Source organism: Bidens hawaiensis, unplaced genomic scaffold (assembly GCF_021521415.1).
Source record: "Bidens hawaiensis isolate Kalapana, Puna unplaced genomic scaffold, B.hawaiensis_p1.1 tig00048895_1, whole genome shotgun sequence".
Lineage (NCBI taxonomy): Eukaryota > Viridiplantae > Streptophyta > Magnoliopsida > Asterales > Asteraceae > Bidens > Bidens hawaiensis.
The window spans coordinates 914-73,002 of NW_027498735.1; the positions used below are offsets into that span (position 1 = coordinate 914).

General features: G+C 37.5%; 1 pseudogene across 1 annotated transcript; it reads right to left on the reverse strand.

The window, feature by feature from the left end:
- Window positions 1-13,691: 13,691 nt before the first annotated feature.
- On the reverse strand, window positions 13,692-46,170 carry LOC143597703 (uncharacterized; annotated as a pseudogene). Its single transcript, XR_013146978.1, has 4 exons — window positions 45,968-46,170; window positions 44,465-44,472; window positions 18,282-18,513; window positions 13,692-14,606 (listed from the first exon to the last, which is right to left on the reverse strand). The product of XR_013146978.1 is annotated as an uncharacterized LOC143597703 (transcript).
- Between the last annotated feature and the right edge of the window lie 25,919 nt (window positions 46,171-72,089).

Genomic DNA, 72,089 nt, shown 5'->3' on the forward strand with positions numbered 1-72,089 from the left:
GAGACTTGGATCATGCTTTTATTGTGAGCCAGCGGGAAAGGATCCAGACTTTACAGCACAGTATCGGGAATCAACAGGAGTTAATTAATCAAAACTATTTACGAAACGCTGATCAGAATGTTGATATTGAGCGGCTTCAGTCAAGGGTTTCTTGGTTATAATCTAATATTCCCTCCTTCTCAAAATTCGCAAATAACTTTAGGAGGGAATTGGATTCTACACTTGACCGTGTGTGGATCGACTTTGAGTGTCTGGGCTCAAGAGTCGGGTTGTTGGAAAGTGGGTCCAATTCTACAAGGGACGTAGACAGATTAAAGGATGAAATCATAAGGTGGCGTAACATGATTGAGCAGCTAGAAGGAGAGATTGAAGATCAACATGACTTCAACAACAATCAAAACCAAGTGAACAAGTCCTTAGTCAACCGCTACCTTGCAGATATGGAGGTAATGCCCTTGACTAACGAAGACGTGAACAATCTAAGGACTCATTTGATGGAGACTTTCAGTGTCTTCCTACGTGTAAATGGGCCAAGGACTGAGTAGAGCAATAAACAAAGATCAGCTCTTGCAAATCTAGTCGTTGATACCGAGAGGGTCAGAGCTAAAGGAAAGCTACATGGTTTCCATACAGCGGTGAAACCAGGAAAGATGCAGGTGAAGGAGGTTCTGGTGTAAAAACCAGTGAAGATGAGCCTCTAAAGGTTGTTGGAACCATAGTGAGCACCAAACTTGTAGTTGCTACTACCACCACAACTGGGCAGGTCAGTTCTACAAGTTCCTCACTTTTTGTACCTACTACGGGTGAGCAAGTCAGTGCTCCTGTTACATCTGCTATGGTTCCTATTATCCAACTGCAACCTGTAGCTCAAGGAGGTGTAGGAGGTGATGATAATGGTGACGATGATGAGACTGATGATAATGACGATGATGGTGATAACGATGAGAATGAGGATGGAGAGAGTGAAGATGATGATGACCACGAGTATGATAGCTTTGATGAGGCTCGTGGGGGTTATGGTGGAAATGGTGATGACAGTGGTGATGGTGATGCCAATGGTGAGAATAAGGCAGAGGAACAGGAACTGCCAAGAGAGGCTGAGAAAACTCGCAAAAGTGATGCTGCAATTGAGGCTGAAATAGTCTCTATTTTTAATGTGATTTCTTTTGCAGATACCAGTGCGCCAGTTCAAGAAGCCGTGGAAGAGAATAAATATAACAGTGATGATGGTATCAACTACTCACCTAATCCGGACACTCCGGAGAGGGTGATTGAAGAACCCGTTGTTCAAGAGGCTGTTGTCACTCCCGCTGCCAAGCCTGCTCAAAAAAAGTCAAGGAAATGTATCAAGTATTATAGCGTGAGAAGAATGACAAGCTTGAGATGGAGATCGAAGTCGTACCATGACTCCGCTACGATCCTCTACGCAAGGTGGCACAAGGACATCAAAAGTTCGGATGTACAACGTGCAAATGGCGACCTGACATATCTCACCTATGGAGATATTCACACCTTGTCAATCCTTGACATGAACTACTTCAGGAAGACGGTGGGTCGAGGGGAGGAGGAAAGCGTGCTAGACGGATGGTTCAAACGGTTTTTGAATCATGAGTGGAAACATGACTACACGAAGTTCACTCAAAATCCGGGTAGGTCATACAAGTCGAAGGAAGTCAACCCTGTCACCAAGAATCCGGCTAAGGGACGAAGATTCAAAATGCCTGACGATTATGGAGAACCTATTTTTAATGGCATGCCCTTTACAACAACTTTCTTTATGACTTTGTTGCTTGGGAGTTCGACAACGTTCACGGAGAGGTCATTATTCACTATGAACGATCTCATGACCTCCGGATCTTTGATGAACATGAACTAGCAGGGTTCGGCAGGGCTGACTTGATGAAGCTTCTCAAGTCACTCTTGTGCACGGTTGAAGACTTCCGCTGAGACTGTACGAATGCTATCATCAGGAAGTTCAACAAGTTCGTCCGTCTACTTGTTGAGAAACAGCCCTTTCAAAACAACGACGATATCTTAGAGTAAGAGTCTGAAACCGACTAAAGACTAGAGCTAATGGAGCAAGACTAGAGGGAGATTGTTAGACCCGTTTTGTATTTAGTCTTTTGTATTTGTTAATGCTTGAACAATTATATACTTTAGCTAGTCGGTTTATATTTCTCTGTATGTTTGGGCCCTAGGCCATGTTTGTTGGAGCCCATTAGGCCGTCAATAATAGAATCATAGTGCATGAGCACACACACTATAAATAGTGTGTGTATCTCATGCACAAGTAACCTTTTTGTCAAACTTCTAATCTATTCCATATTACAAACTCTCTCTACTCTCCCTTCTCTCTTCCCTCATGGAAATAATACTAACCAAACAAGATCCGAGATCTCGGTCCTCACTAGTGATTTCCGCTAGCTAGTGTATAGGTTGATCCAAGTAGACTAGTTGTTGTGCTGTTATATCCGAACAAGGGACCTACAATTTTTATTCCATCGAACCCGATAAACATAGAACTAACTCTGCTAATATGACAATGATGATGATGATGTGCCATGCCTACGTGTCAAAATTCGCTTATGTGTCATATATGAGACATCAATCACCACCACCACCACTATCGGCAGCCGGCTACCACCACCAACACCGCTAGCAGCTGACCATCACCACTTAACACATTCGTCGACCTCCACTAGAACATCACCCACACCACCACCGATAGTTGGCCACCACCAACTCCTAATAAATAGGTTATCTCGTTTTTCCGGCGACACCAGGGGTAGGGAGTGGACCCGATTAATCAGTTATAGATCGAAGAGATTAAGGTGGCTGTGTGTAAATATGAGATACAAATGTGGTCAAGGGTGATTTCACGTTGAGCCTAGCGGTGTCGACGGTTATATAAACTCATCTCCAACCACTGCAACCATCTTCAATTTGCTCGAAGAGGAAGACCATCGCCTGAAAAAGAACCAACTCTTGGTGATTATTCCACACTGTCGCTTCCAGATCAATCCATAAACCACCAGAAAAACGATAGAGATAGATGAGCGGGAACCCAATGGTTGGAGCGGCTGGAAGGTTAAAATCACAACCCATTTTTAAGCCATCAATCACATATTGATCAACCAAAATCCACTCAATATTTTGGTTCTTGACACTCGTTTTTGTAGTGGTGAAACTAATATCAACATGGTGTAAAGGTTGAATCCTTTTAGGATTTTTCAATGAATTATAATGACCCAGATAGTTGATTTGGTGGTGACCATTTCTAGAGATGGGAAAGACCATCAAAGATGATGGTGGTGACCGTTCTTAAAGATAAGAAAGATCGTTGGAGATGACCCGCTACAAGAGGTGGTGAGGGTGGCGTTCAGGCAGATATGTTAAGTGGTGGTGGTCGGCTACTAGGGGTGGTAGGAGTTGCCCGGCTGCCGATAGTGGTGGTGGCGCTGATTAATGCCATGTATTTGCCACATAAGCGGTATTTGACATGTAGGCATGACACATCATCATCATACTAATGGAGTTAGTACTCGGTTAGTAGAGGTTTGATGTAAGAAAATATGGTAAAGGGTGGGACCGTCACCAGCCATTTCATCAGTTGAGACAGGCAACGACCAATGATTATAGTTGAGAGTATCTATGACCAATAAACTTTGATATATTGTAACTCATTTTTTAATGTTTTGCGCACTATTGTATGCACATGATAAAGACAAACGTCTTCTATCACAATTACTAGAATGTATGTTATCATTGTATTTGCTAGCATAGTTATCATTGTATTTCGTATGCTTTCGTTTATCTTTAATGTATGTTTGGGCCCAAGGTCACTTGTAATCAAGCTCATTTGGGCCCATGGAAATAATATAGATGCATGAGACTTGCACTATAAATAGTGTAAGCTTCTCATGCATACATAACTTTTTTGAAAATATTCAAACTTTATATCTCTATATTATCCTTTCACCAACTCTTCTTTCCTTTTATAGCAAACTAGGAAGATTTCCGGCGCGTTATGTCGGGTTGATGTTATTGACAGTCGTACCCTTACAACTTATCAAATAGTGCAGTGCATCTGCGAGTCGAGGTGAATTCGATCGGTGTCAGGCTACGAAACCAGGAATTGACCCCCCCACCTCCCCCGAAAATAAAAAACTTTGTTAACGCAAAAACATAACTAATTAACATAACAAAACATGCGTTGCGGTTACGAACTGATGACACTTCGATTGGATTCTGGTTATGACCCAATAAATAAAGAAAGCCATAAATTCGTCCACTCTTAAATATACAACAATTGAACATATTTAAAAATTTTAAAAAATGTGGCGAACAAAAAAACACGCGCTTTGAAGTTGAGAACTGATACAAATTCGTTGATTGTGGAATCGAGGGATAAAAATGTTATAAAAAACCTGCTAACATTGTGTATGCGAATTAACATGAATTTAGTCGAAATCGACATTGTCGAGACAAAATCGTACATAGAAAACCATGTGTCGTGGGGGTGAACTGACACGGATTCTGTTGGTATCAGCTTACGACTTCGAAATTAAAGTAATAAGTTAATTCTTCCACACTCAAAATACAAAAAATTAACATACTTACATAAAAAAGACCATGGCGAAAACCAAAAATATAGGCGCGTCATAGCCTTGACCAGACGCGGATTCCTCAAGAATGAATAGACTAAAATTAACTCACAGGAAAAAAAAACCTTGGGTTGCGACCGCGAGCTAATGCGAATTTGACTTAAATCATTTAAAGGTATTAACGATAAAAAAACGCATTTTCCGGTAACGAATCGACACGAATTTAAAAATGTAAAACAAACTATAATCAAATAAGAAGTTTGGCGAACAATCATGCGATTGTGTCGCCAAACTTCTTAATTATTATATATAATAATAAACAAAAAATTACAAGATCAGAGATCTAGTAAATTGTAAGTGATTTCTGCTAGCTTACAACCCGGATTGATTCAAGAACTAGTTGTAAGATCGATCTGTTCTAAAGACCTACAATATGAGTGTGTATTCTTGTTAGATTTTGTATGTTACTTATGCTTGAGTTTGAACGGATTAGGATGTAAAATCGTAGTAGGGAATGTTGCATGCAATCATGATTTGATGAAAACGGGTTTGTGATTAATTTGGATGATTCTTTATGGTTATTGAACAAGCATGCGTGTTATGAAACCGGATCTAGCCCAAATAATATCCAAACAGCCCAATCCAATTCAATGGCCCAACAAGGTGAATGGGTCAAAAGAACGCTCTGATGATATAAGCGAACATGAGGCAATGATTAGAATAACGAATATGATGATTATGTGTGTTCTGCTTCTTCTTCCCATCTCTTTCTGTAACGTCTGATATCCCATCCCCTTTCTCTTCTTTGATATCTCAATTGTAATTCTTCGTTTAATCAATACAATCATAGCTAATTACTTCTTACTTTGAGTATAATTAGTTGTGTTATTTTGAGTACACAACATTGGTGCTTTCATTGATCCTTAGCATAGATGACTTTGGAAGAACTCCTACGGGAACATCCACGATTACCTCGTTTCACTGGATCTAATCCCGACCTATGGATCTCTCAAGTTGAACGATATTTTCTCTTTTACGCCATCTATGATGATGAGCGCTTTCCGTATGTTATTGAATCATTTGATGATGAACCATTATGGTGGTTCAATGGTTGGCATCGAAGTTCAGATTTCATCACCTGGAATGATTTCACTACTGCAATGATTACTCAATTTCATGTTAATTCCATCGATCCAATTGCCATTGAGGTATGCTCTATTTACCAAACTCAAGTTGTAATTGATCCACTTCTGAACCAGATGTGATTGATTCCAAGTTTGATGATGCCAATTTCATTATCTGTGACACTCGTCAATTTCATGTTAACTCCGTTAACCCGAACTCTGTTAATTCAAACTCAAGTTCACACGAACTAACGCGTTCCTCGTTGCATTTAATTAGGGTTTAAATTAAATGTTTCGATTATTACACAAATAGTAATTTGGAGTTTTACTGAACCGCACACGAGTCGACTAAAACCGTAAGTCTTAAAATTGATGAATAATGATGAGTTAGGGTTTATTTGTACACTTGTTGATAAACACTAGTGAATTGATTACTAGTTATGTTTTTATTGATTGTCAATTGCATGTTTGTTTGAAATTAAATTTCTGTGTAAACCCTTGATTTTCATGAAAAGTGAAATTGAAGAGCATGGTTGATTTATTATATGTCTAGTAGGGTTTATGCATGGATTGTGGTAGAAAAACTTATTTAGTATTGAATTTAGACGAAAACAGCATGTTGATTGGCCTGAAAATTCGTATATATTTGACTATAAGTTGGTGTTAGTAACATATTTTGGAGTGGTTATTAATCCCCTGATGTAGTATGTCGAGTCTAGTTTCCAGGGAATCTAAGTTTGTAATTTTTGGACACGTGAAAGTCACTTTTAATGAATTTATAAATTAGTTGTGCAGTTCAGATTCGGGAAGCCTTTTTATAGGCTGATTTGTTAATAGCATATCTCACAAACGACAAGACCAATTGAGTTGATTCCACCTCTGAAAGTTAATAAATTTAGTGTGTAATCTAACCCAATTAGCCTTGTATTAATTGGATTAACCATTTAATGGGACTAGTCAAGAAATATTTGTTGCGCCTGATAATGACTGTTGTATACCTAATGTGTTGTTTTAATTCTTGTGATAAAACCATACATGCTAAAAATAAAATAAAAACATTTCCCGAAACCTAACTCACTTGTTCTTCTATGGTAAAATTTTGGTGATTTATCATCATGTTATGAATAGTGAAATAGAGTCTTCTTTACATACTAAATTCTGTCTCAGAAACTTAGATGCTAAATTCTTGTTGGAATGTGAAACGTTGGTTGTTTGATCGATGTTTGAGTTGTGTTTGACATATATGCCCTTGTAGTTGATGATATACTGAAAATATATCCTCGTAACATTAAATTCCATACTTGATCACACCCGTAACTTATCACCAACGTGTTGTTGAGTCGCACTTGTTTCACAAATGTAACACGAACACACCTCATGCATAACTTTTATGTGTCGAGTCTAGAGACTCACTCATGGTTCAAATCACTTAGAAATCTCATTTTTGTTTTAGAGCACTAGTGAGGATTTCCTTTATGCACGCTTTTTCTCGGACTTCAGTAACTTCGCATACATTGAGTTTCACGACCCCTCTTACCCTTTTTACGTTTTATTAGGGGAGATAACATACTCCAAACACTATGGATTTTGTTTATTATGTATATATAACTTGTAAGACTAAGTGGCAACAAACCAACTAAGTCCTTCAGAAACAATCGAACCGGTTAATATTGGATAATTTCGGGTCAGTGTTGAGTAGTACTACTGGGTTTGACAAATCCCACCCGACTCTAAACTTGACTGTAGGTTGAGTGGGTGTAATTCTGGCTAACACATTACCATGGTCGTGGTTGACATGGTGTCAAGGCAAACGTATAATCAGTCAGCTTCGGTGTCGAACACTTATTAATGCATGCTTGATAGGTTAGCTGCCTATTGATATATATTTGAATAACTCAATATGGTAACGCGAAAACGCAATGATCATTGTATTTAAACCTGTGAACTCACCAACCTTGTGTTGACACTTTTAGTATGTTTATCTCATGTAGCAGAGGCGGGCGCGCGGTTTAGGACATGCATGCATAGTTCTCATATGTTTTAGATTGGTTTTAACTTCATAATATCAACTGTTGCTTTAAGTCGTCCTCTGTTGACGCAAAAATTTACATTACGGTTTACGCTTCCGCATTTATTTCAGACTTGGATGTTTTGGTAGTTTTTAAAACTTTAGTAACGTTGTTTGATATAACTAATGACTACGATGTTGTCAGTTCACACGCTCTAACGGTAAATTTCGTTAGTGGATTTTGAGGGTGTGAAATTATCGCTCATTTGTTTACATCTAGTCCAACTAACTCTGTTACTACTGCCCTCCAGGTGTTTGATGAAATGCCAGATAATATTGCAACTGAAATTGCCTGTGAAGACAATCAAACCATCGATATGTCATATTATATTGTTGTGATTGGGTGTGCTACACCATGTCTATATGTTGTTGATTCCTAAATTACGAACTCCTTTGTTGGAATCCGGGTTTTCTTGCGAGTCATGTTCAGGTATCTCCTATGAAATTCGCTCTTCCCACTGTCACTACACTCACATTTCAGTTTGGTGGTTCGGATATTGTAATTTTTGATCCCGGCCCACTTTTTGTTAACACGCCTTGTTTTGCTCGTATTACTAGCGTGTTTAACAATATTTTCCCTGCTTTGCATGAGTCTTGTAATTCATTTTTAGATCATGTGCCGACTTTTATTGCTCCAACCATGGTGAAATTTGCACTCTCTATTCTTAAGTCGTTTATTTTGGATAATAATTTGGATCCTCTCGCATCATATAGAACCCTTATTTTGTCCTCTATTCAACTTGGTATTAATAATAAAATAATGTTTCTGTTCCAAACACACCTACTCAATTTAGAAGCAAACACTTCTTTAACTTGTTCTGCAATATCTCAGTCTACACGTAAGTTTCGTAGCGTCCTTAGAAAGTTTCACAAAAATCGGATCATGCCGGCTTCTCCCATTAGAAAAGCTACTGAAAACCTTATCACCGAGTTATACCGGGGTGCGAGTTTGATTACAATTCCCCATTATGCATCGTCACCAAACAAACGACTGGACAAAATCATCGAGCACAGTATAATGAGTTTTGTACGTACAGTTTCGTGATACAGGACCTTTTGATAAATCGGATTTTCTAGTTGTTGCTGCAAAATTAATTGAAGTGGCAGAAGGTCTTTGTTAATCTAGTGATGAAGTTGTTTGGTATCTCAAGAGACGACATGTTGCGTTGTCAACAATTTCAACTTTTGTCTTGCACACATTGGTAAATGATAATAAGGCTACTAGTGAATAGATTGATACTGGAGTTTTATTTCCATTCGTGTGCGGTAGGTTGAGACCTACAATTTCAGTTCTTCATGCTTTGGGTCCAGTCTTCGTTTTAAAAATATAAAGTTCCAAGAGATACCACGCGACCTTTCGTACTTTGGCACACCACAAGGTCCTAAGGTGATAGAAAATTGGTTCTTGATGTTCATTTATAGAACAGTGAATCTATGCAACAGATTGTTGTGAAGATAATAAGAAAGAAATTCATCGAGGGCTCTATCCATGATGTCATGTTTGTGTTTGCTCATTTGGTTTTCGGGCTTATGCTTGTTATTACTAAGACCGTGCACCATTTTGACCAACCTATGGGGATGTTTGGGCTACACTTCTTGATGTTGTTCATGTATCTCGTAAGTCGTACATGTTTGTACGTGCTGCTAAGGGCGTTGTTAAGGCTATACTTGTTTATTGGGTTCATTTGTTTCAAGTCGGAGATAAACGCCTTCGTTGGAAGGGGGAACAACTCTTACACATATGATGCTTGGTATGTAGAATAATGAAAAACCCCGTCAGGTGTAATGTATTATTGATCAAATATATATAGGAGTATAATTAGATAAATACAAGGAAACATAATTAAATACAAACTCTTAACTATAGTAACACTATAATACTAAAACTCTAATAATATATTCTAGAATATTCTCTAATATGGTATACTGGCATATGTTTACAGGGCCATTGGCAACCCATACTTGGTTGGTCTTCTTCGACTGTGAGTAGCATCATATGGGAAAAACATGGATAATATGGTTCTTTGGGTCATGGTTGACTTTGTATGGGTCAACAATGACTGTGAGTAGTATCATAATTTTTTTGTTCATTAATGTTGATGATCGGGCCAGAACGTTAATCAAGGTTAAAGGAATTGAAGTCGTGTTGCTAGTTGTGGGATACTGCCTCTATAAAAATCAAAGTAACAAAACAAAATTCAAAACAGCAATAGTCAAGGAAAGGGCAATTTGGTCATCCGGAAACATAAAACGAAATTCAGGTATTATGGGTGTGAAATGCAATTATATACTTTAGAGGAAATTTTGGTCATTATTGAAAATAGGCAAAAGGCGGCTTATGCCGGATCTGCTGAATTTTTTTACCAAAGTTGAATTTTTATGGATAAAAATTGATGTGTGGATTGGGTTAATTTTGTTGGTCAGCACTTACCAAAAAGTTTTCAACACGTACTCAAGGTCAAATTAGACAAAGTCGATGGATTATGAAATGTGTAAGTCATGCTCATGATTACTATTGTGTGCTTCCATTTCCAAATCTGCACTAGAAGAGTACTATTGCATGTTTGGCTAAGTCTCTTCAAATGGTTATGTTCTCTCTTTTTACAAGCATTTTGCTACTAGTCCAGCACCGGCTACAGTCCATGCAGGTGATTAGATGGGACGGTATTGCGAGTTTGCTCCATACTTTCACTAACCTACACCTTGAGGACAAGGTGTATTTGAAAGGGGGGAGTAATGTTATGAAACCGGATCTAGCTCAAATCATATCCAAACAGCCCAATCCAATTCAATGGCCCAGCAAGATGAATGGGTCAAAAGAATGCTCTGATGATATAAGCGAACATGTGGCAAAGATTATAATAACGAATATGATGATTATGTGTGTTATGCTTCTTCTTTCCATCTCTTTCTGTGTAACGTATGTCTGATATCCCATCCCCTTCTCTTCTTTGATATCTCAATTGTAATTCTTCGTTTAATCAATACAATCATAGCTAATTACTTCTTACTCTGAGTATAATTATTTGTGGTATTTTGAGTACACAACAATGCGGGTATCTAATACCTATTTATTTATCTTAATTTGTTGTATTGTATATAGTTGAAATTTGATGGATGAAATTAAATCTTTATATTATATGTTAATAATTGATCATGGAAATGGGTGGTGGTTAGCATGCAAACCGGTGGTAACAGAATGCATGTCGTGCTATATTAATTTGCGTGTTGTGTGGAGTGGCAAATAAATTTCTCGAATTGTCCATATGAAAGAAAGCAACTTCTGTTAATGAATAGACACGGTTTAAATGAAAGACATCAAGGCATGACATACTTATGTTAGTTACAATGTTGTATTGGTTATTTGGTTTGGAGTATTATAGTGGAAACTAAAAAAAATGGATTTTGCAAGTGTGTATAATAATATAGATAGAGAGAAGATCTACTGGAGAAATCTCCAACACTTTAGGTAGTACTCTTGGAAGAAACGAACCAACGTCAAAGGTATAGTTCGTGGGTCTCGGTGTTGAAGATCAAGGTTCTCGGGGCGACACTTGAATACATATCTCACAATTGTTTTCTTGATGTAAATTGTTTTAAGTTGTGGGAAATTAAAGGTCACCTATAGTTTTAGATATTCTAGACATTAAAAATACATATTTTAACATCATGGTTGGTTAATTCAGCCTTTTTAAAAATGTTATTATCAAAGGCAAGCGTTAAACCTTACTTTTTGCTGCGATGATTTCAAACTATTAGCTTTACATGAATTATGATGTTACGAATCCTAATCCCAAACATTGAAAAGAATAAAAACATTGCACGCACGTACGTTAACGATTCCTCACATGAGAACGATTATTATTAGATAAGAAACTTGATTCGCAGGCAATTATCTTCATGCCGAACAGTTCAGTAGTTATTTGTTGAATATTATGTTAGTTTAGAACCCTATCTAACACAAAGGGGACAAAACTGAGCATTATATTAATGAGTTTAGTTTATAATTAGTAATTCTTGTTTGAGAAATCTGCTATTTGCCTCCCTGGTTTATATCGTCGCTAGATGGGTTAACCACTGAAAACGAAAGAGCGAATGTTCTGCCACTGTGAAATTTTGGCGGGGCAGTCTGTGCCCTTCCATTAAATATTTTCGTTAATGACCGTTGAGATGGAGGGTGTTTTGGTCTTTTTACAAATAAAAATTTGGCGGGTCACATCTGTGCCATTCTGTTTATTATTATTTTTAAAAGCTTTGAAAAACCAGCTTGACGGGAAAAATGGCAGTCCGACCACTGGGTATTATTTTCTTCCCTACTTCCCCCGTAAATTCCTCCTCCTTACTTCCTCACTCCATCTTTTCCTTACACCTCTTTTCCTTACCCCTCTCAACTTCCTCAACACTCCTTCATCTTCATTTCCATATATACATATATATATATACACACATACCACCGTAGCCATCTTCCTCAACACAACACTTCATCTTCATCTTCAATCTTCATCTTCATCTTCATCCAAGACCCGAACCCACCGTAGCCACCCAAAAACCATCCACCGTAGCCCCCTCAACTGTCGCACCGACTCCCACCGTGTCCCCGTCGCACCCGGCTCTGCTCCCTGTCGCACCGACTCCGTCTTCCCCATCACACCGGCTTCCCGGCTCCCACCGTCTCCGGCTCTGTCTCTCCGTTCCGTCGTATCCCGGCTTCAAGATGGTTCTAATAATCACCGTGAACTTCAATCGGGCTCTATTAGGAGTCACGTTTGATATCAATCTCCGGATAGAGCTCCGGATCCGAGCGATTACGGCTTGGTTTTTGGTCAACTTAGCCGGCCAAAACCAAATCAACTTCCACCGTACGTTGAATCTTAGGCCGCGTCTCCGGATGCTACCGTTATAAAATCCCGAAGTTTATAAATCGGGTGAATAATTATAAGTATGTTATGTATGTGAAATCCCGAAGTTTATAATTCGGGTGTTTTGCTATATGTATTTTGTGTTCGTGTTATATATATAAAAAAATGTTTGTGTTCATTGTGTTCGGGTTCGGGTGGTTGGGTTCGTTATTTTCTGACGAAAAGTTAACTACAAAACGACATTTTTCGTTGTTTTCGGGTGAAAAGTTAACTAAAAAACGGCTCGTTTCGTTGTTTTCGGGCGAAAAGTTTACTAAAAAACGAGTCGTTTCGTTGTTTTCGGACGAAAAGTTTACTAAAAAACAAGTCGTGTTCGTTGTTTTCGGGTGAAAAATTTACTAAAAAACGAGTCGTTAATTTTTTTACAAATAAATGGTTTTAAAAAAACGTTTAAAAAATGATGAATATATAGAATATATATTACATATTGTATAAAGTTTTTTACTAAAAAACTTCAATTCTTGGTTCAGTTCAAATGGTGAATATGTGTTACATATTGTATAGATTTTTCAAATGTTAGTTCAGTTTAAATAGTTGGTGTTGTATGTTGTTCAACCAGAGGTACCTCTGGGGGTTTCGAACCCCACCCTCTACACGAAAGTCAGATATTTAGTTTTAGAATTAATTATAGGCTCAGGGGTAAAATGGTCATTTCAACGTTTTTTATCAGTCAACTCACGGTCAACTGACGACAAAGGCACAGACTGTCCCGCCAAAATTTCACAGTGACAGAACATTCGCAATTTCGTTTTCAGTGGTTAACCCATCCAGCGACGATATAAACCAGGGAGGCAAATTGCAGATTTCTCTTCCTATTTTATTTACATGAATGTATAGTAAAAAAAAACTAATTGTTTCATTCACATGCATGTAAAGTAAAAAAATTTACTATTTACATGAATGTACAATAAAAATAAAAGTTTTAACATACCCATAATATTTTGTTTTATATACGTAACCGAAAACACCGCTCCCATACCCCTAATTAGCCCATTAAGCCAATAAACTTGATCATTCATTTATTCAATTCAATAATTCCTTTCACCAATTAATATCAAAACATTGGTATAACCTCTAATCTGTTCCTCCTGTAAATATTAACATTTACCAACTATATATCTTCTACCTATCTCACCGGCTCACAAACCTCCGCAGCCGGCGGCACATCCCACACCGCTGACCGCCGTTTCATGAACTCAAAATCCTTAACGCAATCATCAAACGACAACCGCGACACCCTCTTCCTCGCCGCGGCCAGTTTCTTCCCAACAACCTTATCAAACACATCTTCCCACCCATGTTCCCATGCACCACGTCCATCACATAGCTTCAACGTCCCGTTAACGTTTTCCGTCCAACTCCACCCCCGGTCCAACCCGTTCACGACCGCAGCCGCCCATTTACCCGAAAACACCGACCTGCACGGCCGGCATTTCACCCCACTCAACGGCCCCTTACTCGATATATCCGCCACCGGGACACCAAACCGTCCCGGTGGAAATTCATAAGTCCGGTCCGACACGACGCAAAACGGGATGCGTTTCGTGTTATAATACACGTTTCGTATTTTGAGTTGGGCTTGGAAAGCCTACTCAGAGTTGAGATCCCGGAACCCCGCTGAGTCAAGTTCCGGGATCATGGAGAGGCGGGAGAGGGCGGCGTCGGAGGTTTTGAAGTCTCCAACGCTGAAGCGGTCGTTAAGACCACCGTAAGAGGACCCGGATGGGACAATGTAGTGACCCGGGATGAAGAGGTTGGGTTGGAGCGGGTTTGACCAGTACCCGTCAACCCGGGTTCGGACTATCCAGTTGTAGGTGAAGTTGTTTTGTTGTTGGTATGATTTGATCATGGTTAAACAACCTTCCACTAGATTGAAGTACTGCAATAAACCCTATATAAAAAACAAACATTAACGTTAGTTAGTAAGGGTAGAGTAATATTAGTTACTAAAAAAAATTAAAAAAAAACAAAAAAATATATCAAGTTGGATGTTAAATTTTGTTAACGGCTAGCAAATAAAGAATTGTAATTTTGTTATTTCGTACAAAGTGATCCAATAACAAAAAGTCATTATCAGCTAAACTAACTCAGCCATATGATTCTTTATCCATTTATTAGTTTATTCTACGGTAAACAGCATAAGTTAAATGTTATTTCGTACAGAGTGACCGATGATACGGTATGAAGCCCTAATATCAAGTTAAATGTTAATTTATTAGTATTATTCTTTGTAATTAAATATAAAATTTAAAAATACTTTTCTTTATATTTTGTTTTAGTCTACGGTAAACAAGCAAAAGTTGGTAAAGAAGCATAAGCTGGTGTTGTCAATTGACTATTCTACCCTTGACTAAGAACATTTCTTTTGTAGGACTTTTCAAGAAATCTTGGTTGGATTTTCGTGTCAACTATGTTAGCCGACTTTCTGAGAAAGGTTAATTGATTTTACGGCAAACTTTTTATGGGTTTTATGACTTTATCCTGTGTATATAAATTATACTCCAAGATATCTATAATGGTTTTATGTATAAGCAGTCAGTCAATATCCACACATGCATGTATCCAAAAAATAAAATTATACTTGTTTTTTGTTTTTAATGTGTAACATACGAATAGTATTCGTATTCTGATTTATACAAGTATTTTGAAAATGGATCAAATAAAGAAAATGTTTGAAGTCTGCCATTAATAGCAAAGATTTGTTTACAAAATCTATGATATTTTGAAACTGGCCGTGCTTCAACATAAAATTGAATTAATGATAATATTATAGACAATTAATATATTTGACTACTTGAGATTACTATAAGTGGATTTTACTATTATACCTTAATTATGCTAGTGATATAAGGAATAAAACACACGTACGACCAAAACATTCGAATTGCACATCAGAAGGAATAGAATACATTAACTTTGAGAATCATTCGGTTTAATATTTACTGGTCGATCGAGAAATGATTTATGTGGTCGATAGAAAACAAACGCAACTTACGTGTTGTAAATTTTATTATTATTATTTTTTAGACTATAAGATAAATAAAATAAAATCATTCATCTGGATTTCACTAACTACTTTATTTTATTTCTCTATAAATTGAATCAATTGATATGAAAATTTGACATTAAATATAAGAATTATAATTTGTATGAAAAATTGTTTTATAATATTAAAATTCGAAATAATTGAATCATTATTATATTTTGTGATGATTAAAATGAGAAAATGCATCCCCACAAAGTGCCATTTATTTCTGCTTCAGGAGTTGTGGATCGATCTCACCCAAATGATGGCTACAGCTTACCAATATATGAATGCGACACTTTTCTAATTTTCACATTTATATTCATGATTGTTATAGGTTATTCAACGGTTGGCACCCATAGTTAACCAACACTATCTTTCTCAACCAACAACCTTTTCTTTATTCTTAATTTTCACAACATTTTTCTTGTTGATCCAATACCAACTTTTCTTTTTAAGCTAACTATAATGAAAAATCAATTTAAGTACATAATAATTAATATTGTTTGAATCGTCATATATAAAAATGGTTATTTAACCGCACAATCATAAAAATGGTTATATCTATTAAAAGTTCTCAAATTGTTGTCTTTTTGTGTACACTACCACAAACCGACGTGGTTAAAACTAGAGGTGGCAATGGGAGTGGGTCGGGTTGAATTTGGGTGATGGGTCAGAATGGGTATGGGTCAGGATGGATTTTTAAAATAGAGGGTTAGGATGGATATGGGTCAAGATGGGTAAAACTAACCCATCTTGACCCAAGTGAAGGTTGACATACAAAAGGTTTTAAAAAACCCTCAAAACAATAATCAAAAAATCTATTAAAAAAATAACTCAAAATATAAATAAAAAACGCAAAATGTAAAATAACTAAAATGTTTCCCCCATCATCCTCGTTCATAAAAAAAAATCTTTTTGTACCGGTTCAGATTCGAATTTTTCGGGTTTTTTCGGTTCAGTTTTGTTTTTTTCATTTCGATCGGTTTCGGTATCTGCTCGGTTTCAATGATTTTTGTTTCGATTTTTCGGTTTTTTCGGTTTCAGTGTTGTTTTGTTTTAGTCAGTTTTTTCATTTTGATTCAATTGTTTTATTTTGGCCGGCTACGTTTCAATTTTTTATGTTTCGTTTTGGTAAGCTTTTTTATTGTATTTCGCTTTTTTTGTTTCATTTTAGTCAGTTTTTCGGTTTCATATCGGTTTTTTTGTATCGTTTTGGTCGTTTTTCTATTTCGGTTTAGTTTCGTTTCAGTTTTTTTGTTTCGTTTGGTCGGTTCGGTGTTTTTGATTCGTTTTGGTCCAGTTTTTAAATTGCATTTAGTTTTTTTATGTTCCTTTTGGTCAGTTTTTCAGTTTCAATTCGGTTTTTTTATTTCATTTTGGTCGTTTTTCTATTTCAGTTCAGTTTCGTTTCGGTTTTTTTGTTTCGCTTTGGTCGGTTCAGTGTTTTTGTTTTGTTTTGGTCAGGTTTCAGTTGCATTTCGTTTTTTTTTGTTTCGTTTTGGTCGTTTTTCTATTTCGGTTCAGTTTCGTTTTGTTTTTTTGTTTTGTTTCGGTCGATTCAGTGTTTTTGTTTCGTTTTGGTCGGTTCGGTGTTTTTGTTTTGTTTTGGTCCGCTTTTCAGTTGCATTTCGTTTTTTTTTTGTTTCGTTTTGGTCAACTTTTCGGTTTCATATCAGTTTTTTTGTTTCGTTTTGGTCGTTTTTCTATTTCGATTCAGTTTTGTTTCGGTTTGTTCGATTCGGTGTTTTTGTTTAGTTTTGGTTAGCTTTTCGGTTGCATTTCGCTTTTTTGTTTCGTTTTGGTCAGTTTTTCGGTTTCATTCCCGTTTTTTTGTTTCGTTTTGGTCGTTTTTCTATTTCAGTTCAGTTTCGTTTTTGTTTCGTTTTAGTCGGTTCGGGGTTTTTGTTTTGTTTTGATCGTTTTTTGGGTTTCGGATGAGTTTTATTTCGCACGTGATAGTTTGGGTATTTTGAATTAGATAAATTTTGGATAACTTGGATATTTTGTTTTGACCCATTTTAACCTATAAATGAAACTCACTTTTATATTTCCAACTCATTCTGACCCACTTGAAGAATTTTTATGATCCATCATAAGCCATTTTACTTTTAAAGTTTATCCATCTTGACCCAAAATAATCCATTTAGGTTGGGTTTGCCACCCTTAGTTAAAACCGACAATGTCTTTACAAACTTTGTATTTCAGTTGTATTACACAATTTCACTCGATAACATAAATAATAGAACATATTCATAGTTGTTTAATATCAAACAAATTTTACTTTAAAAAAAAACGTACAAATATTAGCACGCAACCTCTCATTATATCTCAATAACATTACATTAATTAGTTTTCTATAATTAGTTATATTACATACGTTATGTCCTTTTATATTCACGATATAGATAGTTACCTAGACATAAAATAAACCAATTAAGACACGAGAAAAGTGGGATAAAAAAGAAAAAAAAAGTAATTAAAAAGTTTCATCAATTCACTTTAAACAAAAAAAAAACAAAACATAAGAATTATTATTACCTGAATCCCATTGGGCGAGTTACTGGACGTCAAAACCCTCTCCGCCACGTCACTCTCCGGCAAGTCCACAGCCTTAAAAACCCTAACAGCCGCAATCCTGGGTAGCGATTTGAACAAGGAAAACTTATTGGAGTTGGAATCCAAGGGAGTGTTGAGAAACAGATCAGCATTGGGTTGAAAATATTCTTCAGAATGGAGGGTCCGGTGAGCTCAAACCAAGCACACGGCAATCCTGGAGCGTCTCAACCCTGTCTCCGTAATATTATTGTTCTGGCTGTTAAAGAGTGAGTTGAGGTTGTGTAAATATAGAAAGGGTACTGGAGTCGGATGAGAATATTATGAGTAGGAAGAAAAAGGTAGCGAGAATGAATAGGAGAACGCCATTTGAGGATTAGGAGGAAAGACACGAAGTTGGCGTGTAGGGATGTGTAGGTCGGGAAGCTGAAGCGTAATGCAAAATTTGTATTTATAACCAACCCTTTTTCTTTTTTTAGTTTGAATATTATTAAATAATGTATTTCTTTTTTTATATATATATTTTAGAAAAGCTTGCTTTGCTTTGACTAGATATAATTTAAACAATTTGTATATATGTAAATACATGACTTATAATTTTTTTTAATCTTTATCATCTATGGATAAATTGAATTCAATACCTTATCTTTTAAACTCATGTGTTTTAAGTATTTTGTCTTTGTCACCACTCAATCAGTGTGTGGGTAAATATTTAGTTTAGGATTATTGGTCTATAAAAAAAGTGAATCAACTCTTGAAGAAACACTAAGTGAACCCACGGGCATATTATAGATAATCTGGGGGTTAAGTAATGTTTCCCACGGGGATGAGGTCCAGCAGAGAAGGTTGTTCTTCTGGAGACCTGCAAAACAGACACCGTAAGCTCGTCACTAAGAAGGGGGGGGGGTTCCTCCTTGTGACCACCCTCCAGCGTGAGAATCAGACTAGATTGCTCTGAATATAAGTGTATATTAAGAGATTGCTAGATAAGACTGAGATATCAGATGATGTCCTTACCATTCCAAGGTGTTGGAGTATTTATAGCCGAAGGTAGGTTTTCTAGAAGGTACAGCCGGCTGAATAGTATTCCTGTTCCACCAACAGTGGACTGCGCACAGGCCATGCTGGTTGGTGGATAGGCTACGGCCAACAGTAAAGGTCGGCTGTATACTGTTCCTTTACTGCCGGCTACGCACTGTTCCACCAACTGTAGGCTGCGCACGTCCCCTCATAAGGGTTGGTGAGTAGGCAGCGGCTAATAGTGACAAACAGTACTAGAGGGTGCTCCTCCTCGTATTGTTGTCGGTGAGCTGTCACCCTGTGATTGGTTCATGGGCTACTCTGGTCAATTTGTCTGTTCCGCCCATACCTTAGTAGGTATAGTACGAAAGACCTTCCAGAAGCATACGGACTGGCTCATTTGGGCGGGAGTATTCCCGCCTTGCTCATTCCTTCATGTGACTACTGAAGTAGCTAATGCCTTGTGCGTGTAGCCTTGCTGTTAGTGCGGGTAGCCTTCCCTGATGGCTTGTATCCGCAGCTGCGGGAACAGGAGGGGTACTTCACCATTGGGAGGCTTTCCCTGCGGGTACAGCTGGCGTACTGCGCGTAAGGTTATTTGAGCATGGTGGGTCCTGCTGGAGCAGTTGGTCATTGCGCAGACGTCCCTGTTCAAGGTGAGTCTTGCGGGTCCAACTGGGCTCTGCTGGGACCTACCTCTTCAACTCTCTTTGATGAATTATTTTACTTAAACTTGTTTACATTATTTATTAGCTCAAACAGGTTTTATAAAATGCAATTTTATAAGAAAAGGGAAACTGAAACGTTATATCCCCCCAGTCCAATGTTCTTCTCATGAATTATTAATAAGTGAGGTGAACTTTTGGACTTAGCAAGGGGTTTTGAAAAAGGGTTTAGTTTTTAGGTTTTCCGTGGTGATTCTTCCCGCGGTTTTCCTGATGTCACGCAGAAATTCCTGACTTTTTTGCTTGATCTTTGGGTATGAAGCGGGTAGGTTTGTAACCTCCTCGCACATCAGGAGCGTTGAGTCCCACTTGTGTGGATTCTCCATGGGGTCTTGGTAGTTTTCAACATAGTGATCAATTATGCTAAAACCACCAATTCCATCTTGGAGTTTCAAACAATATAGTTCTCGACGTTCCCGTCATGCGGGGATGTTATTCCCGTTTCCACAAGCATGGCCCAGAAGATCCTTCTTGGTTTGAATTCCCTGCAGAGTGCTAAGTATGTGAAGGGTTTTGCCTTGACACTGTACCCGCACTTGTCTTACGGTTACTTTATTTCCAAGGTATTCCTGGCTTCAATTCCCTGCGGGTGCTAAGTATGTGAAGGGTTTTGCCTTGACACTGTACCCGCACCCGTCTTATGGTTACTTGGTTGCCAAGGTAAGGGGTATTTTCCCGCTTACTTTTGAATCTTTTTTAATTTTGAATTTCGAAATTCGAAGAGTTGGTGGAAAGATAGGAACAGTCCAAACATCTGAAACGTCGTGCGACGGTTTCTTCTGACTGTGTCAGGACGTGCAGGAAGTTATGGTGACGTGACAGTACATGGTCATTCCAGACGCTTTTTCAGGCGCGTGGGCGCGATTTTTCGGGCGCGTGGCCGCGAAATTAATGGTATGCGTCCTGTCAACAGCTGTTGCCAGCTTGCTTTTTGCCACGTGTCATAGTTTCATTGCACCTTCGTTTTCTCTCTCTTCCGCATTAATTTCATCGCATTAATTGCGATTAGTATATAAAGGGGGAGAGGGTTCTTTGTAATCCACACTTTCACTCTTCTCTTCATCTTCTTTACGATTTCCGGCGAATACTCACCTTTTCAGGCAAGCATTCTCCCGAAATCGTTTTCTTCTTCTTTTGCAAGATGTCTCGTGATCTCGAATCTTCAGTCGATGACAAGAGTACTGCTGGCGAATGCCAGTGTGCTCTGCCTGGCGATCTGTATCGGTACGTCGTCAGGAAGTTCATGCTCGAGTCTCTCGAGCCTGAGTTTCCTGAACCCCACCAGACGGTATACGATGCCCCCAGAGGCAAGATCGGGGTTTATGCTGCATTCTTTGTCTATGGGAATCTTAGGTTCCCATTGACAAAGTTTGTTTACCGTGTCCTTGAGAGGCACGGTGTTCATTTGACCGAGTTGCACCCCATGGCGATCGCCAAGATTCGCCACTTTGAGTGGGTGTGCCGGATACTGGGCGTTGAGCCCTATGTTGACCGCCTGATGACCTTCTACACTTGGAGGTGCATCCAGGGGTGGTACACGTTGACAACCCGGATTAAGGGTTTAAAGATCTGCGCGACCGAGCGCAGTCTTCGCGCGTGGAAGAGGGAGTTCTTCTTCATATCCGCTCGCGCCATCCCCATTGCCATGAAATTCAAGAACGGGCAAGCACTTCCCAACCTTCACGCCTCCAACTACCAGGAGGCGGAATGGTTTGCGAAGATATCTCGGGTCCAATATCCGGTTTACCGGTTTGCGGAGTCCGGGATGGTGATGCTGGGGATGAGCCGGGTGTGGAAGACTGCCGATGCGCAAAAGATCTCAATCGTCCTCGAATACGGTTCGAACTCTGTTCCTTACAGTATGCTTTGTCTCTTATTGTTGATTCTGAATTGCTTCTAACTTTTTTCCTGTTTATTTCAGAGGGGAACGACCTGCAGTCGCTCCTTAATCCGCGGGAGGCTGACGGTCCCGCCCGGATGGGTACTCGCGCTCTAGACGAGAACGAGTTGCCCATCCTAGAACAAACGGCGGATCGGTTCGTGGAGGTCTATCCGCTAGGCCATGAGATCCTTAGCGCCCGTCGGCCAGGTAAGGCGCTATTCGACCCTCGACCCCTCAATGTTGAAACCTCTGCTGGAATTCCTTTAATCGTATGTTCTGATGAGGAATCCGCAGATGGTCCTCCGTTGGTGCGGAAGAAGAAGGCTGCCGGAGGGAAGGGGAAGGAGAAGGCCTCCACTGCCGATCCAGCGCCTCGGTCTGATTCGGAGACCGAGAGCGAAGAGGTGGCGGGGAATCCCGGTGGTGATAAGACCACCGCTCCGGAGGTTGTGATTGTCACCTCCGGAGAGCCAAAGAAGACGACGGTGACCGGCGCAAAGAGGCCGGCTCCATCGGGTTCTTCCCCGCCTCTCCGTACCTTTAGGCTCAAGAAAACCCGTAAGTACAAACTTCGTCTTTTTACTTCATAGCTTAATATCATTAACACTTTTCTTCTTTACGCAGGCGTGGATGTTGACGCATTCCAGGGTGGAGCGCAGAGGAGTACCTCTCCGCCAATGACGGTAGGCTTGGTCAGCCTACCTGAGGCGTCGACCCAGGCGCCTGCGCCTGCTTCCGCTGGTTCAGTTGCTCACTCCTTTGAGCCGACTGTTCCAGCTGAGATGACGTCACCGCCGGCTGTGAGTGCTACTTTTACAGCATCCTTCACCGAGCCGGCGGTTACTATTGCTGCGCCGACCGCGGCGGCGACCGCGGCGGCTGCTACTATGCCCCCGCCATCGGCAACGACGGCCGACCCATCAGGTACGCGTGGGGCTTCTCGCCAATCTCTGCCACCTTCCCATCTGCCTGACCTCTTGGATGGATTTCCGTTGGGTTCAGGTGATGGGTTCGGCGGCTATCGGCCTGTTATTGACCCTACAGGTGCGTAGGGTTCTTTTGGCCTATTTTATATATGTATATTTTATCATTTTTTCCTAACTGCTTTGTTTTTTGCAGTGTCGGATTCCAATGAAGTGTATGTTCCACGATGGAACATTCGCCGAGGAACAACCCTTCGCACCCCTGTGGAGTGCGTGGAATGGGCTCGTCACGCTGCTCCAAGTGGTGCGTTGGGGGAAGCCATGGCTAGCTACCAGGAGGGTAGGCTAACCAATGAGCTTCGGGTTCTCCTGGCCCGGATGCAGCCGCGCGTCGAGATGCTTTGTCGTGAAAACGACAAGTTAAAAGCAGTTCGCCTTAAGGAAGTAGCTCAGGCGCGGGCTGTCCGGGAGGAGAACCAAAAACTTGCCGCAGTGGCTGCGGAGAAGGAGAAGGCCTTCAAGGCCCTCGAGGTTGAAGTTCAGGCTCGACTCGAGGCCCGTTCCAAGGCTGCCCAAGCTGTTAATGAACAGCTTCGGCTGGCTAAGGAAACTGCGAGGAACGCAACCGAGAGGGCCACCAAGGCTGAAGCTGTTGCTGAGCCTCTACGCGTGGAGAATGAAGAACTTAAAGCCAAATTAGAGGCTCTCCAGCAGGCTCATGATGCCTTGGCGATGGAAGACGCCAAAAAGCTCCAAGAAATCTTGGACCAGAGGGGGGTGCTTGACCATGCTGAGCGTAAGCTAAAGGGTGTCGAAGAGACTGCGGCTAAAGAAGTGTTGCTTGCCAACCTTAACAGGAGTGAAGCCGATCGCGCCCGTAACGAAGCTCAAGCTGCACTCCAGGAAGCTCTGGTTGCCAAGGAATGGCTTCTTCGAGAAGCATTGTCACAGGTAAGCTTTTCTTGTCTTTACGCTTTTCTTTGTAAATAGAAAAGGTTTTGACAATTGTATATTTTCTTTTGTAGGTTGTGCATCGGGTCTTCTCAGAGACATCTTACGACGATGCTATGAGCGCAGCCCTCAACGCTTCTCACGAGGATGGGGAACGGGCCGGCTTCCTGCTTGGTCTAGGGTTCGTTGAGAAAGGCGTCCCGCCTTCCAACTTCCCTTTGTATAATGTGGATACTGAAGCTATTTACGACCAAGCAGTGAACCAGTATGCTGCCTTCCCGCATCCGGTGGTGGAGAAGGTGAATGAAGTTGCTGCTGCTGATGATGGGCTAGCTATCCTTAAGGCTTTCCTTGAACTGCCACGCTCTACTGATGGCGCTGGTCCAAGTGGAAGTGGCCCTGAAGCCTGATCCTGAAGATCCCTTCCCGCTGCTAGGATAGATTTAGTTTGTATAGATTTATTTTCTTGTAGGCGGGTAGTTACCCGGCCATTCTTGTAATGAATATTTATGAAATATAAATCTTTGTGCGGCTAAGACCGCTTCTTTCATTGGATTCCTTGCTTTATAAACGTTATGACTTGCATACTTTAGTTTAAATTAGCAATTTTCCAAGTGTTTTAGAATAAGTTAACCTTTGAACGTGGTAGATAATAGGTGTGAAGTTTTGCTTCCTCTTTCGTGATTGTGCGGGTAGGACCGTCACTTGCACTTAGTAGGATGGCTAAACTTTACCCATATCTGACCTGCGTGTAGGTTTTCCTCATCCTTTTTTAGGATAAATTAACCTTTGAACGTGGTAGATGATAGGTTGAAGTTTTGCTTCCTTGTTCGTGATTGTGCGGGTAAGACCGTCACTTGCACTTACAAGGATGGCTAAACTTTACTTACATCTGACCTGCGTGTAGGTTTTCCTTATTTTTAGCGTTGTGTTTATGCGGGTTTTGCCGCCTTCCACACGTAACGACTTACTTCTTCCCCCATTTATGCGGTGAATACCAGCACCAGTGTGGGAAGTTCATAAGTATAAAGGTAAAGTTAACACATTGTGAAAGGAGAATCATTTCCATTAGAAGTGGCTCTAGGCCTTTTCTTTACAAGTTTGGAATTGATCTACATATAACATTTGCGTAATTGAGCTCCATTCCATGTTCTTGGGATGGGAGTGCCATCGAGCCTTTCGAGCCGGTACGCGCCCTTTCCCAGGACTTCTTTGATAATGTATGGCCCTTCCCAGACCGGGGCCAGCTTTCCTGGGCGTTCTTGGTTCGAAGCCTCGTTGTTACGCAGTATGTAGTCTCCTACATTGAAGTTGCAGAGTTTTACCCGCGTGTTGTAGTACTTTTGCATTTGTCGCTTGTAGTTCTCTTCACGCACTGCGGCTAAGTCTCTGCGTTCCTCGGTCAGCATAAGATCCAACCGTCTTTCCGCATCATTGTCTTCTGGCTGAATCAAGATCCTTGGTGAGGGTAAACCAATTTCGACCGGGACCATAGCTTCCGTGCCATAAGTGAGGCTGAACGGGGTTTCTCCCGTACTGGCCTTCTTCAGCATTCTGTTTGCCCAAAGGACGTGCGGAAGCTCGTCCACCCAGCCGGATCTGTGTTCCAAGAGTCTTTTCTTGATGCCTTCGACGATGCTCTTATTTGCTCTTTCCACCTCACCATTACCTTGCGGGTGTGCCACTGAGGTAAAGGTGTGGGTGACTTGAAGTTCTTTCAGCCACTGTTGTAGCTTCTTGTCAGCAAAGTTGGTGCCGTTATCGCTCACCAAATTCTGTGGAAGTCCAAAACGACAAATAATAAATTCCCAAATAAATTTTTTGATATGTTTTGCGGTTGTTTGGGCTAAGGGTTTTGCTTCTATCCACTTGGTGAAGTAGTCGATGGCTACCACTAGGAACTGAACATTTCCTGCTGCTGTAGGAAATGGGCCTGTCACATCGATGGCCCACTTCTGAAATGGCCATGAAGAAGTGACTGGAACAAGTTCATTCTTCGGGCGGTGCGTGTTGGGTGCGTAAAGCTGGCAAGACCTGCATTTTCTGATGTATGCCAGTGCATCCGTATGCATCCCCGGCCAAAAGTATCCCGCGTTGTTTAGCTTAGCTACAACAGCGCGGGGACCTGCGTGTACTCCACAGATGCCTTCGTGTACTTCCCTTAGGAGGTAGTCAGCATCTTGGTTGTCCACGCATCTTAAGAGTGGGCCAAGAAAGTTACGTCTGTAAAGGATGTCATCGATGAGTTGATAATTCAGTGCTTTACAGCGTAGTTTTCTTGCCTGTGTTTTGGATTCTGGGAGTGTACCTGCCGCAAGGTATTTTATTATTGGTGTCATCCACGTTTCCGTGCCGGTTTGGATGACACAAATTTCCTTGTGCGGGACCGAAGGTGTCTCGAGGAGTTCAATGCGGATATCCTTTCCTAAGTGGGTGAAGGCTAATGATGCAAGCTTGCTTAACGCATCCGCAGATTTGTTTTCACTTTGCTTGACGTGTATGACTTTGCAGTCATTGAAATCGCGCATAAGGGATTTTGCTTGTGCGAGGTACAGGGCCATTGTGTCGTTCACGGCCGTGTACGTCCCGTTGATTTGATTGGCTACTAACATGGAATCCACGTGGGCTTCCAAGTTTTTCACTCCCATCTTATGCGCAATTCTCAGCTCAGCCAAGAATGCCTCATACTCGGCTTCGTTATTCGTACTTGGAAAATCCAGTCGAATGGCGTAAGTGTATTCTTGGCCTGCTGGGTTGGTTAGTTTCAGCCCTGCGCCTGAACCCTCGTTATTGGCTGCCCCATCAGTGTAGAGTCGCCAGACATCATTGATGTTTTGTGCTGGAGAGGGTTGAGCCTCTTCCTGGCACTCTTTTTCCCGCGATGCAGGCACTTCTGCAATAAAGTCGGCCAGAACCTGGCCTTTTATGGCTGGTCTTGGCTTATACTTTATCGCGTATTCTCCCAACTCAATTGCCCATTTGGCTAGGCGTCCCGATAACTCGGGTTTGCCTAGAACGTTTGCAAGTTTGAAGTTGGAGAGAATGGTGATTGGGTGACCCTGGAAATATCGTCTTAACCTGCGTGAAGCGTGTATAAGTGCTAAGACTAATTTTTCGAGGGTAGAGTACCGGGTTTCTACATCTGTTAGGATACGGCTGACATAATAGATTGGCATCTGGATGCCTTTTCGCTCTACTAGCAGGACTGCCCCGGTTGCTCTATCTGTTGCGGAAAGGTATAGGATTAATTCCTCTCCCGCTTCTGGTGCTGTGAGTGTTGGGAGTTCGATCAAGCGTGACCGAATCTCCTGAAAAGCTGCTTCCGCTTCTGGTGTCCAGCGGAAGTGCGTTTTCTTTAAACAGTTTCTCAACGTTGACACGAAGGGAAACGACTTATCCGCGTGGTTTGCCAAAAAGCGATTAAGTGCCACTAGTCGTCCATTCAGCGTCTGAGACTGTTTGATGGTAGTAGGTGATTCCATTTTGATAATGGCTTCGACCTTTTCAGGGTTCGCTCTGAAGCCATCTTTAGTGACGATGACCCCCAAGAACTTCCCTTCTTCCATTCCAAAGGCACATTTGCTCGGGTTGAGCTTCATGTTTATCTTCCTGAGCGTGTTGAAAGTTTCTTCGATGTCTTTCAACATCGCTTCTGGGTCAGGGCTTTTGATGACCAAGTCATCCATGTAGACTTCCAAGTTCCTCCCAATTTGGGTATGAAACTGGTTGTCCATCAGGCGTTGGTATGTGGACCCGGCATTCTTAAGTCCGAATGGCATCATTTGGTAACAAAATGTGCCATCGGGCGTCCGAAAAGCGGTTTTGTCCTGATCATCAACGGCCATGTGTATTTGATGGTACCCCTTATACGCGTCCAGGAAGCATTTAAGGCGGAACGGTGCCAACGAGTCCACCTTTAGATCAATTTCGGGTAACGGATAACAATCTTTGGGGCATGCTTTGTTCAAGTCCTTGAAATCTATGCACATGCGCCATTGTTTGTTATTCTTCGGTACCATAACGGGATTTGCAACCCAAGTTTGATATCTACTAACGCGTACGATGCCTGCGTCAAGGAGTTCCTTAACTTGGGTTCTACACGCGTTAGTTTGTTCTGGCCCCATTACTCTGCGCTTTTGTACGATCGGCGTAACAGCCGGATCGCATTTGAGCTTATGCTCTGCCTTACTTCGGGGTACACCAGTCAAGTCAGCTGGTGTCCACGCGAAGATGTCAGCGTTTTTTTGTAATAAGCGCTTGAGTAAGGTGCGTGTAGGATCAACAATTGTTGGGCCAATGGAGACGGCCTGGTCAGGGTACTTGCCGTTGAAGGCCCATCTTTCTGGTTCGGTGATGGTTGGTTTAGCCATCTTTGGTTTGGGTTTAGATGAGACAGATGCGATGCATACCTGGGGAATGCCGGTGATCATCGCTACACCCTCAGCTGTTGGCCATCCCATCATGCCGTGGACTGAGGATACCACGGCGTTGAATCTTGCCATCCCGTCTCTCCCGAAGAGAATGTCGTATGTGTGGTGTGGCTTCCTCATCACGACAAAGTCCACATCTTCTGTGCAGGAGTGTTTCCCATCCGTAAGAGTGACGGGGAAAGATAGGATACCCAGGGGGGTGTTTGTGCTGCCATCAAACCCTTCCATCGAGGCGCAGATCGTTTCCAGGCGTTCTTTATCTTCGTCATCTAGCTTGTCGAAGAACTGCCTGTACATCACCGTTGACGAGGCGCCATTGTCAGCAAGAGTGCGAAAAGTAATGTAGTGCCCCAGCTGGCTTTTGATGACGATAAGGCCTTCTTTGCTGGGTCCTCCTGGCACTCGCGGGAAGCGCACCTCAGCTTCCTTCCACGCACATGGTTCTGGCGTTCGCCTTTTTCTTCCTCTGATGTTACCATGAACCATGTTGATGCTGATGTCCACGGGCTTTCGTCCGTTGCCTCGGTACCGGTTGTCGTTCCTTCCTCCCTTCTTGATTGATGCCACCAGGTGTGACAGTCTTTCATCCTTGACGAATGCTTCAACAATATCCTTCAAGGATGTGCACTCTTCTGTACCATTACCTTTTGTCCCGTGGAAGTCACAGGATTTGCTCTGATCCGCATTAGGTCGCTGTCGGATCATTGGAGGTTTTGGCCATGGTAGCTTTTCAGTGGCAAATATCTCCGTGACGCTTTTGGTGAGTGGCGTCCACCGGTGCTTTTGGCTTGAAGGGTGTGTGTGACTTCTTCCGCCAACAAGAGGGTAGGAGCTGGATGAGGTGTCAAAGTTTACCCTTGACTGCCAGATACCTAGCTTCCTCTTTTTGTTCTGCCGGGCGATCCGAACATTGTTCTCTCTTGTCCTCTGCGTGTAGAGGTGTGTACTCTGGGGAAGATCCCTTCCCAGTTGCTTCTCCGTCTCGGCAAAGTGCTTGGCCGCCGTCATGATGGCATCCCATGTTGATGGCATGCCATCCTTACCCGTCAATGTGCGGATAAGCTCTGGGTATTCGGCGCCTTGGATGAAAGCGGCGCGAACCAGATCTTCACTTATGTTGCCGAGACTTAGCTTTTTGGAGTTGAAGCGGGTGATGAAGTCTAGTAAAGATTCATCCTCCTCTCTAACGCAGTTGAGGATCGTCCACTGTTCTTCAGTGTATTTCCTCTGTTGGCTGAAGTGCTGGCTGAACTTGTTCTGAAAGTCCGCCCAGTCATATATGTGGTGGACCGGTAAACGATCGAACCATGCCCTGGCCGCTCCAACCAGAGTCATCTGGAACATACAACACCACGTGGGTTCCGTCCAGTTACTGACGGTTGCCCCCGCAATGAATCTGTTCAAGTGGTCGTCTGGGTCGGATAGACCATCATAAGTGCCAATGTTGGACATTTGTTTGGCACTTCTCGGGGCGATTGCTTCCGCAATGTCCCTTGCGAACTTTGACTTTCCTGTATTTGTAGCAGTTGGCCTAAAGGTTTTGGAGAAGTCACGCGGGTTTCTCTCCGCATTCGTTGGTTTAAAAGCTTCCCCAAAATTCCTTTTCGGCTGGAAGTCCGTTTCCTTACGCTTCCCTTTCGCCTTATGGCGAGGGTTTGCGTCGGTATCGGATTCTTCCCTCTCGTCGTCTGAGTACTCGCCCTCGCTGTTCATATTGAGATGTTGGCGAGTACTGCCGAATTCGTCAGCCTGTTGAACTGAACGCAAGCGTTCGTCCAATTCAGCTTGGAACTCTCTCTGACGTGCTTCGGCCCACGCCTTCACTTGATCTAGTGTTTGGCGAGGGACCCTCGTTCGTTTTTCCAACTCGGCATCTGTGAACCCCAGTGGAATATTTACTGCACTTGCCCCGGCTTGGGTAGTCGGGGTAGTGTTCGTAAGAATTGTATAACCGCCGGTGTTCCCCCCAGTTGCTGGTGTTGTGGTTACCGGGGTTTCTTGGTCGGTTACTGGCCTTAGGACCGGAGTAACGTTAACCATTTCTTCAGAAATTTTGAAAAAACTAAATTAGTTCTAGCTTTTATGCACGGATGGCGCCAATGAAGAAACACTAAGTGAACCCACGGGCAGATTATAGATAATCTGGGGGTTAAGTAATGTTTCCCACGGGGATGAGGTCCAGCAGAGAAGGTTGTTCTTCTGGAGACCTGCAAAACAGACACCGTAAGCTCGTCACTGAGAAGGGGGGGGGGTCCTCCTTGTGACCACCCTCCGGCGTGAGAATCAGACTAGATTGCTCTGAATATAAGTGTATATTAAGAGATTGCTAGATAAGATTGAGATATCAGATGATGTCCTTACCATTCCAAGGTGTTGGAGTATTTATAGCCGAATGTAGGTTTTCTAGAAGGTACAGCCGGCTGAATAGTATTCCTGTTCCACCAACAGTGGACTGCGCACAGGCCATGCTGGTTGGTGGATAGGCTACGGCCAACAGTAAAGGTCGGCTGTATACTGTTCCTTTACTGCCGGCTACGCACTGTTCCACCAACTGTAGGCTGCGCACGTCCCCTCATAAGGGTTGGTGAGTAGGCAGCGGCTAATAGTGACAAACAGTACTAGAGGGTGCTCCTCCTCGTATTGTTGTCGGTGAGCTGTCACCCTGTGATTGGTTCATGGGCTGCTCTGGTCAATTTGTCTGTTCCGCCCATACCTTAGTAGGTATAGTACGAAAGACCTTCCAGAAGCATACGGACTGGCTCATTTGGGCGGGAGTATTCCCGCCTTGCTCATTCCTTCATGTGACTACTGAAGTAGCTAATGCCTTGTGCGTGTAGCCTTGCTGTTAGTGCGGGTAGCCTTCCCTGATGGCTTGTATCCGCAGCTGCGGGAACAGGCGGGGTACTTCACCATTGGGAGGCTTTCCCTGCGGGTACAGCTGGCGTACTGCGCGTAAGGTTATTTGAGCATGGTGGGTCCTGCTGGAGCAGTTGGTCATTGCGCAGACGTCCCTGTTCAAGGTGAGTCTTGCGGGTCCAACTGGGCTCTGCTGGGACCTACCTCTTCAACTCTCTTTGATGAATTATTTTACTTAAACTTGTTTACATTATTTATTAGCTCAAACAGGTTTTATAAAATGCAATTTTATAAGAAAAGGGAAACTGAAACGTTATATCATAGTGCAAAAAAAATTTTCAATTTAATGTCAGTAGATAAAGTGGTTTGTTCCCTAACCAATAGTTGATGTGGGTTCAAATCATATAAGTGTTGTGATTTTAGGAGTGGTCGAGCAGATAATGTTTAGGTTTGATTTTAGTATAGTAATGCTTTACGTAACTTTTTTTTAAAAGAATTTATAAAAAAAATCAATGATTATTGTGTGGATAAATATGTAATATATATTTGTCATTATGCAATTTGTGTGCTTAATTAGGTAATATATATTGTGTAATTAATACATAATCGTATGTTATTATGCATAGATGTAAAATTATTTATTGCGTTTTGTTGTTTTGTGTAGTAGCAGTTCTGAGAATTCATATGTCTCGGCTCAGCCGGAAAAAATATGACCTTAGGCCTTAAACAAAATGTTGTAAACCACTTTTTTCAAACGACGATTAAATTGTTATAGCAATAAACATAAGAATTAACAAAATAATGCATGGTAATGACAATGGTCTTTAAGTGTTCGGATATCTAAAAATATATGTATATAACGTCGGGAATTTTTAAAAAATTTTGTGTCAGACAAAAAAAACGTGCCCCGACCGGTCACCCACATTTCCCTCTCCCCCCAAGGCTTCCCATGGTTTTTGTGCATAACTATAAATACATATGTTGTATGGTTATTTATATGAGCTTTGCATAATATAATTCGTAATTAGATCGAGTGTAAATCCAAAATGGCCAGTATACCTCTCATTCAAAGGCATGTGTCCCGTCCTGGTGAAAAGGCTGACCCAACAAATGGACGAGGTAGGAGAGCGACCAGAGATCTAATCTTCCGGGGGCTAGAAATTTTGAAAGAATTTACGCATACCGCATACGTTAATTAAATAGTATATTTAATTTATACAAACATTTACTACAGACCAACGTTTAGTTGATGAAGTGGGAAAAACATTTTAAGACAATGCAGAGGTTTACAGTTCGAGCCAATATGACTTGATTTGTAGAGAAATCGAGTTCAAGCTAGGTCGGTTTTGATTTAGGGGCTTACTTATTCTACTCGTCCTGGACCCTTGAATTCTTACGAAATCTCTGAACCGGCATGTATTACAGCTTTCTACAATTCACACAATGAAACACATTTTAGTGTATTAGTTGGATATTGTAAAAAACCAAAACTATTTATCTGTTGTAATCTGTCACAAAGAGTTACGATCGGATTCTATCTGTCGCAAATACTCTTTTCGAAATGGGTAAGAAATGTTTGTTGCAACTTGGGTTATTCCAATTTAATGTTTACAAATTTAAATTAATTTTGGATCTAAAAAAAAAAAGAAACTTCATTGTCAATCTCCTAGGAAATCACTTTTGGCTTCAATACAACAAAATTCGTTTCTATATATCCAAACTCATGAAACATCGGCTAGGACGTCTTAAATGAAAATTTTGACTTGGTGTGAATTTATAAATAAAATAAATACTTATCGGTGTGACAAATTTAAAGTTGAGTTGGTATTTAAAAATGTGTTTATTTGAATATTATAAAAAAACAGAATTTGACTAAAATCAGAAATGTGTTTGGTCTGGTGGTTGTGTACACTTGGTGTGATGAGAATTTGACTAAAATCTAGCAAGAAAGTACCAATTCAAAATTGTTGAATTAAATAGAAAGACATGGTCATCCCACCTAGCCAATCTAAAGAGAATTTTCTACAAATATTAATGCACTAAAAATTGGACCTTTCTTGGCACATCAACTATTCTTCCATACTACGGAAATTTGAACACCGTTGACATCGACTAAATTGTTCAAATGGAAGCAAGTTGGGCGGTTTGAGAACCCGACATCTTGATTTTAATGGTTATGTTCAGTTTAGAACTTGAATTTGCCTGGTTAAACTTGGAATACGTTGTTACAAATATGTATTATAACCATTGAGGTAGGATCAAATAGAAATGGATTTTTTGGTGAGAACGATGGAAACCAATTAAAAAAATTGCACATTCATAAATTAATGTCTCAATAAGGGTATTTTTGTCTTTGGCAACATTCAATATTTAAGGAAATTATTTAAAGCCTTTTAAAATTGACAGATTATCATATCCCTATTGTCATGCAATTTTAAAATTTTTCAAAACTGATTCATATAACTCGCCATTGTTCTTCATCATACGCCTTCTTCAATCTTTTTTTTTCTTCTTATTGTGTGTTTGCATTGTAAAATGATAAATGAAATGTGTTGGTTAAATAAAGGATTGTGTTGATCATATAAATGTTGCTTATTTGGATAAGTATTTTTTAGATCTTTTATTTCATTATTTGTTTTGTTTTCAATGTGTTGTTATACTTCTTCACAAACAAAAGTGTTGATATAATTCACACGTGTGCTAAAAATGCTTTGTAATATTACAATAAACTGTCATGAATCATGAACATCAAACATAACAACACCAAGAAATCTATTTTCAGCTCAATGTATTTTTGTTAGCAAATTATTATAATTTAGACTGTTACTTGTATTCCACAAGTTACAAATATAACTAAATGTTAAACCCGCACAATAATTGATAAAACCAACACAACAGAATGATGAATTCAACACAAATAAAATGATGAAACCAGCACAACACCAAAATAAAGAAACCAACACAACAAAATAATGAAACCAACACATCATTTGAATATATGAAGCAAGTCTTGTCCATATTACTAACAACACAATATTTACATAATTGCAACACATAAAATCATCTTTCTTTTTTCCTAAAAAGTAAATAAAAAGTGACAATTCAACTTCGTAAAATAACAATAATTTGAGTATGTGAGCAATTATTGGTGACCCATAATACCTTTTTCTAAATTTATTTGTCTTTATATTTTGTAACTGACGAGACTATAAATGATATGCTATTTTCTTGGAATTTAGTTATTTTGGAATTCCGGTTATACCCTTAATGTCCTTTTGAAATTGTAATTAAGTTAGTTTTGGTGATGTGTCATAAATTTCATCCATAGATTAAGAAAATAAACGAACCAGATTTGTTCTCACCATTCTTATAGATAACATGGTTTCTACCAGATCTAATCCCTATAACCATTAACCATGTAAATGTTTTAATACAAACTAATAATTTTGACCGAAAAGTAAACATCATTTCAAACAGACAAATCCAAGTTCAAAACCAAACGAATGCATTACATTTTTTTTTTGCCAACCACAAAACTTGAATCGTCACTTCTAACAAAGTTTTATTCAATTTCTTTGTGTTTCCCAAACTAAAGGCTCTTTGGTAGATTAGGGTATATGTGACGTAGACTAAAGGCTCTTTGGTACATGTGATGTATACGTTACACATTTAGTTGATTAAATCCGCGAGTGGAACTGGGCTCAATTAACATGTTAGACACAACATGATAAAACACGATTACATATGGTGCTAGACACAAACATAACACGATAACCACCCGTGTATATTTTTTTCCAAATACAAACCTGCTTAAAAATAGGTTAAACACGAAACAACCACTTTAGAGAACCGTTTGGGGATGCGGTAGAGAGTACATATGTATTGAAACAAAAATTGGCAAAAAACAGTTTTTATTAATCTTTTTTTAATCAAAGTATTAGTAGAGTAGTTTAATTGGTTGAATTTATAGTTGGTCTCATTATTTAGAGCTCTTACTTTCACTTTATTTGAATTTGTAGTTGGCAAAAAAATATTGAACATTTATTTATTTAGGTTTGTTATATATTATTTTAAAATACTTTACACAACTAATTTGAGTTTTCTTTTATAAATAAACTAAGTTTTAGCCGTTTTTTTTAAATCCTCTAGTTATATCATTGAGTCATTTAAAATTCTCATCTTTGTGGTTTTGTATTATAAAAGCCTCATATTATGGGGGTGTTTGGAATTAATTAAACCCAAATCCAATATCATTCGAACCCAAATAACTCGAAACTTTAAAATATATTCAAATCATCGTAACAACCCGAAAGCCAAATAATAAACACAAAACCCGAAAGCCAAATAATAAAAGCCTCATTTTATTAAGGGGAAATATGTAATTGATTTTTATGGAGTGGGGAAATATGTAATTTTTAAGCTTAGTAAAGGGATCTATGTAAATGCCCCTATATAATAAGGTATAGTTAATATTTTGATCTAATATAATATAAATGATATAATGGCCTTATATAAATATATATTATTATATATTTTTTCTTATATTCTCCAATTTGGCCGAGTACTCATTTATTATGAATATTAGATAAGCCTGATCAGGAGTTAACACTCATTTTAGCTTTAAAATCAAACTGGAGCAGAGAAATATAGTCATTGAAATGAACATCAGCTCAAGACCCCATTAATCATACTGCAGTCCTTATTTAAAACCTAAGTAGTTATGATCAAAATTTTCAAGTAAGCCCTTCAAACTTTTGATTTGTATAATAATTTGTCTATATGTCATTATGCATGCAGAACATATTAAGAGACATACAAAATCAAAACTAACAAGGAAAATTAATAGTTATTCATTCATAGTACGATATGCAATTGTGCATGGTCATCAATAAACCCCTCATGATTATAAGCGCTTTCATAATACTTATGGGTGTTAGACCTTTAGTTATAGGATCCTTAAGCATATCATGAATGTATTCGATATGAAAATTTAGATTCCCCAATTCGTTCATAAACAAATAATTAATTTCATATCAAAATTTAATGCAACACCTCTCAAATTGTTATTGTTTGAGAAAACATGGAAGCTAACTTTATCACAATAAGTCTTCAATATATAATTTATATGGAGACTAATAAACTTATGAGTCCACTAATAAATATTCAACAACATTTATTGACAATAATGTTATAATTAATCAACATATTATGTCGTTATGACTTAGGTTGTTAATAAATATTCAACAACATTTTATGACTTAGGTTGTTATTATCAGTTCATTATGACTCAGGTTGTTATTATCAGTTCATTATGACTCCTCCATGAGATAGATTTATCTATTGCCATAAAAATATATCCCGAAAATTACATTTTCTTATCTCTGAATATGACAAAGTTTAGAGTAATCTACCAGTTTGAATTCTCACGTCTTCTTTTAAATTATGGTCATTCGTTTCCTTTAAAGATATCTTAGTACTCTTTTAGATGCTTCACATTAACTAGACATATATAGTGTGTTGCAATTTTGAGTAATCTCTAAACGAGTATATACTTGAACTTATATAAGGCTTCTACTTATTGAAGCATAAGGAAATAATCCATGTGATCCTATTATCCTCTAAAGTAGAGCAATATTGTATGTTACACGTGTAAGAAATATCTCTGAGATCTATAATATCAAAGTATGTGTGAACAATGCTTTGACATATGTAACATATACTTGTTAGAAGAATGTCATCTACATAAGGACAAGTTTGTTTTTAGTTGTTCTCACTCACAGGGTCGGCCCAACCATTTTGGTGGTCCTAAACGCTTAAAAAGTCGGGGCCTTAAAAAAAATAAATTGATTCGTATCTTTTATTGTTGCTGCTATTTTGCACCACATTTAATTCAATTAATAAGTTAAACATAAAAAATAGTATCGTTAACTCAATTGAATAATATAAGCTTGAAAATATTTAATTATATATATATTTTTGTAAAAAAAACCAATAAACATGTGTTGGAACACGATATTAAAATAACTTGATTTGAAATAATAAAAACATCGTGACAACACATGGAAAATTTAAACATAAAAATGTACAAATATAATGTTTATATATCATCCTAATTTTTAAAAAAATAATGAGTGTCTTTATATTACTAATAATAAAATTTAGAATTTTCATCTTCTAGAGTTAGATTTTTTTTTCTATAATTGAAAACATATTCAGGTTATTATTGATTCAATTTTTATTTAAGATTAATAAAATCTAGTAAAATAACCATTGAATTAATATTGTGTATCCCTCTAAGGAATTAAAGACTCAAAGAAAATAAAAAAATCTAGTAAAATATTCTGTATCCCTATAAGTTTTGGGCCCCCATTTTTTAAAAAACTTATAGACGGTATATACAATAAATAATAAGTTGAATTAATTTGATATGAATTTATGTGTGAAAAAAAAAAGAAATAAAGAACCTTTACAAAAAAAAATATATTGTTAATGGGAAATTGGAGTCGATCCCTGGACGCCTCGTAAACAAAAATCACTTTTGTACCACCACACTAGAATAGCAATAATAGTATACATATCAACTTATTATTTATTGTATATATCGTCAATAAGTTTATTAAAAAATGAGGGCCTAAAATTTTTGGAGGTCCAAAACTCTAGTTTGGGTTTGTTATACTAACGGGCTGGCCTTGCTCACTCATCTTGAGGTAGGTACATTAATCCACTTGATTTTTGATGAAAATAATTGAATAAAGATTTCATCACATTTTGATGTTTGCATTAACCCATATATGGATTTTATTGACTTATAGACTAAATGTTCTTTGACCTTCAGTTTAAAACTTTTAGGTTGTTTTATGAACATATAAATATATAAGCCTATTGTTAGGGAAAGTTGTTTTAATGTTCATCTAATGTAGCTCTTAACTATTATAAGCTACTAGAACAATAATGATCCTTAAAGAAATCTTTTGTAATATAGGTAAAAAGATTATTTGATAATTGGTTTATCCTTGAATATAACCTTTACAATCAATCGTGCTTCTTACCGACTTAACGTTTCGTATTGGAATTTACTTTAGTTATGAACACTCTTAGGTGATTCAACCAAATCTCAAAACGTTAGCCTGACTTATGGAGTCAATTATGATTGATGCTAATGGTTTAATTATAAGGGGTAGGATCATTAAACTTTCAAACATCCATTTCAACTTTAGTTGGGAAGGTTACATAATCATCAATTTTAGTAGGTTTAAAACCTAGATGGCCTTCTGAGTTGATTATTGGGTAATTTTAAAAGTCTCGGTTTTAAGGATTAGCTCTTGGTTAGGTTACTATCATTTCTAAGTGTGTAAGAGTTGGTGTAGTATGGTGTAGAAGAGGTGTAATCGGAGTGAAATTCGGAGTAAAATTTAATGACTCTCTCCCCCCGCCTCTTGTACTTCTTACAAGTCATTATAAGGACTTTTACTGCTCCCACTTACCTTATAAGCCTTTCGAAAATTAGCATGCTTAGGGTTAATATTTAAAGACCAATAGATTCTAACAAAGAAACAAGTAAATTATTTAAGTTGTTGTAGTTTCTCTTGGTGAGGATTAGTTTAGTAAGAAATCTGAATTTGCCCACGTTTAAGAAACAATGAAACTTTTGTAAGAGTAGTAGTAAATTATAAAGAGATATGTTTTGATGAAATAGTGTTGGGATGGAGCATTGTCTTGTAAAAGAGGTGTAATTGAGATAATATCAAGTTTTCACTCCCCCACCTCTTGCAAATCGTGGAAGTATGATTGAGACACTTAAGGCTCCTACTGATCTTTAATATCTCTAGGAAAAATACAAGAGAAATTTCAATGATGTACGTGATGTGGGAATCTGTCATATATATGTTAGACTTGATTTAATTTCATTAACGTCCAGATGTCATAATAAATTTAGGGACATATTTAGAAGAAATCGTATTAAGTATATATGAATGGATCTCTTAAGACTGTGGACCATAGAAGATAGATCGTATACAAGTAAAAGCCTTTTAAATGATAAAAAAAATTATGTATGAATATTCGGTTTGAATAAGTTCCATGAATGTACGTGAAATATAACTTCTGGTGGACCCATACTTATTTTTTAAGCCAAGTAATGTTTAGGACATCCAACACATGATTTAAAATCACTAAGAATGAGATCATGAAAAATTACCCTCATCAACCATGTCATGATTTCTCATGAAATTTGATTTTAATGGATGAATTTTATGGGTCTCATTTCTCTTTTGTTAAATTTTTATTTGCATCATAACAAAAGTTTTGAAAATATATAGTATCATCTGGTTCTATTTTATAAATGTTTCAGTCAAGATATTGATAGCAAATATATGAGAATTTAAGGTAAAAGTGACTTTATGTTGGCTATGCAAACCTTATAACTATCATAATGTAGCTTAAGTATTGATATTAAATTCTGATTAATCTCCAAAATATCTAAGGTATCATAAAGCGTAATTAGAAAACAGTCTATAATGGTTATAATACCCTTAACATTTATATTTTGTCATTGACACTCATGTTAGTTATTTGTTGATATCGGTAAAGAAACTTATAGAACTAGACTCAACCTACAATGTGTTAATTGGAATATTAGGATTAGCAGACTTAAATATCATCAATACAACTATCAGTTTTAGCCGGTTGTTCTTTTGAATTATGGATAGTCTTGTAATGCTTATGCCTAATATAATGACGTATATTTGCAACGAGACTTATCCTTAGAGAACTTGAAGCTGGAAGTAATACTTGTATTTTGTCTATGAACCTTATAATTATCCTCTTTTAAGTTTTAGTGGTGTGAGTTGAATAACATCTTATTTCCCATACCAGACATTTCTTTTCTTGTACATATGTTGCTGATAAACACACTCATTTTTCTTTGGTACTTCTGAGTGTTATAGTTGATTCTTAAGGCACCAAATTGTACTATTGAAAATTTTAGTATGTAATGTACTATAAAATTGTACTTATTTTCATATGTAAACCCTTAATTTTATGGGTTATGGTTTTGTACATTATGATGTATTCAACGATACCATTTAACCTTATAGTTAGAATTTAGAAGGAATGCATGAATCATATGAGTTATTTTGATTAGTCTTAGGAAAAACTAAATCAAGAATAACTCTAGTGATAACATTTATTTAAATAAGTTCTTGATTATCATTATCATAAGAGACATTATGATTGACTCATTCCATTTGTTATGCTCTAGTTTTCAATAGAGTGATTGTTATTAGAAAGAGCAGTAGAATAGTCATAGCATGTCTTAATGGATAATTAAAACTGTGAAGAGCTAAATGTTATTAAAACTCTTTATGAGACAAAATTCAATTGTGTTTTTGAGATTAGAGTGATGCTTTGGATGAGATCGCTATTTATAGAAGAATGTTATAGTGAGTAATATTATGAGATATTAAAATAATACATATTTATGATCATTAGATTAATGAAGGATCATTAATGTGAAGATCATTATATTTTATTGAAGATGTGATATGTCTATTATTAACATCAAACTAACAGACTATAATTAAAAGTTCTGCTTAAACAAAAAATAAATCACCTTTGGACAGAATTAAAATTTATTTAAGTATGTATGCAAAACAATTGTAACACATCACCTTTTGGTAGAAGTGAGACAACTATTTTAATTATGCACGAGCTAGTTTTGCTAGATAAAAATGTAACACTTCACCTTTTGGCAGAAGTGAGACATTTGTATCATGTTATGCAAAAACTAACAAAAGCTTTCAATTAGACTTGAATAATATGGTAAATGTAACACATCACCTTTGGGCATAAGTGATACATCAAAAGTTCATTCAAGTCAAGCCTTTTCATGTTTTGTAGAAAAAGAATTATAAGATTTAAGGGTTTACAAAACATTTAATTAATTAATAGCAAACCACTTGTTAGTGTGAATCGAACTCGACGATAAGTTCGCTGGGTTTGTGAGGTTTGGGGTGGAGCCTGGAAAAAATAATTTGGTTCACAATAATAGTTCACAAATAGTTTGCATGAGTTACGTTCACGAAAGTTTAGTTCATGAAAAATAGGGTTTTCTTGAAATTAAACTTCAGTACCCTTAAAGAACTTTATGAAACATAGAATTTATTCTCTTAAAATCAAGTTCCATTTATCAAAATAATAATAATAAAAGAAAACTTTAGGTGAATAAAACGTGAGTTCTTTTAAAATTATCTTATTATTATAATTATTTCAAAAACCATATGCAAACTTAGAACTTGTGATAAGGATGGAAAAATTCAAAATTTTATGGATTTATTATGTTTCCTAATTAATATGATTTAGTTATATTTATCTAAGATTTCAAAATCTTTTATTGATAAACTATATCATGTTTCAAAAATAAAAATTTAATAGGTAAAATCAATCAAAATTGGAAACAACACATTTTAATCCTACGATTCATCCAAAATAAGGATGATTCTTCGAATTTTATGACGAACATGAAGAACATCTTCGAAGAATCTTTAGTCAGTTTTCTCTGGAATCGAAATCTTAACATATTTTTAACAAATTTCTAATATATTAGAGTTTTAAATATGAATTGTAGCGATTTTAAACAGTTTCATATATTGTTTTCGTAATAAAACATGAAAAAAAGAAACCGAAAAAATTAGGGTTTTAATCAAAATTCATGTTTTTCGTTTTTAATTCCAGATTTAGGAAAAACATGAATAACTGATTAATCGACATCGCTATGATACCACATGTTGATCAGTTCTGCATGTAAGCAATAGAAAACATAATAAATATTAAACCTATGAACCTGTTACAGCATAGAGAGTAGTAATTGCAGCAGAGTATGGATGTAGACGACATAGTTGTCAGCTTGATCGAGTTCCCCTTTAGGGTGTATAGTTAAAGATGGTGTTAGGGTTTTTGAGAGGAACCCGGTTTAGGAGAGAGGAGGCACACAAAATTGTATGTGTGTGAAATTAGGTTATGATGTTATTATTCTCTCTATATATACACCCAAGGGGAAACCCTTTATTAGTTAATTATAGGTAATATGGTGCATCAACACTTACCAAACTAATATATAATAAGGTATAATTAATATTTTGATCTATTATAATATAAATGATTATAATGGCCATATATAAATATATATTATTATATATTTTTTATTACACTTTGGTGTAGTTGTCAAGATTTTATCTTAGGTTCACCTAAGGGTTTCTTATGTTTGACATAGGCGGGTTCGACTTCCACACATGTGTTATATTCTCATAATTAAGCATGGGTGAAGTTACTACTAAATGAATTAGACCTCACGACATATATTTGACCAGTGTTGTAAAAATCGCTAGTCAGGCTGTGAGGTGGAGACTAGAGATTAATCAGATCGGACTTTAATGTATAATTTTCAGTTTTATACATACACAAACATCTTTTGGCCAGAATCCACTTGAAACCGCTGATTTTGGTCGGAATCTAGTCAGAACCATCAGATTTTGGCTGGATTTGACCATTGACCGACTAGTTGGCCTACTAGCCCAAAATTAATCAGTGAAGTGAGGATTAACGATTAATTGGTGCCTGATGACCGTCGTTTGAGTCATGCAAAAACCTAAATAACCTAGGTAGATAGGGTAAATAAGTTATCATTTCACCCGGAGTATGTGGTCAATGTAATTCGTGTACAGACTTAATATTATGAAGTAACTGGTTTTAGTGTTGATCACACAAGCAATTAAAGTGAATTTAGAGAATTAAGTAACAAGCAAGTAAACGAGTTTCAAGCAATTAACAAAGCAAATCACACCCGGGAATTCAAGTAAGCAACATACAGTTATCTCATGCAACCTAACAGATTAATAATTAACGATTAACTACAGACTGTTCAATCAGACAAAATCCTAGACATCAACAATCACTTTACACATGACACTGGTTATCAAACAGTCCTTGCTAGTGTGACTCAGTTAAGGGCAATTATATGTTTTATCGTATTCAATCTAATCAAACAATCATATGATCAATTATCTAGCATCTGGTAACAAATTGTTCAGACTAACGTAAACCTAAACCGATTGAATACGCAGAAATACCAAACATCAATAATCATACAAGAATGTTCTTAATCACTTGAGAAAAACTATAAAGATTACAAACTATACATCCCGGGTGCGATTCTAGGAGATTAGACGAGCATTGACATCATTAAATCTAGAATACGGATGATATGGATCATGTGTGAAGTCTTGACACGAGCTAGGATGGTGAAAATCGCCTCTTGGAGCTGCTGGAAATCACCTTCGGTCGTCTAAAACGAGTTAGGGTTCTTTTTGATGAAAAGTTTGATATAAACCAAATTTTCCCGTCTGCACCCCCCATCGCGATACGCGATGGGGTCTTCACTGGTCCATCGCGTATCGCAATGGACCAGAAAGTCAACATCATTTTAAATCCCATCGCAATACGCGATGGGTCCTCAAGCAAGCCCATCGCGTATCGCGATGGGCCTTGTCATCAGCAAACTTTATTAATAATCCTCGTTTCGCGTGCTGGACATCCGGGGTCTTCATTCCGTGTCACTACAGGTCCAAATTGAGTACTTTAATGCCTGTGACCTGAAATCCAATAATGCACGTATGAAGTATCGAAGTTCCTAAAATAAACGATTAAAACTAAATAATAAATGAACTAAAACATATACAATTTAACCAACCATCATATCCCCACACTTATCTTTTGCTTGCCCTCAAGCAAACTCTAAAGCAAACATCAACCTCTATCATAGGTATGTAGATTATCGCCATTAATACTAGTAAGGTTTAAGGTCATATCCAGTTTCCCAGACTGACACTTTCTAGATTGACATCCCACAAGTACGGTTAAGTGCTATAATAAAAACAGTATGGCCGCCCAGACAAGTGTACTTTGTTTCCGGTTAAGGCACACATACTCATACCCCTCATAGTATAATAACTCTCCTCTCGGTATAATATCTGGAGTAGCAAAAGATGTGCTAGTATCACTCTGCTCTCAATATCACTCAAAAACAGGTATCCATCCATAAAACTACCTTGACACAAATGCAAATCAAGAGGACTTAAAAAGGGTTGTAACAGGGCTAGGTGTAAGGGTGTGGAAGAGAAATTTTTAAGTAGCTCAAACGATCCGACCCGGCTTATTACAAAACCTCTAAATAAACAAAACTAACATACATACTGAATTTAAATAAACAAAACTAACATACATACTGAATTCACACTTTTTTTTTGACACAAACAAACTACTAACTACGTAACTGAATATAAACATACAACTTTTTTTTAAGCATGATAAACGTGATGCTTAATACTGAAGTAACTACAAAAACAAAAACAAATACAAATACAAAGAAACATATTAAGCCGGATCGCCTCGTTATATAATGTCGGGGTTAATCAAATGAAAAATAGGTCCAAGAAATGTTTTCTAAGGGAACCAACCCCCCCCCCCCCCCCGCCCCTCTCATTACCCACGCTCATATGTATAATGTATGAGGCCCAACCCCCCAGTACCCACACTCTCACTCTTCCAGACGAGGCTTAACCTAATTACCTCTATCACTTTTTCATTTTTCCAACTACGATCCCGTAATCCATGAACATCGATGAAAGCACTCAAATGAGATGTGTGTACTATATATTATATGTGTATTATATATATGTGGTCAACTCACACACGTACCGGAGGAATAAGGTTGTCGATATAAACATGTGTACCTGTCCCCATGACTCATTATCCCCGCCTAAATGACCCCATTTTCAACTTCTCGTTATGAAAACATTTGTGAGTAAGACTAACGAGAAGCTGAAAAACCAACCATGACCAGAAACCTATAACTTGGCATTAATGGCAATAATTAACAGTTAACAACTTTGGTTTCTGAGCACTCTTCGAGGTACTATCGGGTTAAAATTTTCAAATTTCCCCCCATCCCCACACTTGAGGTTGACATTGTTCTCAATGTTGAAATTGGTAAATAATTAAAGAACATTTGAAGGACGGGGTTGAAATTGACTTTTTGACTGTTAAGCAATTTAAAAACTCGGGGCTCAAAAGTGATGGTTCTGCTAGCAGTTATACAATTACACTTTTGACATTTAAACTACAAAAACAAAATAAATTATGAAACTGAAATCACCTGATATCAACGAGACTGGAAGAGGACCAGTCTGTTCGCGAACTCTCATAAACACTCGTATACTCTCGTCTCAACCAATTACCAAACTAACAATTGAACCTGCAAAATCTCAAGACGTGTAGAAGTAAGCTTCTCACAAGTGTAAGACATAGGTCTTTTAAGAGTTATGAAAATGATTTTCTGTTAATTTTATTAAAACAATTACCGAGCCAAATTAAGTCGTTTCATAATAAATTTAGTTAAACAAGTTAAAACGTTAAAAGACCTAACTCACTTTCGTAGGAATCATGATTGCATTTAGCATATGCAACAAGCCCTGTAAATCTCCCGGTAGCCCGGGAGGACGAGTGGGGTCTCGTGAGGGTTTATAGTGAACAACACCCACAAAGTTCGGTTACAACATAATATACACGTACCTGGATTAACCACAACAAGATCATGAAAGAATTCTTGATATCTTAACTGAAACTTCGTTTTCTAAAAAAAAAACTTACCGAACGTATCAAAATCCCAGCTTTTCCGATGCAGTATCCCCACACTTAGCTTTTGGTATGATGGTACGCTTAAAATACAATTAGTAATATAAAAAGTGAAATTAAATGCAAACTAAAAATATGCAAAATGTACAAATACCACCCATTTGAAAATTTATGACATTCAAGGTGGGCGTCTGGCCTGTCCTGTGCAGCCTTCTCGTTATAAGCACGCTCCTCAAGAGATTCCTCCCAACCTTTTGGCACACCATGATCCTGCCATTTTTCATTTTCTTCTCGCGGTTTCTTTACCTCTTTCTTTTTCGTCTTCTTTCCCTTTCTTGTAGTTGCTTCCTCACCATCTTTAACTCCATGCAACATCTCATTCCATCCTTTCACCTTCATGCTACTCCTTAGCTCATTCCTGTCAGTCACAAAACATTTCTCTTTTGTGTGATCCTTTCTCAAGGATTCACACTTGTCAACAACATGGTTAGTATCATTTTTAAACAATGGTAACCGTTTATCACAATATCCACACTTAATTTCCAATATCCCCTTAGCACAATCAATTACCGTATGTGCTGTGGCAAGGAATGGCCTACCTAATATGACTTGTGGTTGTGTATTATTCACACGTTTAGCATAGTCAAGTACAAGAAAGTCAACTGAGTAGAAAAATTTCTCCACCTGAACCATTACATTAGTCACCATGCCCCGAGGAAGTGTATGAGTTTGGTCCGCCAACACCACGGTGGTGTTTACCCTTTCTAATGGGCCAATATCATACTGATCATATAAACTATCGGTCATGATACTCACACATGCTCCAAGATCTAGAAGTGCCCGATCAGTTTAAAATTCCCAATTTGAATTGATAAAAGCGGCACTCCTGGGTCTTGGAGTTTAATTGAGTTGGTATTATTCTCCACCTCCTCATCTCTCATGTAGGTCAATTTAACATTTAAACATTTTTCACATGTGCAATTTTTACAAAAAGACATTTCATATGTTTTTGGTTCTAATTCATTTTGGAAAATTGATTCATTTTGACCAACACAATCACTCTCACCACTAACATTTTCCACCACCCCTCAACAAACTGTGGTGGTGAATCAACTTCAACAACAGAAGTTTCAAAATGAGGTAAAAGACTTACAACGTTGATGTGCACATTGTTTCCCTTCTTGGAGCTTGAGCAGTAATGGTTTGGGTTGATTGTAGTATCGCTCGGGAGTTGACCTGCACTCTTTTGCAACTTTGCCATATCTGCTGCGAGCTGACCAATCTGCTTTGACATTGCCTCTACTGACTTATCATGTAACTCAAACTGCTTCTTCGTTTCAGCTTTATGATCTGCCATAATCTTCATCAATGCATCCAACTTTTAGTGCACAGACTCATCCGCATTTCCCGAGGACCCCCTCTGCTGGTCCTGATTACCCGATGAATTTCCACCCCGGTTACCATCTCTGTTATACCCCCGATTCTAATCATACGAACCTTGCTGCTGCGATAACCGCTCTGGCGGTAATTACCCTATGACCAGTTCTGGATCGATCCCTGAAAGTTCGAGTTTAACTGTGTAGACGCATTCCCGTAGCCAAAGTTCGGGTGATTCCTCAGGCCCGGGTGATAGGTGTTTGAATTCAACTTGACCATTGGAATCCCCGTAAGCATAATTAACTTCCTTGGGTTCATCCTCCTCGTCATCATAAACTCGTGGCAATTATCTGCCCTATGCCCGAGTTCACCACAATCTTCACAAACCGGGAATTTAACACCAACCTTCCCGACTTCTTTCTTCTTACCCTTTCTGTACCCAGCCAGTTCACGTTCTAACTCAGCAATTCTTTCAGACTCACTCGTGACTGTCTTAACTGACCTGGAGGAATTACCACGTCTTCATCTCTCAGCTGCTGCTTCTGATTTTGAGTCTTCACACATAAACTCCAAAAAATCCCAATCCTCCTCCTCAGGTTGATTCAGCAACTGACCATTACACGAGGCCTTAAGATGCTTTCGGTCCTCGCATGTCAAACCATCAACAAAACACTTTACCTGTTCCCATGGTTCAATCTGATGGTGTGGGCACTTTCTGATCATATCTTTATACCTGGTAAAGGCTTCATGGAATAACTCGCCAGAAAACTGTGAAAAGTTGCGAATTTCCGAACGGGCCTCGCTAGTTTTCGACTGTGAATAAAACTCGTTTAGAAACACCTGCTGCATCTCGGCCCAATTTCTGATACTGTGCATCGGCAGTGAATTAAACCAGAGTTTTTTTTTGTCTTTTAGGGAAAACTGGAATAATCGCAACCGGGCCTTATCCTGATCAAATGTACGATCACCAATAGACCCGCAAATAGCTGAAAAATCGATCAAGTGAGAATACCGGTTCTCCGAAGCCATCCTGTGGAAATGAGGAACAATGTTGATGTAAGATGGCCGAGACTTAAAAGTTTGTTGTCCCGACACTCGTTCCTCTGGGACCAACGGGGATGCTCCATCTGAGATAGCCGGTCTGAACTGACTGTTAACACCATAAACCGGGACCATATAATTCCTCCTGAGCCCCCGGGGTTCGCCAAACCGCCCCGGTTAACCTGAATACCACGAACTCTTTCGGGCCGTTCCGCCCGATTCACCCTGTCTCGACACTTTTCGTTTCTGTTAACTGCTTCAGCCTGTCTTCGATTAACTGGCTATTCTACCTCTTCATCCCCATTATCATCACCCACTTCTTCTGGTTCCACAACCTCGTTCTTGGGCTCAACCGTCCGATTTCTCCTAACCTATCGATCTACCTCTTTCTCAATCTCAAAACCCTCGTTCCGATTATTATTTCCCCCTCTTCTTCATCTTCTGTCGGAATACTCGGTTGAACATCATAGATATCTATCCGAACTTTGTGGTTGGGGTTATTATTTGGAACTGATGGTCCGGCTTGGTCAAAGTTGAGGTTTAGGTTTCGATTTCAGTTTTGGTTTCGGTTTCGAGTTCTGGAAGCACGAGCAGAGTGATTTTGGTCATTTTGGTTATTGAAGTTTGGTGGGTCAGGTATGTTATCTGGGTGAAACGCGTTATTTTGTGGGAGTGGGTTCTGGTTTTGGTTTTGGTTTAGGTTCTGATCTTCTATATCTGAATTTCAGCTCTGAACTCGGTTCTGCCGAGCTAACCTCTCGATTTCGGGCTAAAAATTAACAGTGACTGTCGACCCGAGTGGCGGGTGCGCATAAACCTGTTATCCGCACAACTAACACAACCCGCGTAAAATAAAGAAAAATAAAATTTAAACTAAAACTGAAAATCAAGGTTAAAATTAAAACTAAAATAAACACAAAAATCAAATAACACGAAAAACACTAAGTGCACTAACTCCACGGCAATAACACCATTTTGAATACCGTCATTTGAGTCATGCAAAAACCTAAATAACCTAAGTAGATAGGGTAAATAAGGTATCATATCAACCAGGAGTATGTGGTAAATGTAATTCGTGTACAGACTTAATATTATGAAGTAACTGGTTTTAGTGCTGATCACACAAGCAATTAAAGTGAATTTAGAGAACTAAGTAACAAGCAAGTAAACGAGTTTTAAGCAATTAACAAAGCAAATCACACCCGGGAATTCAAGTAAGCAACATACAGTTATCTCATGAAACCTAACAGATTAATTATTAACGATTAACTACAGACTGATTAATCAGACAAAACCTTAGACATCAACAATCACTTTACATACGGCACTGGTTATCAAACAGTCCTTGCTAGTGTGACTCAGTTAATGGCAATTGTATGTTTTATCGTATTCAATCTGATCAAACAATCATATGATCAATTATCTAGCAACTAGTAACAAATCATTCAGACTAACGTATACCTAAACCGATTGAATACGCTCAAAAACCAAATATCAATAGTCATATATCAATCATCAATAATCATATAAGAATGTTCTTAATCACATGAGAAAAACTATAAAGATTACAAACTATACATCCCGGGTGCGATTCTAGAAGATTAGCCGAGCATTGACATCATTAAATCTTCAATACGAATGATATGGATCATGTGTGAAGTCTTGGCACGAGCTAGGATGGTGAAAATCGCCTCTTGGAGCTGCTGGAAATCGCCTTCGGTCGTCCAAAACGAGTTAGGGTTCTTTTTGATGAAAAGTTTGATATAAACCTAATTTTCCCGTCTGCACCCCCATCGCTATATGTGATGGTGTAACAACTCGCGTTTTTCGTTCACTTTATCGGTATCTAATACCCGACCCGTCTTATATTCGAAAAATTTTATCGTATAACATTTCGTTTATGAGTAATAATATTTTTAATATTATTATTTATTATATCTAATTACTTATCCAAAATAACTTTGATTCATATTCATTTTTCACCCTAACTCATAGTTTTAACTAATATTGCTCCCACACTTAAACTGTAGGGACTAGAATGCAAATTTCTGTTATAACCCATCAAAGAAATCTGGATACCCAAGATCCGAACCCAAACCCATTATCCTTTTCGTAAACCCGATTTCAATTGTGTATCTTGGACCTTAATTCTCGCATCAATTACGACAATTGAATCAATACATACGTTATACATTCCTAAAACAACTTAAACCGACAATATAATTGCGGAATGAGATAAATTAGATACATTTAAACCTTATTTACAAAACCGTCTATATCGAAATCATTGATATACATGTAGGGTTAATAAAAACTCAATTAATCAAGCATACACCATCTACTGATGATCGCGACGTAAACCCCCATAACCAATTTCAGTATCGAGGTCTGCAAAACATTAACCCGATTGTCTAGTAGCCACTGCTGTTACCTCGTCGTTCTCCATGTGTATTCAATTGATTCAGGTAATTATTATATTCATTGTATTCATCTTGCTCCCTATTACAAAAGCCCTAACATTGATTAAGATGATATCTAACGAACTGATCGATTGTACAATTAGGGTTTATAGGGTTCTGGGTATAATATGGATTTTCTATTTAAGATTTTGTTTTCATACTTTTATCATCTAACACTCTAGAGCGCTTGACTGGGTGTTTGTGTTTCAGTCTTGAGCAGGCTAGGGGCGCGGGTTCGAGCCACCCCCAGCCCAGCTTTTATTGTTTTTGTTGTTTTTATTGTTATAAATGGTTTATATATTATAATTAATATTAAATATCCAATAAATGTATTTTATTAAATCGAAACCTTTGAGTTTAGGTTTTCTTGTCGATTAATCTCGCATGCTAGTTATTCATATAAATATATGTATGTATGTATTATAATCATATATTACTATTGAACCAATTTTATTTTATTAAAACCAGACACCTTTATTGACTATTCTAGTCGTTGAACATTTTTACAAACTTTGTATATTTATTACATATGTATTATTTATTCTTAAACAAAAATATGATAGATGCAATAAAAAGTATTAGATAGATTTTCGTTAAAAGAGTTAAGCAATATATATATATAAAATTGGTTCTATCAAAGATAATTAATGATGATTTTATAATTAATAAGACTAATGATTCTAACTATAGTTTTACCTTTGGGTTTCGCTAAAGATTTTAAAATATAGATTTTATAATTAATTATTTAAATGTTTATTATTATAGTAAATTGCATCTCATAATTATTTAAAATAAGTATTAATAAATTCGGCTACATGATAAACAAACGATTATCTTAATTAAATGATGATTAATAATATTGATTTAATAATAACAATAGAAACTCATCGATCAATTAATAAATATTCTAATCACAATACATAACTCAAAACACATCGATATCTTAATTGATTAAAGTATGTTATATCATTATAATTAATTCATATTATTTAACTAGGAATCCTTGACGGTATATCCCGAAGGGTTCATCTATCTCATCATCATTGTTTATATTTCGTTCATCCGATCAGGTGAGTACCACATTCTCCCATTTTACTTCTTTTTCCACGTTTTGGGGACATATACGTAAATTATATTTTTTATATATACTTATACTCAAAACTGCACCTATTGTCTTATGTGTATACAACTTATACCTTACTTGTTTATGTGCTTACTTGCTTTATATGATTCCGCATTCGGAGATGTCCAACATAATCTCAGTATAGTATGATCATACGCCAGTCGTTATAGCCTTTGTGCTTCTCCACATCTCAGTTATACTTGCTCATTTGGTTAATTTGTTATTTTCATATGACTTGTTGCAATACTTATTTTTATATATATACTGTATGTACATTTAAACTGGTGTGTTGCTTACTCAACATATGTTGTTGACAAAATTCTATTTTATACGTGTCACACCCCGACCAAAGGCGGAACATGCCGGGGTGCAACCGATTGCCCAAAACACAGAGGGTTGCCGAAGCCAAATTCCGGCAGAGCCGAGAGAGAGATGGAGTGAGAGGGAGAGAGACAGCGCGAGAAAGATAGAGAGATAGAGAGAGAGAAAGAGAGAGATACGAAGAGAGCTGAGAGAGATAGATAGAGACGAAGAGAGAAATATAGAGAGATAGATAGAGACAGCGAGAGGGACAGAGGGAGAAAGATAGAGACGGCGAGAGAGGTGACGAAGCTGGTTTTCCGGTGAGGCCACGACAGCCGAAGGTCGCCGGAAAAAAGGGGAAATGAGTGGTGGTGCGTCGGAGGTACAGGGGGGGAGAGGCCGTTCGGCGATGGTGGGGTGGCAGAGATGGTGGTGTCGTCGGTCGCCGGAACGGCGCCGGAAATTGGCCAGGTTGGGGTGGCGGCTGGTTAAGAGAAGAGAGGGGGGAAGAGGATAATAATGTTAGGGTTAGGGTTTATTCTATATATATATTTTAGTTATTTACATAAAGGCCCTCCAAGTTTCAGCCAAAGTTTAAAACGAGTTTAAAGGCTTCTAAATCTTATAACAATTTTACGAAAATCATTTTAAACTCCTTAAGTTATTTTTTTTTCTTAACAACACTATATTATGACAAACATCGATTTATTGGTGATCGAGGTATATAATAATATTATATAGTAATTAAAGAAAGAAACAAAAATGTTGAGTCGGGTTTACATAATAAAAGTTCACAAAACTAATATAAGTCAAAACTCAAATTTGACGAATGTCACAGTATCCCCAACTTTTTAGAAATTTCGTCCCGAAATTAAAAAAATTTAAAGAAAAGTTAATTATTAACGAATATTGTCTTTAGTAAGATAATTGCATGAACAAATTTTAAGTAAAAGAATAACGTCAAATCCAAGCATGACTCGAAAAACGCTACAAATGAGAAACATGATAAAAGCACTTATATATAGGATGTACCAGCGGCGTATCCACCATGCCCTTATCAAGATTTCGCATTTTTATCGTTTTTCTGCCATCATCCTCGGGTGTGAGTTATCGCACACAAGTGTACTTACTATGGCTTCCATACGAGGATTTCGATAATTAAGTGTGCACCCATAATTATTTAGATCGTCGTATGGTCCACATGGTTCGTCCCATTGTGTGGTTTAAAAGACATATTTATATATTATTATTATTATTATTATTTTTATTTTTTTTTTTGAAATCTTAAACATTTGAAACGTGCAAAAATCTTTTGAATTTAATAATGAGAACTCTGATAGAAGGAAATGAGAAATCCAATATAGGAAACGAGAATCCACATAGTGAAAATGAGAAATCCGATAGGTGTAAATGAGGAACCCACAAAGTGAGTACATGAGGTAGGTGTAAACTGCGTTACAATTTCAATAATGTCGTGAAATGAGTTTCACACGTGTACAAACTTGAGGTTATAGGTAATTGAGAATACGATTGCGTGAATTCATGAGAATGAGGTGAGTTTCTTTGGGGTGACACATACGTGCATCAATATAAATAAAATAGTATTGATTAACAACCAAACAATAAATGAAATGTGATAAAACGCGAATACGGCCACTATTGTGAAACCATTTATATAATCGTCATTATAATAACGGTTTCTAATAGCGCCAAAACTTGTAGACAGCCACATATAGGCCGTTAATAGATTAGATAAAATGATATAGAATAACGTATAGAATCGTGTTTACATAAATTCTCAAATATAAATAACATAGTTATGAAAATATCGTTTAAAAGATAAACGAGATTTTGGCGAAGTTAAGGTTTTGAAAGTGTTACACAAATTGTTATTGAATGGTTTGCATTCGGTCATGAAAATCAAAACACAAAAATGAAATCTCATGTGTATAATATTGTCATCGAAACATCTCATCAAATGAAAATAAAATCGCAATAATTGTGTGACTCGAATTTAATGACGAAATATGTAAATTGCGTAGCGTATAATCGACTAAAATTGAAAGTGAGGTCTTAAAGAAGGCTGTTTTATTGTTTCTAAGAAATGTACATAACAACAAAGCATCGCGGTAACGCATTGCTAGGGAAAATATTTAAATCATTATTGAATGTAAATCTGTAACCCAAATTGTTAAAGGAGTTTGTATTCATAAAGTTATTGTGATGAAAATAAATTATATAAAGTGATTATGCTTGTGATAATAAGAGATAATAGTTTGTGTAAATAGTTATTGAGCAAAAATTTGTGTTAAAATATAAAATATTTATAAGCGCGTCCCAAGAGATTTGCAAAGCTATGGTCATTGAGTTTATGCAATATGGTGAAAGTTGTAATTTATTACTGAATAAATCCCGCATTCATCATTCAAAAAGAGACCTCGAATTTATAAAGCTATTAAGAGGTTTATCACCTTAGGTGACAATATTTAAAATCTTGAAATCATACATATAATCGTTTATTAACCTTTGAAAACAACTCCTCATAATAAAATTTTGTTGTCATTACCGAATTACACTTTACAAAGATGATTTATAAAACGTGAGTATAATAATACGTAAATCATCCCCTTTTTGTAATAATTTATAATTTAAAAGCGATTATTTGAATACATGAGGGTGTTATAAATACACTAGTTGTATGTAGGTATACATATATATTTTTATATATATATAAAAGAATTAAAGGTAAAACGAAGCTTGTGTGTATATGGAGAGGTTTTAGGCTTCGAATGGTGAATGGTTTGGAAATTTGGTGAAGAGTGAGTATGTTTCGGTTGGCTTGCGTAGTTGGGTCTTCTTGAGTTGGATTGATAAGGTTTGTTGAGTTTAGGTCGTTTGAGTAGGTTAGGCTTGGATGATTTGTGTGAGTAGTGGTTGGGCTAATAGGTGAGGTTTGGCTTATTTGAGCTCGGGTTAAGTTGATGGGTTGGATGATTTGATCTTGGCTAGCTTGGGTTGAGATTCGGTTTATTCATGTATTTTGTAAGGAGTGTTTGGGGTTGTTACTTTTGATATCAAACTTTATGGTTGGATGGGAATGGTGTGGAGATAAGGTTTGGTGAATTTTCCTAGCATGGGTCGAAGGATTTGAGTCATAGTTGGGTAAGCTTTGGTTATTATATGTTCAAGGCATTTTGTGGGAGTGTTTGTCGGTGTATTTAAAGTATTAGGATAGTAAGTTTGATAGGTTTTTGTGGCGTGGAAGTGTCGGTAGTTAGGGCATTTCGTTGGGTTGATTTTTGTATATCTTGACTTGCATGGGGTTTGGGTAGGCGAATATGTACTTTTGGATGTTTAGGTTTCGTTCATATTGAGGAAAGATTTGAATGCGCGGAAAAACTTTTGAAGTGTAAGGATGGTTTGATTTAAGGCGGTAGTTTAAGATGGTATACGGGTGTTTGGGAACTTGTGGTTGTGCATAGGGAGATTTTAACTAGTAATAAATGTTAATTTGAAAAATATCATAACTTATAACTAATGTTTGAAACATCCATGAAAATTTTGATAATTAAAGTTACAAGTTAATATATATATAAATATATATATTATATAAATAGAATTTTTGAGATCCGAGCGTGTGAATCACACAATTTTTTTTATAAAAATTACAATAATTTTTTTTATTATTTTTTTTGCTTATGAGGAAATTTAAAATACGTAAATTGAATGTCAAAATTTGTTACGAGGTATCAAACATCGAATAATGAGTGTCATTTTGGGAATATAAAGTTGCGAAGTGAAATTTTTTTTACCAAGTTCGTTATTTAATATCGTGTAATAAAAATATCATGGTAAGTTAAATGACCGGCATTGTAAATCGAGAAATCATAAGTAAACGATTTTTTTCAAGTAGGATTTCTATGAAGTTTTGCATGAGGGTTTCAAGAAGATTACAAGCTATAAGTTTGTGACATCCTTGAAACATCATGGCAAAACTATCATAAGAATTTTAGAACGCGTAAAATCGTATGATGTAAATTTTTATTTGCGAAAATTTATAATGAACCAAAGATTGCAAGATGAAAGTTGCTATGAAAATAAATTTGGGTAGCGAAAATTTTCTACCATGTGTATTATATAATGTAGTATAATTAAACATGTCGTAAGAGGTTTAAATAATTAAATTTTGAAGTGATCGTACAAAATAAACAGAATAGTTATAAAAATTAAATTTTATAAAATTTTGTACAAGGACTTTAAAGACGATTTAAAGTTTATACAATAGGAAATTCACTTGAAAATTTGAGGTGGAATTTATCATAAAACCTTCTTAATATCTTAATATGATGAAATTCGTATAATAAGATTTTTTATTTTTATTTTTTTGTAAACAGTCTTAATGAAAATAAATGGCATATTAAAAATCATTATGAATAGATCAAACTCAATATATACATATATTTATTATTATTATTATTATTATTATTATTTTTTTTGTAACGAAGAGATTTTAATGAACGAAATTTGCAATAAAAATCCTTGTGAAATCAAAATGAGAAAGTTGGTGTAAAATTTTACCATATAAAATCGAGATTTAAAAGAATTATTAACAATAAAAAAATATAACATTTATAAATGAAAACTTGTGATAAGAATTTATAACAAAATAAATGAAAAAAATGGTTTAAATTCTTGAAACGTAATAATAATGTTTTAAGATTTAAAGGCGGAGAAATCGTGCATGAACCACCATGACTTGATATTCCGACACTAAAAACCTTTAATACCAAAAATACCATGTTGGAGTCTAAACATGTGCACGTACCACCACGTCTTTTTCATGTCTTCGACTCAAATAACGATTGTAACAAAAACAATAAATCTGAATACAACGTCATGTCAAAACACTAGTCCACAAAATCACCGTAGTTATATTGTTTTAACACCGAAAATTAGGATGGCGGACGGCACGCTCGCATTCGACAACTTAAAGTGGTCATATCATATGAGACAATCTTTAAGAAGATTTGAAACAACGGGATCCAAGTTAAGCTCGTGATCCATAAAACACAATAAAAACTAATGTTTTTGCGTTTTAGAGTAAGGATACCTTGGAGTACTATGAAAGTGTGTGTATGTGTATATATAAAATTAAACAAAAGTAAGGTAAGGATACCATAATATGTTTCGAGTATTTGTGTATATATGCGATTTGATGAAACAAATAAGTATATAAATAAACAAGTGTATTGAACTATCAAGTAGGGTAAACATGTATAGGCAACACGTATAAGGACCCTAAAGTAAAGACTATACTAGGTCGTTACGTCTAACCACCTATCCTATAGTCTTGTGGCTCTGATACCAATCTGTCACACCCCGGCCAAAGGCGGAACATGCAGGGGTGCAACCGATTGCCCAAAACACAAGACACTATTAAAGTGACAATATTTAATCAACTCATTTATTTCACAAATCAATAAACAACACATCTTGGTCATACAAACAAATTGAACACAAGTAAACATATATATTGTTCGTTTTACTAATATCCTAATAGTCTTGGTAACGTTTTTCGTCAAGTCCTCAAGTCGATAAAAGTCAAACCTGTAACAATGCATAAAATAATATTTTGTCAACACGTATGTTGGCGAGCAATTTCATAGTTTGAGTATATATAATATGAGCGAAATCCACAAACGTATATGAGACTATAAATAAAAGTATCAGTCGTGGTATATAAAACATATGTAATGAGGATCCTTTCTAATCGGTAACAACCGACATACTCGGATAATGAGGCCCTATTCTACTAGCACAAGGCTAAGTAGTTAGGGGAGCGTATGATCATACTTAATGAGGCTCAACAACAACATAAAAATAAACACTCGTGCACGTAAAGCATATGAGGCATATAACACACAAAAGAGCAAGTATTCCAAGTATCATATACCCTACAGTTTGTGGTTTGAGTAAAGTGTATAACAAATCGTTCTTGTTTTGAATAAGTATGCATGTTACCCCCAAAACATAAAAGGGAAAACGGGGGATGAAATGTACTCACCTCGATTGACGAATCGAGAAATAATAAATGATCGAAATATAGAAAGCTTGCGAACGAAACGAACGAATCCGACTTGAAAGCTAAAAGAAAACGAATAAATAATATATTAATGAATTTAAACTTTAGTTGAAACTACATTTGAAACACTAAATAAGAATGTTCGGTTGTTAATCGGGTTACCGGTTAGTTTGTTATCGATTAGGGACTTGTACTTAAATGATAATTAATATGAAAATAATATTATTTTATTGGGCTTTTAAATAACAAAACCAATATTAAATAGAAACAAGACGAGCTTAATTTAAGAGTTTGGTTTTATAAAAATGAATAGATAACAAAATTTATAATAATATTATTAATGTTAAAGATAGAAATGATAATAATGATTTTAATTTAAAAGTATTTTATATATATATATATATATATATATTATGATAATGTTGATGATATATAAATATACTACAACTCAAGGATTGTTGTTAAAACTAATAATAGTACTAATAATAACAAATACAATAATAATTACTTTTGTTGTTGATTACATTATTAATAGATTTGAATTTTACTAATAATAATAATTATTATTGTAATTATGTATGCCATATTAATGATAATAACTTACTTATAACCTTTAATAATGATAGTATTAGTGATAAAAATAATTGTTTTGTTAATGATAATAATAACAATAATAATAATAATTAATAATAACAAAAACTATCTTAATAATAATAATAATAATAATAATAAATAATAATAATAATAATATGTTTTATAGTAAGTTATGAGATTAATAAAAAATGAACCCAAAAATATTCTACAAAGTCGGTTCAAGGGGGAATCGAACTTGTGACCTCCCAAACCCGAGACACAGCCACAACCAACTTCACTAGCCAAACTATTTGCTAGGAAAAACCCAAAAGGAGGTTTAAAACCATTAACCCCAAAACGAATCTCATTACCTATAATATGGTGTTTGGCCGAAAACATTTTTCGAAGCCGAGCAAGGGTCGTCGGAGATGAATACACGGAGGGTTGCCGGAGCCAAATTCCGGCAGAGCCGAGAGAGAGATGGAGTAAGAGGGAGAGAGACAGCGCGAGAAAGATAGAGAGATAGGGAGAGAGAAAGAGAGAGATACGAAGAGAGCCGAGAGAGATAGATAGAGACGGAGAGTGAAACAGAGAGAGATAGATAAAGACAGCGAGAGGGACAGAGGGAGAAAGATGGAGACGGCGAGAGAGGTGACGAAGCTGGTTTTCCGGTGAGGCCACGACGGCCGAGGTCGCCGGAAAAACGGGGAAAGGAGTGGTGGTGCGTCGGAGGTACAGGGAAGAAGAGGTGTTGCGGCGGTGGTGGGGTGGCTGAGTTGGTGGTGTCGTCGGTCGTTGGTGGTGTCGTCGGTCACCGGAAAGGCGCCGAAAATCGGCCAGGTGGGGGTGGCGGCTGGTTAAGAGAAGAGAGGGGGGAAGAGGATAATAATGTTAGGGTTAGGGTTTATTCTATATATATATTTTAGTTATTTACATATAGGCCCTCCAAGTTTCAGCCAAAGTTTGAAACGAGTTTAAAGGCTTCTAAATCTTATAACGAGTTTACGAAAATCATTTTAAACTCCTTAAGTTATTTTTTTCTTAACAACACTATATTATGACAAAACATCGATTTATTGGTGATCGAGGTATATAATAATATTATATAGTAATTAAAGAAAGAAACAAAAATGTTGAGTCGGGTTTACATAATAAAAGTTCACGAAACTAATATAACTCAAAACTCAAATTTGACGAATCTCACAATATGCATATGCAGGTTATCGTAGAAATTTTATGCAGGTTGGTGAAGACTTAGTGAAGAGTTTAAGTTAGAGAATAATTAATCAAGATCATTTGTGATATAAGTTGTATTTTTGTATGATTATGTACTTGAATTATTTGAATTATTAAATCGAATTAAATAGATATTGTTATTTAAATAATGTTGCATGATAGTAATCTTTGAAAAGATGTGAGCAATCGGTTCGTCCCGACATTTCCGCCGTGGGTTGGGGTGTGACAGACTGGTAGCAGAGCCGAAGATTTAAGATAGGTAGTTAGTGGCGCCTTAGGAACATGTTTAGAAGCCCCATACGTGCTTATTTGTTTACCTGATGTGTTCTATTTGATTGTTTACAGCTTACGTAATTGCCTTTCTAGATTAGGTACTTATTTAACTGTTAGTTAATTATTTATTTTATTGTCATGCACACATAACTCCGAAGCTATGCTTCACTCTCAAAATATTTTATTACTCCGAGACTATGTCTCATTCTCAAAATATTTTTATAACTCTGAGGCTATGCCTCAACCTCAAATTATTTTTATTTAATTTTGTTATATTGCCTTTATTATCGGGAAGTTCCTTGAGATTTTTCTAGCTTTGTTTTTGCTCTTTTTCACTTAAAACTAGGGAGTGTGACAAGATTCCCCGCCATAGTAGAAATTGTCATGCGACCGGCACTTTAAGCGTTTAATGTAATCGGCTAAACAGTTAAACCCTTTATTGTGTTTTATTGTTTTTAAAATGTCTAGTCAGGTGTAAAACCCATGGGACGCCATGGACACGCCAACTGTACATTTGCACAATTTGTTATATTTGCGATATTTTTTTGGAACATTATCATCCGTGGTGATACACGAGATGTTTCAACTACTTATGCTTGAGTTCGTTCATTCGTTATTTAGTTTGCTCGGTCAAATCGCCATGTAACGCTCATGGGCCGACAAACTCAATTGATTCGTTAATTAAGTTGGGTCATTCGAATTGCCATGTAATGCTCATGGGAGGCCAACTCACACATTTGTTTTGGTTTTGGTATGCTAACAAGTTGGGGAAACAAAATGCCATGAAAATCTCATGGGAAACCCAACACATCGAAGAACATTCGGTATTTGTTTATTTGTTTTTTTATTTGATTTTATACGAAAAGATTTATGATTTGATTTAATTATTTAATTATTCTATTATTATACTATTCAGTTACTCAGTTATTTACTTATTAAATCACTTTTGGAATCAAGATATATTGATTCTATCTATTTATACACTCAAAACATTTTTTTTATTCTCCTGATCGGATACAAACCATTCATTCATCAAGACTTGGTTATCACAAGCTAACCAAAACAATATACACTCATTGAAATCGGTTTTCACTTATTCATCTTATCACATTATTATAATATCAATACCTCACTTAATTTAGATGATATAGCACAATTTAATACTCTTGACATCATATACATAAACTAATAAACATATTCAAGTATTCAATCTCAAATTTTAATTTGTTAAAACATGTCAAACTTTGATAAAACTTATTCACTCATCAAATTAACTCATTAATTTTCAATTTGGATTCTAACTTATCCTTAAGTTACGAATAAACATCAGCATAACACATTTAAGTTTCGTTTTACGCAATAACACACATGAAATCTACACTATTATCCAATCTTCTTATTAAATCACATCTTCATTAATCATAAAATGTTTTTCCAACATCAATCATTTATTTTCTATAACCGTTTCATGGCCACGTGTTTAGTCAAGGAGATAGCTCGTGCGATCTCTAAATTACAAACTCAATTTCCAAAACATAAACACAATCAGTTCTATTTTGTTCATTAAATTTATTGTTGGTAATCTTGATTCATTCACCCTTACTTATTCTCATAACAACAACAATAACAAACGCAAGTCTAAACATCAACTACATGCTGTTAATCCAATTAACAATCAAACTCAACAAAATCATAGCATCTCAAATAAGAAACTTTACGTCAAAATTCACTCGTTATGCTTCACTTGCCACTATCACTATTCCATTCAATCCTCATATCTATTTTTACCCAATGTGATCACTTGCCTCGTACTACAAGACGTTCCACAACGGTCTATGCCGTCTAATTCTAAAACCCATGTTACAACGTTTTCTCAAATCTTATACCATGCTACCCGTACTTGCTACAACAACGAAGACCATAATCATCTACGCCATGCGTGCCCTCGATTCAATCGTGTTCATCAAGCTCAAAATTTTCAACTTTATTCTATTAAACCCTACTTTGCAACCTAATCAAAATATTTAAATCCTAATAATTTATTAATTTTAAGTGATAATGTTCATACAATAAAATCTATCTTTTCAAAGATAACTGTTTGCAATAATATCCTTTCAAAAGATGTTTAATTTTAATATTAATATTAAAACAACTCAAAAAAAAAAATCCAATTCATGTTTAATATTTTACACAATGGCAATCTTCTATTTATAACCAAGACGCATTAAAACTTATGTTTTCACAAAATCATGTTATGTAACCCACACAATGAGACGAGTTATGTGGACCATCTGACGACCTAAGTAATTATGCAGGCCTACATAATTATCGAAGTCCTCGCATGGAAATCATAATGTGTGCAATTGTGTGTCATAATATAGAATCGAAAGTAGTTGGGATAACAGTACAAATGTAGAGATGATAAGTACATGGTGGATACGCCGCTGGTACATCCTATATATAAGTGTCCTTATCGGATTTTCATTTGGAGCGTTGTTTTAACTATTCAAAGTTCTGTGTATGATAAATATTAAAAGTTATATTTATATTTTTTTTTCTTTCCTCAAAATGTAATGGTTTCGCTATAGTATTCTTTAATTTCGGGACGAAATTCTATAAAGTAGGGGAGACTGTAACAACTCGGTTTTTCGTTCACTTTATCGGTATCTAATACCCGACCCGTCTTATATTCAGAAAATTTTATCGTATAACATTTCGTTTATGAGTAATAATATTTTTAATATTATTATTTATTATATCTAATTATGTATCCAAAATAACTTTGATTCATATTCGTTTTTCACCCTAACTCATAGTTTTAACTAATATTGCTCCCACACTTAATGTGATACTCCGTAAATTAAGTCATTTTTCGTACAATTACTAAACATGATTGTTTACGTTAATTCCCTTTAGATTAAATTTGGTGAATTTCAGTCACGGTGGGCCTAACATGGGCCCACACATGCACGATACATTGTGTCTAAGTAATTTTTGTTTATAAAGAAATTACTCAAGCTTTCAGATTTATCCGACGAATATGGACATTGGTGATAAGCTATTTAAACGGCTCGAAGCATATGTAATGAACCTATATATATATATATATATATAGGATCAGGATCATGAGAGAACCTTTTTGAAATTGAAAACTATGAGAACCATTTTGGATCACAAAAAACCCAAAAATAAAAAAATCATAAAATAAAAAAAACACAAAAATCAAAAAGTATAAAAACCAAAATTCTTATTTTATCATCCCGGTTTCATAAAAAAAACTCGGTTTAGCTATATTATATACACATATGTATAATATATACATATATGTATATTTACATGTTTTTTGTACACATGTGTATAATTTATGATAAATGATATTGTACATATGTGTATATTATGTAACCAAAGATTATATAAAATTATACATACGTGTATAATACGACGTTTTTTTTAATGAAACGGGAATAAAATATAAGAATTTTGGTTTTTTTACTTTTTTAAATTATTATTTTTTGTTTATAATTTTTTTAAATATTTTTTTAAATATGTTTTTAGTGGTTCAAAATGGTTCTCAAAGTTCTCAATTTGTAAAAGGTTCTCTTAGGATTCTTACCCTATATATATATATAATCATATTTATAAAATATTGACATTGAATACGAAACAAGTTCGTTCATTATTGGTATATCAAGATTCTATGATTCGCGAAATATTATCGGGATACTATCATACGAACATTTATTTATCTAATCTATGTATGCATATGGCACACACAAATCGAGATCTATATATAAAAAAAACAAAAAAAAAACAAGTTTGTTAGATGTATACACACGTACATCTATTTTCAGTTTTCATTCTAATAAACAAAGTGACCATTTCTTAAAAGCATCAAATTTATACAAATACCGACATATATATATGTATGCATACCCGTTAAAAGAAACCAAGTTTTAAAACTATAGCTATCACCATACACTAAATAAAATCACCACCTTACAATAAAAGCCCCTCCCTGGCTTGTGCATATGACAAATAAATACTTACCAATTATATTATTCAACCCAAAGTTCAAGAAGTAAGGATGATGAAATCAAGTGAAAGGCTATGGTGGGTCATAGATTTGTAAACTAAAAGATATTCATCATGCCTTTTTGTCATTTCCTATGTTCATCCCAAGCACCACACCACCCAAAACAAATTGTTTGTTTAAATAATATTGTAAAATAAGGATACCTACCTTGCTTGTTGAAGTAAAGAAAATCATCACCATCAAACCCCTACCATGTTTGTCACCAACTTTTCATTTTTCTTGTCCTTGATCTTCGGCCAACACATATCACAAACACCATTCTCATTTCACTAAAAAGTCAAAACAAATGGTTTGTATATTACACAACCACATCCACCTCTTTGGTGAATTATAAAATTTTTGTTTCCATGAAACTCACTGTTTCCTTTTTATTTGTTTTGATATTGTCGACATTCACGGGTCCCCGTTTCCACCCTTTCACTTCAAATCCTTCAACCATGATATCCATCCTTTATGGATGATGTGATCTTGCTTGCAAATCCACCCGGTATCCAACCTTTGAACAAGATACATATAGAGGTAGGGTACCAAAAAGACCCAAATACCCTTAAGTACCACCCGCGGGTTATAGAGGAGCCTCTCATATACCACCCACGGGACATATGGATCACCCACATATCACAGTAGAGGAAGAACGTCCTCGGACCACGCGTGGAAGCATCCTGGCACCCTCAGAAGTCATCCGCTGAACAGGACATCTGTCCGCCAAAATGACCGGAAGGCAATGCCAACGGGACAGCTGTCACCAATTAACTACTTTCCAGAAGAATGTCCACGATTGTTACTTGAAGAATACGTGACTCATTTACCAATGAACAAAGGACACCTGGCCAGGTTGTTATAACCGTGCACATGGCCAGGGGGCAATCCGTCCTATCATAAGGTGACGCGTGTCCAGGTTGTTATACCCATGCACATGGGACATATAGCTCAACCTATCACAGAAGTACACACGTCCAGGCAGTTATCGAGGTCTTCTAGAAGAGGACAGCTGACCTGTAACATCCCGAAATTTCCAAAATGATATTAATTATATTACTTAATAATAGAGGGAAAGTTTACTCGGGCTATCGGGAAATAAATAAATAGAGTAGGAGTTGGTATGGGTCGGGCTAGTGTTGGGTAATGGATATGGGTTATGGACCTGGGTTATGAAAGAAAGAAGGAGAGTCCATGGGCTTAAGCCCATGATCCCTAAATATAAATACCATTAATCACCATTTAATCCTCATTCTCACATATTCCATACACCACCAAAACACACACAACCCGAACCAAGATCCGAAGGCGAAAACCCGAGCTTGTTGGTGCTGGAACGTCGTGACGGACCAAAACAACATCAAGGCTTAACCGGGTTCGTAGTTCGACTCGCTCAAGGTACGTTTATAGTTAGAAATCGTTCGTATAGGTTCGGTTTGATTTGAGAAATGATAGATCTGAGTTTGTATGGTAAAAACGAATCCAACAAAGCTAATCTTACTGAAAATGGTTATGATTTGATGGGTTAATCGATTGATAAAAAGAACCCGTAACCTATATGCCTAAATCGCACCCTTTAAACATCGATGTTAGGTCGATTTGATGATTGGGGTTTGTAGGCGCTGCTCAGACGATCCCGTGGGTACCTAAATCGAGATATTTGGTTAAGAAACGAAGGTGATTAAGGGATTTAAGAACGAACAGTAGCTGCAGACGACAACTTCGCCTGCAAGCTAAGTTCGCCTGATGAACTTCGCCTGCAAGCTAAGTTCGCCTGATGACAACTTCGCCTGATGACAACTTCGCCTGCAAGCTAAGTTCGCTTAAGGTTGAACTTCGCCTGCAAGCTAAGTTCGCCTGATGACAACTTCGCCTAAAGCTAAGTTCGCCTGATGACAACTTCGCCTAAAGCCAAGTTCGCCTGATGACAACTTCGCCGAAAGCCAAGTTCGCCTGATGACAACTTCGCCTAAAGCCAAGTTCGCCTGATGACAACTTCGCCTAAAGCTAAGTTCGCCTAAGGTTTAACTTCGCCTAAAGCTAAGTTCGCCTAAGGTTTAACTTCGCCTAAAGTCAAGTTCGATAAGAGAATAGATTAAAACGATAAGTAAAAGTAAGCTAATAGTAGGCCACCAGATTAGATCAGACGAGTATTGATACGTGTAACTTATACAGTCAGCCGAGCTCAGTTAAAGAAGGGATTTACAACTATCAGAGGAAGAAGCAGAGTTCAGGTGAGTTTCTAGCCCCATTCCTTGTTATGTTTTCGGGGCTGTGTGCATACTCGATGTGTTGTTAATACATTTATCCTAAGTGATAAGTGTATGCCATATGTGATATATGTGATGGATATGAATGATTGCTTGTCGGTACGCGAACGATCTTCGGATATTGCGCGTACTGTCAGGTTAAAAATAAAGGTACGAATATTATATATCGAAGATGTATGAATATTACAAATGAATACTTGTCGGGGCGTGAACGATCTTCGGATATTGCACGTAACGACAAGGGGTATGGTTGTTAAATGAAGGATGTAAAGAATGCCTAGAATATTTTTATGCTATAATGTAATTATTGTATATGTGAAGTATGTGTATACAGGTACACGAATGGTATGTGAGTTCTAAGTTCGACATAGTAAGTTAGGATGGCAAATCCCTCTAGCTTCTGTCGGACATAGACTCGGCTGGTGATGGCGTAGTTAAGGACTGCGAGCCTTATACGTGATGTAGATGATAGATATAAACGTAGATAGAGACGGTAGGCCTTATACGTGTTATAGGAGATAGACGCCAACGTAGATAAGGACGGCGGACCTTATACGTAACGTAGATAAGGACCGCGGACCTTATACGTAATATAGGTAGGCGTAAGCACAGGAAAGGACTGTGGACCTTATACGTGCTTTAGCATGGGGGAGGACTGCGGACCTCGTACGTGCTATGAATTAGGTTGCAACATAGGGAAGGATCGTGGACCTTGTACGTGTTGTGGATGTATGATGGTATAGGGAAGGATCGCGGACCTTGTACGTACCATGAATGGTGAACATAGGTAAGGACGGCGGACCTTTTACGTGTTCAAGACCTTGAGTACAGGTATAGACGGCGGACTATGAACGTTCTCTCGGTAGACTGAGGTTAGTGATTGTAGATATGTATGTACGTATGGTAGTAAGTATGTATGTAGAACAGAAGGGTAATTGGTTAAGTATGGATATGTATCTTCAGATATGTATGTATGTGTATGTATTGTGTGGCGTCCGATTAACTAGAACTCACTCAGCGTAGCTGACTTTTAGTATGCACGCAGGTGAGTAGGATGAGGCAGCTCGCTTGAGGAGACACGTGGCACTGAATAAGAGGCTGGCATCGGAAGACTCAAGACGTTTAAGTTAATGTTCGTTAATTTTGAAAGACAAAATGATGTTTTAAGACAAGACGTGTTTTGTTACGAAATGTTTTATGAAAGCTTTTATATTCCGCGAATGTTTTAATTAACTCTGGTTTGTAAGAACTGTGTTTATGAGTAAATCCGACGCTAAAGTAGGGCTACCGGTGCCGGGGCCTTACAAGTTGGTATCAGAGCATAAGTTCGAGAGATTTAAGCATCCTACATGCTTAGACTCGAACAGAGAACGAGATTTAAAATGAGAAAGAAAGAAGATGCCAGTTCAAGATAGCCATGTGTCATTCAAGCAAGCTCAGTAAAGGTAAAGTGTATGGTAAATGGTGTATGTTAATGTTGGCTTATTTGCTAAATGAAGAATGAGTGCAGGTTAGGGATAGGAATAATTGATTGTTTGATTTGACTAACTGCTTAAGTAGAACCAGCACAAAGAGACTCATAAAGGGAAGTGTATAGGACACGGAAAGCAACGTGATCAGCTAGTCACAGCTGGCCACTGTTATTACCTGTTAGCCTTGCTATCCTTGTACTAAATAGTTCCTTGAGTGATGATGTTTGTGTTTTCCCTTTTAGAATACTAATGGCTGGAGCTGGAGAATTTGTTGGAACTGGGGGTCGCACTGGACGTCGTGGCAGGCCTCGTCTGGTCCGGCAACCCTTGGTAGAAGAAGCTTCCCACACCGAAGATGAAGGAAGCGCAGCTGGAGGAGACCAGAACAACAACGAAGTGGTTCAACTTAGCCCTGCAGTTCAAGCAGCTATTGTTCAAGCTGTAGTTGCTGCTGTGAAGAACCTGAATCCCGAAAGATCTACTGGAAGCCGTGAACGAACTACTGAAGGGGCAGGTGGTGATGGTAGGAAGGATGGGGAAGGAGAAAGAGAGGCCTCGAGTGAGGATAAATCTGTGAAGGTCGATGACAGGAAAAGAGGCCAAGATGGGTGCAACTATAAGTCCTTCAAAGGATGCGACCCGCCACAGCTGACTGGGTTGGGAGACGCAATCGCTACTCTCCAATGGATAACCACTATGGACAAGATTATCCGCATTAGCGAATGCCTTCCCGACCAAGCTGTGGGGTATGCTACTCAGTCATTTGAGGAAGAAGCTATGTATTGGTGGGAAAGTGTGGAGCAGAGAAAGACTAGGGATGAGATCAAGGCGTTGAGATGGGACGATCTGAAAGAGTTGGTGATGAAGAAGTTTTGTGCAGATGCCGAGGTTGAAAGGACGGAGATGAAGTTCCTGAATTTAAAGGCCGGTACGATGACGCATCGTGAGTATACTACTGAATTCAACCGACTATCTAGGTTGGTGCCTGATATGGTTGACACTGAGGTCCAGAGAATCAAATGTTATGTGAGGGGATTGCCACAAAAAGTCCGCATGTTAGTCAGGGCAAATAAACCTGCTACTTTTGACTCTGCTGTTGAACTTGCAGAAGTGGTTTACGCTGACCTGGCTGAGGACGATGTGGTGGTGGAGGAAAAGAAGGAGAAGAAATGGGCTACCTCTGCTAAGCGGTCTGGCGAGATGGTGACAACAACTGATGAGAGGAAGGCCAAGGTTGGGAACAAGGATGCATGTAAGACGTGTGGGCGAGTGCACCGGGGAGAATGCAAGACTGGGACAGACAGGTGCTATCGGTGTGGAAAGAGTGGGCATTATTCTCGAGAATGCCCTGATCGTCCAAAGTGCTTCAAATGCGGAAAAGCTGACCACATGGCTAGGGATTGCAAGGAATCAGGGGCGGGAGGTGTGAAAAGGTAAAGACTTGGGGAAACTGCAGAGAGGAACACTTGATGAAGGAATAATTGCTCATGCAATGGTTTTATTAAGTTACTTTTGCTTAAGGACTTGTTTTGTATTAAGGTTTAAAACTTATGTTTATCAGTGACGTGTAATATGTTGAGGTTGGTTATGAATGATTATTATGCTATGATGAAAGGTTGTTTTAAACAATAGTGTTAAAAGTACTAATCGAAGCCTTGGAAGGATGAGATGAGTCTTGGTACATCGAGGGTCTCATGGACGAGCTACCTTAAATAGCTAAAACACATGACCACCATTCGATGACTACAAGTCAGGAGTAAGAAAGATAACTCAGAAAGCAAAGACGATTCAATAAAGTGTGTAAATATAAGAAGTTTTCCTTTTATAGGGAATAAGTTAGGTTTCGGGGACGAAACCTCTTTAAGGAGGGAAGACTTGTAACATCCCGAAATTTCCAAAATGATATTAATTATATTACTTAATAATAGAGGGAAAGTTTACTCGGGTTATCGGGAAATAAATAAATAGATTAGGAGTTGGTATGGGTAGGGCTAGTGTTGGGTAATGGATATGGGTTATGGACCTGGGTTATGAAAGAAGGAATGAGAGTCCATGGGCTTAAGCCCATGATCCCTAAATATAAATACCATTAATCACCATTTAATCCTCATTCTCACATATTCCATACACCACCAAAACACACACAACCCGAACCAAGATCCGAAGGCGAAAACCCGAGCTTGTTGGTGCTGGAACGTCGTGACGGACCAAAACAACATCAAGGCTTAACCGGGTTCGTAGTTCGACTCGCTCAAGGTACGTTTATAGTTAGAAATCGTTCGTATAGGTTCGGTTTGATTTGAGAAATGATAGATCTGAGTTTGTATGGTAAAAACGAATCCAACAAAGCTAATCTTACTGAAAATGGTTATGATTTGATGGGTTAATCGATTGATAAAAAGAACCCGTAACCTATATGCCTAAATCGCACCCTTTAAACATCGATGTTAGGTCGATTTGATGGTTGGGGTTTGTAGGCGCTGGTCAGACGATCCCGTGGGTACCTAAATCGAGATATTTGGTTAAGAAACGAAGGTGATTAAGGGATTTAAGAACGAACAGTAGCTGCAGACGACAACTTCGCCTGCAAGCTAAGTTCGCCTGATGAACTTCGCCTGCAAGCTAAGTTCGCCTGATGACAACTTCGCCTGCAAGCTAAGTTCGATTAAGGTTGAACTTCGCCTGCAAGCTAAGTTCGCCTGATGACAACTTAGCCTAAAGCCAAGTTCGCCTGATGACAACTTCGCCGAAAGCCAAGTTCGCCTGATGACAACTTCGCCTAAAGCCAAGTTCGCCTGATGACAACTTCGCCTAAAGCTAAGTTCGCCTAAGGTTTAACTTCGCCTAAAGCTAAGTTCGCCTAAGGTTTAACTTCGCCTAAAGTCAAGTTCGATAAGAGAATAGATTAAAACGATAAGTAAAAGTAAGCTAATAGTAGGCCACCAGATTAGATCAGACGAGTATTGATACGTGTAACTTATACAGTCAACCGAGCTCAGTTAAAGAAGGGATTTACAACTATCAGAGGAAGAAGCAGAGTTCAGGTGAGTTTCTAGCCCCATTCCTTGTTATGTTTTCGGGGCTGTGTGCATACTCGATGTGTTGTTAATACATTTATCCTAAGTGATAAGTGTATGCCATATGTGATATATGTGATGGATATGAATGATTGCTTGTCGGTACGCGAACGATCTTCGGATATTGCGCGTACTGTCAGGTTAAAAATAAAGGTACGAATATTATATATCGAAGATGTATGAATATTACAAATGAATACTTGTCGGGGCGTGAACGATCTTCGGATATTGCACGTAACGACAAGGGGTATGGTTGTTAAATGAAGGATGTAAAGAACGCCTAGAATGTTTTTATGCTATAATGTAATTATTGTATATGTGAAGTATGTGTATACAGGTACACGAATGGTATGTGAGTTCTACGTTCGACATAGTAAGTTAGGATGGCAAATCCCTCTAGCTTCTGTCGGACATAGACTCGGCTGGTGATGGCGTAGTTAAGGACTGCGAGCCTTATACGTGATGTAGATGATAGATATAAACGTAGATAGAGACGGTAGGCCTTATACGTGTTATAGGAGATATACGCCAACGTAGATAAGGACGGCAGACCTTATACGTAACGTAGATAAGGACCGCGGACCTTATACGTAATATAGGTAGGCGTCAGCACAGGAAAGGACTGTGGACCTTATACGTGCTTTAGCATGGGGGAGGACTGCGGACCTCGTACGTGCTATGAATTAGGTTGCAACATAGGGAAGGATCGTGGACCTTGTACGTGTTGTGGATGTATGATGGTATAGGGAAGGATCGCGGACCTTGTACGTACCATGAATGGTGAACATAGGTAAGGACGGCGGACCTTTTACGTGTTCACGACCTTGAGTACAGGTATAGACGGCGGACTATGAACGTACTCTCGGTAGACTGAGGTTAGTGATTGTAGATATGTATGTGCGTATGGTAGTAAGTATGTATGTAGAACAGAAGGGTAATTGGTTAAGTATGGATATGTAT